This window comes from Aegilops tauschii, chromosome 6, assembly GCF_002575655.3.
Source record: "Aegilops tauschii subsp. strangulata cultivar AL8/78 chromosome 6, Aet v6.0, whole genome shotgun sequence".
Classification (NCBI taxonomy): Eukaryota; Viridiplantae; Streptophyta; class Magnoliopsida; order Poales; family Poaceae; genus Aegilops; species Aegilops tauschii.
This window is the reverse complement of record NC_053040.3, coordinates 475,211,438-475,272,385: the sequence shown is the minus strand read 5'-3', so window position 1 is coordinate 475,272,385 and position 60,948 is coordinate 475,211,438. Positions and strand designations below refer to the sequence as shown.

Genomic DNA, 60,948 nt, shown 5'->3' with positions numbered 1-60,948 from the left:
TGCCTAGTCAATATATCTGAAATATTCGATGCACATGATTAGTCCGCAAAAGCATTGCCATCAATCACCAAAGCCAACTAAGGGATAAAAATGCCCTTACAGGACACCACGCTGGAGATAGAACTGCACATAAGGTATTGCAATCCGGTTTTTATTGGCCTACTCTCTTCAAGGATGCCTGTAAGTTTGTCTTATCTTGTGATGAATGTCAAAGAATTGGTAATATTAGTAGACGTCAGGAAATGCCTATGAATTATTCACTTGTTATTGAACCATCTGATGTTTGGGGCTTTGATTATATGGGACCGTTTCCTGCCTCTAATGGATACACACATATTTTAGTGGCTGTTGATTATGTTACTAAGTGGGTAGAAGCTATTCCAACTAATAGTGCTGATCATAACACCTCTATTAAGATGCTTAAAGAAGTTATTTTTCCAAGGTTTGGAGTCCCTAGATATTTAATGACTGATGGTGGTTCACATTTTATTCATGGTGATTTCCGTAAAATGCTTGCCAAGTATGATGTTAATCATAGAATTGCATCTCCTTATTGTTGGGGATCGTAGCAGAATTTAAAATTTTTCCTACGCATCACCAAGACCCATCTATGGAGTATACTAGCAACGAGGGGAAGGGAGTGCATCTACATACCCTTGTAGATCGCGAGCGGAAGCGTTCCAATGAACGGGGTTGATGGAGTCGTACTCGCCGTGATCCAAATCACCGATGACCGAGTGCCGAACGGACGGCACCTCCGCGTTCAACACACGTATGGAGCAGCGACGTCTCCTCCTTCTTGATCCAGCAAGGGGGAAGGAGAGGTTGATGGAGATCCAGCAGCACGACGGCGTGGTGGTGGAAGTAGCGGGATCCCGGCAGGGCTTCGCCAAGCTTCTGCGAGAGGGAGAGGTGTTGCAGGGGGAGAGGGAGGCGCCAGGGGCTGTGGTGCTGCTGCCCTCCCTCCCCCCACTATTTATAGGACCCCTGGGGGGCGCCGGCCCTGGGAGATCAGATCTCCAAGGGGGGGCGGCCAAGGGGGAAGGCGGGTGGCTTCCCCCCAAGCCAAGTGGGGCGCCCCCCACCCCCAGGGTTTCCAACCCTAGGCGCAGGGGGAGGCCCATGGGGGGGGCGCCCCAGCCCACTAAGGGCTGGTTCCCTTCCCACTTCAGCCCATGGGGCCCTCCGGGATAGGTGGCCCCACCTGGTGGACCCCCGGGACCCTTCCGGTGGTCCCGGTACAATACCGATAACCCCCGAAACTTTCCCGGTGGCCGAAACTGGACTTCCTATATATAATTCTTCACCTCCGGACCATTCCGGAACTCCTCGTGACGTCCGAGATCTCATCCGGGACTCCGAACAACTTTCGGGTTTCTGCATACTAATATCTCTACAACCCTAGCGTCACCGAACCTTAAGTGTGTAGACCCTACGGGTTCGGGAGACATGCAGACATGACCGAGACGCCTCTCCGGTCAATAACCAACAGCGGGATCTAGATACCCATGTTGGCTCCCACATGTTCCGCGATGATCTCATCGGATGAACCACGATGTCGAGGATTCAATCAATCCCGTATACAATTCCCTTTGTCAATCGGTACGTTACTTGCCCGAGATTCGATCGTCGGTATCCCAATACCTTGTTCAATCTTGTTACCGGCAAGTCACTTTACTCATACCGTAATGCATGATCCCGTGGCTAACTCCTTAGTCACATTGAGCTCATTATGATGATGCATTACCGAGTGGGCCCAGAGATACCTCTCCGTCATACGGAGTGACAAATCCCAGTCTCGATCCGTGCCAACTCAACAGACACTTTCGGAGATACCCGTAGTGTACCTTTATAGTCACCCAGTTACGTTGTGACGTTTGGCACACCCAAAGCACTCCTACGGTATCCGGGAGTTGCACGATCTCATGGTCTAAGGAAAAGATACTTGACATTGGAAAAGCTCTAGCAAACGAACTACACAATCTTTTATGCTATGCTTAGGATTGGGTCTTGTCCATCACATCATTCTCCTAATGATGTGATCCCGTTATCAATGACATCCAATGTCCATAGTCAGGAAACCATGACTATCTGTTGATCAACGAGCTAGTCAACTAGAGGCTTACTAGGGACACGTTATGGTCTATGTATTCACACATGTATTACGATTTCCGGATAACACAATTATAGCATGAACAATAGACAATTATCATGAACAAAGAAATATAATAATAACCATTTATTATTGCCTCTAGGGCATATTTCCAACACTTATCACCCACAGTCTAGTGGTCAAATAGAATTGAGCAATAGAGAACTCAAATTAATTTTGCAAAAGACTGTTAATAGATCTAGAAAGAATTGGTCCAAGAAACTTTATGATGCATTATGGGCCTATAGAACTGCATATAAAAATCCCATGGGTATGCCTCCGTATAAAATGGTTTATGGAAAAGCATGTCACTTACCTCTCGAACTAGAACATAAGGCATATTGGGCTATTAAAGAGCTCAACTATGATTTCAAACTTGCCGGTGAGAAGAGGCTATTTGACATTAGCTCACTTGACGAATGGAGAACCCAAGCCTATGAGAATGCCAAGTTGTTTAAAGAAAAAGTTAAAAGATGGCATGACAAAAGAATACAAAAGCGTGAGTTTAATGTAGGTGATTATGTATTATTATACAACTCTCGTTTAAGATTTTTTGCAGGGAGGTCTATCGTTCCGGTGCCATAAAAATCAACAAATTCGAAGGCACAAATCCGAAGGTGGTGAACGGTCAAAGAATCAAACATTATATCTCAGGTAATCCTATAAACGTTGAAACTAATATTATTGAAACCGTAACCCCAGAGGAATACATAAGGGACACTTTCCAGAACGTTTCAGACTCCGAAAAGGAATAGGTATGTGGTACGGTAAGTAAACCGACTCCAAAACAGTTCTAATGGCAATTTTTCTCCGTTTTGGAATATTTAGAAAAATAGAAAAATAAGAAGCAGACCGGGAAGGACACGAGGCCTCCACAAGGGTGGAGGGCGCGCCCTACCCCCCTGGGCGCGCGCCCCTGCCTCGTGGACTCCGTTTTCTTGCATGATACGTATTTTGGTCGGTAAAAATTCATTATATAATCTCCTGAAGGTTTTGACCACCGTATCATGCAATTATCCTCTGTTTTTGTTTCAGCTGTTTCTGTAGCAGATTTGGAGCAAGATGTCATCTCAGGATTCCAACGGAGAGAGCTATGTCTCACACCTCATTGCTGACCCAAAGACCTATGGGGATCTATCTCCTTGTGGTCGAACTACGGATGAGGAGGATGCTCATTTGATGAGGATCAATGATTCAAGTTCGGAGGAGGAGGATGTCCCTCTACCTCAACCTGGGGATATGCACGTGAATTTCAAGAAATCTAGTCTCCCTGAGAGGGCTAAACTATCTAACAACCGATCTATTCCTTCTCGTTTTCGGCAGAAAAGCAAAGGAGATTTATGTGACAAGATTTTGAAGCTGGAATCGGAGGTCGATGATTTAAAGGAGGAAATTGCCCTTCTCAATTACAGTATGAAGAAGCTAAAGACACAACTGTCATCATCAACAACTCCATCATCACCTCCTCCGAAAAAGGAAAACTAAGTATCTGGTATGGGCACTCCCCTTGGCAATTGCCAAGCTTGGGCGAGGTGCCCCGGTATCGTATCACCATCACACTCCTATCTTTACCGGGTTTTTTTCTTAGTTCGATCCTTTTAGTAATATCTTGATCTAGCAGAATAAAGTTTTTGGTATGATTTAGTTTTGAGTTTTGCTTTATGATCTCTCTATGTAATCGAGTCCTTGAGCTATATAATAAATATTAGTGTTGAGTTAAGGGCTTGATTATCTTGCCATGATCTTGAGGGAATAAAATAAAAAGAAAGAATAAAAAGAAACAAATAGATCATATTGATCTTATGGAGAGTAATGACTTCACATAGAAAGAGTATGATGATTAAAAGTTGTTGAGAGTTGACGAACATAGTTTTGGTCATCGTTGCAATTAACAGGAAGTAATAAAGAAAGAGAGGTTTCACATATAAATATACTATCTTGGACATCTTTTATGATTGTGAGCACTCATTAAAATATGACATGCTAAAGAGTTGATGTTGGACAAGGAAGACAACGTAATGGGTTATGTTTTCTTACATCTGAAATAAAGTATATTGTCATGGATCATCCAACATGTTGAGTTTGCCTTTCTCCCTCATGCTAGACAATTCTTAGCACCAAGTAGAGATACTACTTGTGCTTCCAAATATCCTTAAACCCAGTTTTGCCATGAGAGTCCACCATATCTACCTATGGATTGAGTAAGATCCTTCAAGTAAGTTGTCATCGGTGCAAGCAATAAAAATTGCTCTCTAAATTTGTATGACTTATTAGTGTGGGAGAAAATAAGCTTTATACGATCTTGTGATATGGAAGAAATAAAAGTGACGGACTGCATAATAAAGGTCCATATCACAAGTGGCAATATAAAGTGATGTTCTTTTGCATTAAGATTTCGTGCATCCAACCATGAAAGCGCATGACAACCTCTGCTTTCCTCTGCGAAGGGCCTATCTTTTACTTTTGTCTCTTACCCTTATGCAAGAGTCATGGTGATCTTCACCTTTCCTCTTTTTACATTTTATCCTTTGGCAAGCACAGTATGTTGGAAAGATCCTGATATATATACCCAATTGGATATAAGTTAGCATGAACTATTATTGTTGACATTACCCTTGAGGTAAAAGGTTGGGAGGCGAAACTATAAGCCCCTATCTTTCTCTGTGTCCGATTAAAACTCCGTAACCATAAGTATCGCGTGAGTGCTAGCAATTGTGAAAGACTAAATGATAGTTGAGTATGTGAACTTGCTGAAAAGCTCTTGCATAGACTCTTTCTGATGTTATGATAAATTGCAATTGTCTCAATGACTGAGACTATAGTTTGTTAGTTCTCAATAAAGTTTCTGATTCATACTTGACATTGTGAATAGATTGTTACTTGAGCATAAGAAATCATATGACAATATCCATATATGTTGCTGTTACAAGAATGATCATGATGCCCTCATGTCCGTATTTTATTTTATCGACACCTCTACCTCTAAACATGTGGTCATATTTATCGTTATCGGCTTCCGCTTGAGGACAAACGAGGTCTAAGCTTGGGGGAGTTGATACGTCCATTTTGCATCATGCTTTTATATCGATATTTATTGTATTATGGGCTGTTATTACACATTATGTCACAATACTTATGCCTATTCTCTCTTATTTTACAAGGTTTACATGAAGAGGGAAAATGCCGGCAGCTGGAATTCTGGGCTGGAAAAGGAGCAAATATTAGAGACCTATTCTGCACAACTCCAAAAGTCCTGAAACTCCACGGAAGTTATTTTTGGAAATAATAAAAAATACTGAGCGAATAAAATACCAGAGGGGACCCACACCCTGGACACGAGGGTGGGGGGCGCGCCCTACCCCCTGGGCGCGCCCCCCTGCCTCATGGGCCTCCTGGTGGCCCTCCGGTGCCCATCTTCTGCTATATGAAGTCTTTCGTCCGAAGAAAAATCATAAGCAAGCTTTCGGGACGAGACTCCGCCGCCACAAGGCGGAACCTTGGCGGAACCAATCTAGGGCTCTGGCGGAGCTGTTCTGCCGGGGACACTTCCCTCCGGGAGGGGGAAATCATCGCCATCGTCATCACCAACACTCCTCTCATCGGGAGGGGGCCAATCTCCATCAACATGTTCACCAGCACCATCTCCTCTCAAACCCTAGTTCATCTCTTGTATCCAATTCTTGTCTCTAAGTTTGAGATTGGTACCTGTAGGTTGCTAGTAGTGTTGATTACTCCTTGTAGTTGATGCTAGTTGGTTTATTTGGTGGAAGATCATATGTTCAGATCCTATATGCATATTAATACCCCTCTGATTATGAACATGAATATGCTTTGTGAGTAGTTACGTTTGTTCCTAAGGACATGGGAGAAGTCTTGCTATTAGTAGTCATGTGAATTTGGTATTCGTTCGATATTTTGATCAGATGTATGTTGTCTCTCCTCTAGTGGTGTCATGTGAACGTCGACTACATGACACTTCACCATTATTTGGGCCTAGAGGAAGGCATTGGGAAGTAATAAGTAGATGATGGGTTGCTAGAGTGACAGAAGCTTAAACCCTAGTTTATGCGTTGCTTCGTAAGGGGCTGATTTGGATCCATATGTTTCATGCTATGGTTAGGTTTACCTTAATACTTCTTTTGTAGTTGCGGATGCTTGCAATAGGAGTTAATCATAAGTGGGATGCTTGTCCAAGTAAGGGCAGCACCCAAGCACCGGTCCACCCACATATCAAATTATCAAAGTACCGAACGCGAATCATATGAACGTGATGAAAACTAGCTTGACGATAATTCTCATGTGTCCTCGGGAGCGCTTTCCTCTATCTGTTATAAAAAAATTGTCCAGGCTTGTCCTTTGCTACAAAAAGGATTGGGTCACCTTGCTGCACTTTATTTACTTTTGTTACTTGTTGCTCGTTACAAATTATCTTATCACAAAACTATCTGTTACCTATAATTTCAGTGCTTGCAAAGAATACCTTGCTAAAAACCGCTTATCATTTCCTTCTGCTCCTCGTTGGGTTCGACACTCTTACTTATCGAAAGGACTACGATAGATCCCCTATACTTGTGGGTCATCATGGACTACAAGAATGTGGTTGATGATATCAAAGAAGGCTCGCTTGGGAGGTATAGGGCCATCATCAAGGAGATTAAGGAATGGTCATCAAATTATTCTCGATGCTCTTTCATCCATGATTTGAGGAATTTTAACTTCAAAGCTTACAATCTTGCTAAATGTTCTCTTTCGTTAAGCGTCAGACGCCATGTTTGGCTTGGCAAGCCTCATGATCCGGTTACTGTACCCATGAAATTTTTGAATCAATAAATCTTAGTAGGATTGTCTCAAAAAATGCAAAAGAGTTATTTTGTGTTGATCCTTAATCAATTGTCATTATTCCCTTACTCCAAGTACCCACACCTTATTCCCCTTACTCGCCCCTTCACGGCACTTGATGTGGCCAAGGTGTTCATGCAGGAGATTTATAAATTACATGGGTTGCCATTAGGTATCATATCAGACCGAGATCGCATCTTTACCAGCCAAGTGTGGCAGAAACTATTCCACATGTGTCATACCGAGTTGAACATGAGCTCTTCCTATAATCCGCAAACGGACGGACATACAGAGAGAGTCAATCAGTGTCTCGAGACATACTTGCGCTGCTCAGTGCACTCGTGTCCACGGAATTCGGCTAAATGGTTGGCCTTAGCTAAATACTGGTATAACACCTACTTCCACTTGGCTCTTCGACGGACCCCATTCGAGGTAATCTATGTGCATTTGTTAAGAGAGTTTGGCATTTCCCAAGTGGAAGATGCCACTTTGCCAGACCTAGCATCATGGCTCAAAGAGCGAGAATTTCTGATGGAACATTTGCAGTAGCAGCTGAAGAACGCCCAAGACACGTGAAGGCTCAAGCTGATAAATATCACACCAACATATCTTTTGAAGTTAGTGATGCGGTGTTACTCAAACTACAACCGTCCATTCAGACTTTCGTGGCCCGACGTCCGTTTCAGAAGCTTGCATTCAGGTACTACAGATAGTACACAGTTCAAACCAAGATTGGAGGGACATACCGTCTGAATCTGCCAGCAACTAGCAGGATACATCTTGTGGTTCATGTTTTTCTGCTCAAGCGTGTAGTGGGCGCCACCGTGCCGGTAAGCGCCTATCTGCCACCTACTAACGCTTTTCTACAGGCTGAACACACTCTGGCCCGTGTCTTGGACCAGCAAACAAGGCGTATCGCAGCCTCGCATCTTTGTGCAGTGGGAGGACCTCCCTGCATCGCTGGTGACCTGGGAGGATCCCAAGCAACTACAACAGACATTTCCCACAATGTCGCCTTGGGGGAAAGGCGGCTTACAAGGAGGGGAGAATGGCACGACTACTACCATGTGCCACAGCCGCAACGAGGACACTGACGCAACGGGCCCACGTGATAGCGAGCAGGGTGGAGAGAGAGAGAGAGAGAGAGAGAGAGTACGGAACCCTGACAAGGGAGGCCCACCAGCGCGCGTGTGTGTGGTGAGTGACCTGCGAGCCGAACGAGTGGTGTTAAGTGTGTGGGCTAAGTCCCGTGGGAATCATCGATCACTACTTGCAACCAAACGAACCAAAGAAGAGAAGCTGATCTTCTCCTTCCTATTGTACACAAACGAGTTTAATTCTCTAATAGTGTCACAAAACAGTTTAATTCTCTCACGTGACCCACTGCTGTACACAAACGACATGAGAAATAAAATGATTACACTCTTCAAGAGCCAGGTCATAAGCATATACGTATGAAAGAGAATCCAAGTGACAAGAGCACATCTAGAAGTTTCGATTCATGCATGGCAAAATGTTTAACGGAACCACTAGGTCGAACCGATTTGTTATTCACATAACTCTTTTTTTGAAAATCTATTCACATAACTTTGTAAGCAACTCTTCGTTATCCATAACTCACAACTTACTTATCTCCCATCTCCATTTAGGTACGAATACATGAGTTTATCACACCAGGGTTAAACGTCCATGTGATTTTTTTAAAGAACTATAATTGCTAGGACAATATGCAAATGCAACACATAATTTCTGAAAGTAAAGAGAAAAATTATGAATTGACATAAACTCTAACAAGACTTATCTCGCAAAAAAGAAAACTCTAACAAGACTTACACAAAATAGAGATGGTTATATTAGCCTACCCGCAAAAAAAATAGAGATGGTTATACATATTAGCTAACCATTACATACACACATCCTCTCTTTTTTTGCGGGGACACGCATCCTATTTTAGATGGCTAGTTTTTTTCTTTTACGTTATTAGCACTTAGTGCTCACACACGATTCTTACTATTGACAAAATCCATTATGTGTGATAGAGCTAGTAAACAAACTTATAATAAGAAGTCACAAAAAAACTTACAATAAAAAGCTGTAATTCCAAAAGAAATAATAATTTTTTTAGAAGACCAAAAGAAATAATAATAATAATAATAATAATAATAATAATAGTAAAAAGAAATAATAACTGTTTTTTTTGGGTGAAGGACACTTTATTGATTACTTGGGAAGTTCAAAGGAATACAAAAAGGGCATGTGGATAGCCTAGTCACAAGTGACGACCCTGGCTAAGAGAAACTGAAAATTTAACCAAGCTATGAGCTTCTTTGCTTGTGTTCCTACCTTGAGAGCTCCCTCTTTGTCGTTTGAGAGCATTCATTCAATGTCAAAGCGCAATTCACATTCCTGCAGATCATATGATGTGCCATTCCTGCAGGGTAATTCCTTAGCTATTCACATTAGTTGTAGGCTACTAAGATATTATAAATAGTGGAGAAATTCTTTGGAGTGTGGTTACAGTTTCAATGTTGATTCAGTATACAAGTTTAACACTCGTGATCTGAAACCAGTGAACAACTGAAACTGTAGTTTTTTTTCGATAAAGGACATTTCATTGAATAGATATATCGAGGTGATACAATCATATCGAAAGAAAGCCCGGCCTCTGCATAGCTAGATGCACACAGCCAAAAAATCCAAAGCACCCTAAAAATAAAATAATTTGATACAGTGCCAAGCAATAAATCATGTCCAGCCTAAGGAGTGGTAGATCCTATCCGTAAATCACACCGCCATCCATGGGGGTAGAAAACCTCCCTGGCCGTACGCTCCAGCCGTGTAGACGCCATCATAAAAATGTCCCTGTCTTCCGGCTTCTGCAGGATAGACCAAGTACGGAGCCATCGTGTACAAACATGAATAACCTGCATAGGAGATGAGACACATTTATTGTTAAAAACCACATCATTCCTAGTAAGCCACATTGCCCAGCATAAGGCCGCCGCTCCCACAAGAATATGTGCAGAAAATTGTTTCTCTATACCCTGCAACCAGTTGCCGAACATATTCCGTGCACTACGTGGTGGGTATAAATTCGAAGCTACTTGGACCATAGCCCAAACTGCCCGAGCGAACTTGCACTCAAAAAATAGGTGTTTGATAGACTCGTCATGTTGGCAAAAGACACATGTCTTGGAACCATGCCAGTTTCGTCGTGCCAGATTATCTCTAGTTAGGATGACTCCTTTGTTAAGAAACCAGAGGAAAATCTTCACTCTTAGGGGAATTTGTAGCTTCCACAATTTCCTGTTATCTACAGGAACATCACAATGAACCATTGCATCATACATGGATTTGACCGAAAATTTGCCATTCTGATGCAAGTTCCATCGAAAAGTGTCCGGATCATCTGACAGTTGAATGTCCTCCAGGCGAGTGAGTAATTCATTCTATGCTGTCAGACGAGTGCCCAAAAGATCCCTACGGAAAGAAATATCGGGGTTTTCCTGTCCTAATACTTGTTTGATCGTGACAAATTTATGTCTGATGATCCGGTACAAGCTCGGATATTGCACCATTAGGGGAGTGTTCCCTAGCCAGGTATCTTCCCAGAAACGAACCTGAGCACCGTCCCTAACCAAGAAGGTCCCAGATTGGAAGAAGAATTCCTTGGCCTTCATGACACCACTCCAAAAATGTGAATCCCCAGGTTTCCAATGAATTTGAGAAATGGAATTGGATCCCACATACTTGTTGCGAATGATTTCCTGCCATACTCCATTCTCAGTGAGTAATTTATAGACCCACTTGCTGAGAAGAGCGATATTTTTAATCTCAAGGTCTTGGATTCCCAGGCCCCCTTGGCTTTTAGGTCCGCATAATACGCTCCACCTAGCCAGTCTATATTTCTTGGTTTTGTTATCACACTGCCAAAAAAATCTGGATCTAAAGTAATCTAGACGCTGTAGAACCCCTTTCGGCAGGTGGAACTGTAGTTATAGTTCTTGTATCAGAGCAACAACGCGGGCATCCTTGACTGTATTCTTTGCTTTGCGGAGCTAGCTTCTTTTAACCAATTCTGTGGTACCCTTAGCTTAAGAACGGGAAAAAAGCTATAAGTAAGGCCATTGGTTTAGTAGCTGATAGCTGGGGTGAGGTTAACTTAAGCTGGGAGTTAGTTAAGAACACCCAGCCAAAACAGTGAAACATGTGTGAGAAACAACAGAACCAAACCAAAAGGAGGAAGACCAGGGAGAAAAATGGTTCAAACACTGGGTGGAAAGAATAGATAGAAAATACTAGGTGAAAAATCAGATGCAAAATGGTGGGAAACAAAAAAAATGTAGATTGGAAAATAAACAAAGAAAAAACTAGCAGTACTTTAAAGTTCCTAGGATTGTTCAGCAGTACTTCCTAGGAGGTTTTCACCCTGTTTCTTGAGTAAATGTGTACCTAGCAAAAGAAGTACCTAGCATGTACCCTGTTTCTTGAGTAAATGTGTACCTAGCCACGGTCCAAATTAACTTACCTTCGCTTTCCCAGTTATCTAGAGGCCCGAATTAACATGTACCTAGTTTTTATTGAGGTTTACTTTTCTAGAGATTACCCAGTTGTCTTTTTAATACTAATTATTTAGCAAATGCAAATTCGATTCCTATTTCGTGTTTTGTTTTAGCCGACGGTGAAATGTGGCAGATTATCCTCCTTTTTGGCTAGCAAGTTGCACCTGATTTTTATAAGAGCGCGGCGCGCTAGTTAAATTGAATGATTGCATTATAGTCAACTTTCAAGTGAAATGTTCTGTTCCAGTTCATTCTTGTTCATGATTCCATTGAATCTGGTTTATTGAAACAATTCTGCCTCTGTGTTGCATCATTTGGAACTATATTTATCATTTCACTTTAGCTGCTAAACATTTAAAGGAATCACAGCTTCATGTGATGTCTAATCTTAACATATGCTCGAGAAATGAAACTTGTATTTATGTGCAGAGCCCATGTTCTTTTTTTCTGTGACTGGTGTCTGGTGCAATGCTCCACTATGAGATGGCTAGTTTCTTTTTGATGTATACAAGTTATAGTCAAGAAGCTCTGACTGGTTAATGATTTGCATGAACACTTGTGTGAATATTCTTTTGAGCTGAAGTGGCTAGCATGTTGATGCTTAAATTATGAAGTAGTTTTGGTCAAGTTCGAAATAGTTGCAAATTGATCTGCCTCGTGTCTTTGTTTTTCTTTGAACTGAAGAATTGCCTTGGTTTTTTATCGATGTCTTCTTCTTCTTAAAGGTCATCAAGTGGTTTTCTCAATAATATTAAATGGTTAGCCAATATACATCAGTTTCCTCTTTCTATGTATTGTGTAGCCGACGGTTACATGTGGCTGATCATCATCTTGATTTGTTCAGTTTGACCTGATTGTTAGAGGAGTTTGGAACACTGCTTGTTAGATTGAATGGAGCGATTGCATTACAGTCAACTTGTGAGTGAAATGTTTATGTCGCAATTTATTCTCCATGTGTGCATTGCAATCTGGTTAGGTATTGAATTGCCCTGTTATAGACGTATAGTTCCTTTTCTCTCTGTATCTGGTGCAGGGCCATGTCGAGTACCATTTCTCGAAAGTAGATTGCACAATTTGTCACAGCACGTATTGTGTGCCATTCCTGCAGGGTGATTCCTCAGTTGCTCACATCACTTGTAGGTCCCATTATCTGTTGCATGCATGCCCCCTCTGGCATCTGCACACGTGTGTGATAAATATATCCATTGTGGCTGCAATATGTTTGAATGAGATCCACTATGAGTCTGCTAGTTTTTTGTTGATGTACACAAAGTTATGATCGAGAAGCTCCAACTGCTAATGGTTGCATGGAATTCATATTACTGTGAATATCCTTTTGAGCAGAGGTGGCTACCGTGCACGTTGATGCTGAAATTACTAAGTCGTTCTGGTCAGCGTTTGAAATACTCCCTCCGTCCCATAATACCTGCCTGTTGTTTCTTAGAGACTACAGGTGGTCTTCTTAATGATTCTACAAATTTAGCAAATATACGCGTTTCTGTTTTTTGTTGTAGCCGATGATGAAATGAGGCAGATTTTCCACTTTCCTGACCAAGCAAATTGCGCCTGGTTTTAGAAGAGCTTGGAGCACTATTTGTTAAATTGAATGATGAGGTTACAGCAGTCAACTTTTGAATGCAATGTTCTGATGCAATTCGTTCTTGTTCATGATACCGTAGCATCTGATTAGGCATGTAAATATCACATCTGTCTGTTGCATCATTTGGAATTATATTTATCATCCCACTTCATCATTTACAACCATGTTTAACATTTCACTTCAGCTGCTAACCATTGTAAGAATCAATGTTTCATGAGATGTTGATTCTGTACAAAACCTGTAGTGGTAAGCACAAGAAGGTTTGTCATGGTCATTTACTAATTGCCGGGCATGTTTCTATGAAAAAGATGCCAGCCATGTTCCATTGTTTTCTCAGCAACTTTTCTCTTGCAAGAAAGCACCTGGGATTGTGTCGCAAAGCAGTTAAGAAGAGTAATTAAGTTGAAAAGCTGCTCTGATCGTTTGCTACTGCATGCAGTATGTTTTTTCAGTAAAGCATGCGATGCAGTTGTAGTAGTAGGGATTACTATCAAGTTCTAATCGTCTTCTGGGCTACGCCCATCCTGTTTGAGAGCTAGTGTAGTTAGAACTTCAACGCCCAGCCCAGCCCCATTCCAGGACATTCTTATTTTTCCTCGATTGACATCTGCCGTCGCCACGACAAGCTGTTCCTTGAGTTTGAGTAACCAACCAAACTAGTGTAGCACGGTTAGGAACTGTACTTTTCGTCCCTGAATTCGCTTCATGCATGGCGAGACTCTTCAGTGTTCTTTGGTATGAAGAAGATTAGCGCATTAGCATTTTGAACTGTACGTTTTTCTCTTTAGTACCTACATTACTTATGTTTTAGTATGATTATTTAATATCGTTGTACTTGTAATTTTTGCTGACTTTGATTTGAAGTTCTTGATCTTGTTAGTTGCAAGCATGGTGGTTCTGCTAGACTAGTAGTGTAGGAACATGAAGAATTCAAACCCATGATCTGGATACTCCTATGAATTGCTTTTGATACTGCATTAGCTAGCAATACTGCTGGCTGATGGCGTGCAATCGTTTTTGATACTGGATTAGCAGTTCCCTCTGCTGGGAGGGCGTGTGTCGACAGCACTGTAGATGCTAAATACTTATAATGTTTCATTCTAGTAATGGAACGGGGGCCTGTAGGTTCCATGGACTCTACTGTTTCCTGAGCTCGAGAATGCAAATGCTTGGCGCTACATTTTCAGGTTGAAGCAGGCTTGACAGCAGGTTCATTTTCAGGTCAGCTGTGCTCTTGAGACTTGATGGGAGCTTTGCAAAACTCGTGCTCCAAATTTCACTGCATGTGTATGTGCAACATAGTATTGGTAGAGATCGATGGAGCCGGCCGGCGCATGCAGTGGCGTATGACCGTATGGACGTGAATTAATGTACAGTCTGGAGCTTTAACCTGGATGGCCTGTCTGACCCCGGAGCAGCATAGTCGCTGCTTTTAGTTTTGTAACACCATCGACGTAAACCCCCATGTGTAAAACTATGGACCTTCCTATGAATTCTTTCAAAAGGAGTCCAAGCGCCAATGCCTTCTCACGCTAGTGTGTACTCGTTCCCGGTGCCTCGCAATCCTTTCTAAGGCCATCTCCAAGTGGACCCGCAACCGTCCGGACCGTCGAAGTCATCCAACGCCGACCTGTATCGGTCCGCGGACCGGTCCGGATGTGATTTCTCTTATAAAACGGAGACAAAAGTTGAGGAGCTTTGCAGGAGTTCAGACACGCGAAACGTACGAATCCGACACCCCAGACCCACTCAAAACCCTTCCCCGATCTCGCGACTCCATCCTCCCCATTTTCTCTCCTTCCTTCTTTCTTTCTTGCCATCGCCGCCGCTCCACCACCTCGGCCACCACGCCACACCCCTGCCAGAAATTTGCATTTCCGTCACCTCCGGCGATCCAGCAGGGCTCCCCGCCGCTTCTCCTCCGTCTCCGTTAAACCCCTGTCCTCCGACCGCCCCGCCAGGTACCATCCTCTACCGTGCCCGACAACTGTTCGATGAATCGTCGGAGCTGAAAACAGTTGTCCCTTCTTCTTTGTATAATGGATTCCGATTTGAAGTACATATATGAGCAGTATGTTGAGTCATCCGACGGCTCGCCGGACAAGGAGGAGTACTCCAATGAGACGTTGATGATGCTAGCGGTCCTTGAAGACGCGGAGCGTGCGGAGGATCATGTTCTCAATTTCAAGGGCTCGATCAAGGGTCATCGAGTGCTCAACCGCGACAAGGCGCACGCCATTTGACACTGATGGCCGACTACTTTGCCTCTGATGCTCTATTCACTGACCATTTTCGCCGGTGTTTTCGGATGCGCAAGACTGTCTTCGATTGTTTGTCCCAAAGACAAGAAGCAGCTAGAAAGGATGTCGAGAGGGCATTTGGAGTTCTTCCGGTCCGTTTTGCAGTTGTTCGTGGAGCTGCATAACAATAAGATCCATAGACCTTGTGGGAGGTGATGCCATGTTGTGTGATCATGCACAACATGATCGTCGAGGATGAGGGTGACGATGCCGCCGTAGCTCTGGAATTTAAGAACATGGGTGATCCTATCCAACTTCCGGACCAGAATCCGGCCACATTTGAGGAGTTTATTGAAATGCATCAACAAATTCGGCATCAACCAACTCACGAGCAGCTGAAGGAATATTTGATTGAGCATCAGTGGGCGGTGAAGGGGACAACAATGTTGGGATGTAATATTTGAACTTTTTAAAATTCGAACTTGTGTTGCATGCGGCTACTTGAACATGTGTACCGTTTGCATGCATGCGGACTTGAAAAAAAAATAAGGAAGATTAGATGTACGCGGCTACGGTTGGACGACGTCCTCCCGCCTCCGTGTACATGAACTGGTCTCCTGTGTCCGTGAATTGATGCGAGAGGATTTTTTTTCGGGTTGCCGTGGGAGATGCTCTTATTTTACTTTGGGTCGAACCAAATTTACCCCGAGAGCCCACGGTAAATCCGAAATGCTGGCGCAGATCGAACCGGTCCTGGTGGATGGAAAACACGTCACGTCGCAGCACCGACGGCACAGTACGCGGAAGGCGGGTACGCTGACGGCTGGCCGAGGCCACAGTGCCCCCGAGCAGCGCAGCGCAGGACTGACATGCACGTACGCACGCCCGCGATAGATCCTCTCTCTCTCTCGTGCAATCCGCGGCCGAGGTCACGAGGCGAGACTGTTGCGCGCTGAGCCGAGCACGGCACGCCATTGATGGCCCCCGCGTAAATGCGGCGCGATGATGCAGCGTACGCGGACGGACGGGCGACGCGGCAGCCGAACCCAGCAAGCAAACGACCTCCATCAATGCGCCTGCGAGTTGCGATGTCCCTCCTCGTCCCCGTCCTGGTCCTCGAGAAAGAGAAAGAGAGAGAGAGAGAGAGCTGTGGGGGAGGGGGACGGGGAGGGAACCGAGGTGGAGGAGGAAGCCCGGAGCCTGCGTGAAAAGAAAGGACCTCAAAGGCAAGCTCTCTGCAGCTGCAGCTTTTCCACGGCCCGGAGTCCCGAGGAAAAGCGCGCCAGAGCACGCCCGTGCGGTCGCGGTCGGTCGCGGCATGGGCTCTCCCTCCTCCTCGTGAGCAGCGGCGCCGACCAGTTGCTGGGGCTCCTTTTCTTGGCTCCTTCTCGGTTCTGGCAGCGGCGGGCGACCAGTCGTCTTCCGGCTGGTGGCGAGCTCTCCTCCTCTCCTGGTCACCAGTGCGGCGCTCCGGCGGTCGTCAGCGCGCCATGATGGACCAGGAGCACCTGGACTTCATCATGCGCCACCACCACCACCAGGACGGCATGGGGTTTGTTCCCGCGGACCGCGGCGACAGCGAGGTCAGTGCAGTGCGTGGGTGGGTGGCCGCCGCCGGAATCGCTTGCTTGCTTGCTAGGCGCGGTAACCGGCTGCGGACTTGGATTGCAGGAGGCGCTGGGGTCGTCGGAGTCGGAGCCGGCGGGGAGGCCGCGCGGCAAGAGGGCCCGCGCCGCCGAGGTGCACAACCTCTCCGAGAAGAGGCGGCGGTGCAAGATCAACGAGAAGATGAAGGCGCTCCAGAGCCTCGTGCCCAACTCCAGCAAGGTCCGTCCGTGCATCACACCCAAGAATCATACTGCTACCATGCTGCTGTTCCCTCCTCTCTGTTTTTTTTTGCTGGAAGCTAACTGAGGTGATGCTGTATGGCCGTCGCCGGCACCGGCTGCTGCTGCTGCAGACGGACAAGGCCTCCATGCTGGACGACGCCATCGAGTACCTCAAGCACCTCCAGCTCCAAGTGCAGGTCAGCAAAATTTTCTCAACAGAAAAGTTTATGCTGTGTCATTATCATCGCCTGAAAAATCATATGTGCTGTGCTGGTCAACAGTGCTGAACGAAAATGTGAATATTTGCCTAGGTTTAAAACCCTTAATTGGGCAACAACAACAAAAAAAAACAGGAAACTGGACAAGACATGTTGATTTAGCTAGGCTGTTGCGTCAGTAGGTTGCACAAGGAATTATTTGTTTTGCCCTTGACTGTATGAAAACGAAACATCGGTTTTCAGTCTTATTGTTGTGCTGTGATAATCAAGTAGCTGCCCATTTCTGCGTCTCTATGGACTAGGGAAAGCACCAATGCATCATACCCCATTTCTGCATTTCAATTTGTGTTCGGTCGCAATGGTTCATCGCATTTCGATTTGTGTTTTGATTGCTATGACTCTGTTCCAGATGCTGTCCATGAGGAATGGCATGTATCGCCCCTCGGTGAACTTACCAGGAGCACCTGACCAACTGCCAACATCGCAAATGTGCGCCGCACTTAACCGCGTCGACGCATCATCAAACCATCCATCATCCATGCTGCCTATGAATCATTTTTTAGGAGCAATGTCAGGGACTCGACATTTGTATGGTCCTCCGAATCAGGACCGACCGCGTCACGAACCTCTTGTGTTATCAAGTGTTCCGTGCACGACCACTCGAGAGCCTCCGTTCCTTCTCGGGCCATCGCAGGGGTCCCCCCTTCGATCCCTTCAGTTGACCTTACCGGCCGAGGTAACTGTTCTGTTGAGTGCAGAGCATAAGCTTGCGATGAAGCCACCCTTCCTCTGCAAATGCAGAACAGCAAACTGTCAGTACTTCCCGTATATGGTGTTTCACTTGTTTTCTTATCCATGCCAGATGATCTTTCAAGAGGAGGCAATGCTAAAGCATCGGCTAAGTTCAACTCAAGAGACCACCTCTGTGCCAGGTTAGGGGTCGTAATAAGTTTCAAATAACTAGAAGTTAGCACTTCACCTCTAGTATCATCTTTAGCATTTTGATGAATTGGTGAAGATACTTGTCTTCTTTCTGGCATTCCTCTATGTTTCTCCAATAGGACATGAGATGAAGCAGGAAACACCTGCAGCGAGGGCTGGTCATTTCGATGCATGTTCAATCTGGAAAAATCAATCACAAGACATGACGCCAAACAATCCGGAAAGCGTTCTGTTTGCGCCTCACTTGCGTAGGTAATTCTTCACTCTGGCATGTACACATTCATGGCGGGAGAGAATTGTTTTTATTTTAACTTGGGAGAGGGTCTTTTTTTGGTTAGTCATATTGCTATTTTCTGTTGCAAGCATTTTTTTACGGAGTTAAGGAATCTGAGGACTTGAAAGTATGATCTAACTACCTGCTGTAACCTGTACTTTCAGTACCAACGCTAACAGCAAGATTTCTTGGCTCAAGATAGATATTTTAGAGAACTCAGAGAATGCATTGTATGCACCTGTTTTCAGACTCCTAAAAAAATAGGTTGGAGTCACTGATTTTGATCTACTAGTAACCTTTATTTTGGGTTATCCCAGCCCCTAAACTTGTTATGTGACCGCAGTTAAGCTATCTGGTAGCCACCACTTCCACTAACAGTCTACTCTAGGCTTATGAAATTATATGAACCGTTAATATGGTATCATTTCTCTCTGATCAACTTAGCTTGTGATATGTTTCGTATATTGATTAAAGGAACTAACAGTTCTCTTCACGATCCTTGACAGATTTGGAAACGGTAATGCTGACTCGGGTCTGAGGGCGGAATCGAAGTAACTTCGCGATCAAAATGGACAGATGACTTGGAATCTCTGGAACATTTGCCCATTGGGGTGCTCCATTTAGGCAGACATGCACTAGGATAGTAAATGGTGATCGCCAAGATAGTAATGGTCTTCATCAGATGCAACTTGTCTAATGCTAGCAGTAGCAGTTATATTATATATCAGCCAGACTGCATTCTTGATATGAAATCAAGAAATGCTGATCATGTGAATATGTAGCGTGAACGCCTTCTCCAAACCGCAATGAACTGAAACCAGCTACTAGTATGAATCCTTGTAAGTGCCTGTGCTACCGGTAATTAGTAACTTGAAACTCTTTTCTTTTTTCCCTTCTATTTTATTTTGAAAATGAAGGTTAAACCTCTCAGCCGCAAATGCCAGACCACTTATTTTCTTCCAAAATATGAAGCGGTGTTTTAGTCACCGTCTCAATAGCATAAATGGTCGAAAAATCATGAATTCTTTTGGCAACAAACTTGCTCAAGCGTTACACTTGCTTTTTTTTTGCAAAGAAATGAATTTTGTGGTATTGTTATTGAAAAAACAAAATCAGCGCTGTAATAGAGGTACCCCTATTCACTCTATATTGTCCTGAAAATTTTGTTTTTTTGCTCAGATATTTTACGGGAATTTTTTCTTTGTCGAACTTTTTATACGAGTACAACGGTAGGTCAAGTATGTTTGATTTTTTTTGGAGATTTTTTACTTTTTCCTGAATTGCTAAATAAATCTGGACTTTTTTATCAGGTTCATCTACCACCAGGTGTATCAGGGTATTTTCCTAGTTAGCCTCCACTAACCTATTTTTTCTCAACATGCACACATGCCACGCCATCATGAAAACATGTATGGAAAAGAACCACTTAAACATGCAAACACACATGGGAAAAGGCTCATCTCTATAAATACGAAAATCATATTTATTTTAAATTTTCCTTGAGTTCTCATATTATTCATCCAAGTATTATGTTCCAAATAATTAAATATCAGACCCTCAAACAAAATTAAATATCATGAAAGTATATTGCAACCAACTTCAGATGCAACGCTCGGGGTATCATACAGTATCCACGAAGCATGCCTCCATCATAACTTCTTGCACCCATGCAAACACAAGGCCCGGATTAAAGACCGGGTTACATTGGTAATCCTTGGCTTTACAAGATGAGTCTCTACTCATCATCGAACACGATAGGGACTCTATTAATTACACATGGCGCCACTTATCTAGATGAAGTCATAGGGCACCATTGACACGTGGGAAAACGAGAAGGCCTATGCCACATCGTTATATCGCCACCATGTGATCATGCATGACCCCAGATAGGCACCAAGCCGGCCGCCTCTAGAGTAGTGCCCCATTGTGGCTAGCGACAATGATAGGTTGGAGGGTTGGAGCGGCACCAACAAAAGGTTGGGCAACGTCTCCCACCTAAGACGACACCATGATCATCAGTAAACCACCGAACGCACCACCATAACCAGTGGCCGGTCTAGCCCAATTTTAAAGGAAGATTTTGAGACCGCCAGTTAATTTGATTTCATCATGTTTGGACAGATTTTTTTTTTAATGTTTACTCTTGCAAATGCTAGACATCGCCTACAGCGAGACAGAACAACGCCTCGCCTCAAGCAGTCGTTCTTTAAAAAAAACAGTCGTTCTGATGGGTCGGACCAGTAGTGTTGGTTTTGGAAGCTTCTATCTACCGTCCATACCAGTTTTGGGACCTTCAATCCGGTTTTGGGAAGGTTACGACCTTTTTTTTCTTCTGCGCGTTACTTTACTGGTCTGTATTGGTTTTCTTTCAGTTTTTTATTTATGTTTTATTTATGTTTATGTTTTATTTGCAAATACAGGTTTACTTTTTTTAAAAAATGCACTTTCTCCATATACACGCTGAACATTTTTAGATACATGTTGAACATTTTATTTGAATACATGTTGCGCACATTAAAAAAATTCATATACACGTCGAACACTTGTCCATATACATGTTGAACATTTTGTCAAATGCACATTGAGCGTTTCTTTAAATATACAGTGAACATTTTCTTTACACACACATTGAACATTTTTCATAAATGGCATGAGCATCTTATCAAAACATGTGAAATATTGTTTAACTGTTAAAAATATTTTTAAATGTCATAAACTTTTTTTGAATGGTACGAAGCATTTTTTTCCAAAATTATAAGAACAGATACATTGTATAAAATGCTAACAAACGTATTTTTGTGACTCATGAATATTTTTGAACATGAGGAACATTTCTTTTAAGATATGGATTTTTTACAGATTATTTTAGTTTTTAAATTATGTGAATATTTGTAGTGCGTGATGAACTTATTTGGAAAATACCACTTATTCTGATTGATATTACTCCCTCTGTAAAGAAATATAAGAGCCTAGGGAGTACTTGTCATTGAAATGGAAGTATATAAACGTATTTCAATGCTAGATATATCAATTTGAGCGACAAGTAATATGAATCGGAGGGAGTATATATTATTACCTCTGTCCCAAATTACTTGTCATAAATTTGTCTAGATACGTATGTACTCCCTTCGTCCCATAATATAAGAATGTTTTTTACACTAGTGTATTGTCAAAAACGCTTTTATATTGTGGGACAGAGGGAGTATCTAACACTCTAAGAAAGTAATTCGGGATGGAAGGAGTATGATATTTCGAAAAATGAAACAACGATCGGAAACAAAAAAAAGTAAAGAAACGAACGGAAGCAAACCAAGCGGCTCCCTACTGGACCGGCCCACTGCGAGCTCCCCTGAGGCGACCGGTCCTTCCGCCTGCTCTGCTCCCCCAGAAAAAAAAAAAAGAGCGAGACGGCGGCGAGGCGAGGGTGGAGATGCGGCCGCGCGGTCCCATCGACCACGCCGGGAGGCTTCCGACCGGCGGCGAGATGCGAGGCAGCGCTGCGGCTGTTCCGTGAGGCTGATCCGCCGAGGCACCGTTCAATCATCAGTTCCCGCAAGCATCCATTGTTGTTTGAAGCACGCCGCTCGCCGGCGGCGACCAACGGAGGTATGTGACTTCAGTAGATGCTTACGACGGTTTCCCACACTTCAGATGCTTCAGTATATGCTTAGGTCTTTAGGAATTCAGGCAGCAGAGGCAATTACTACATTTGAAGTACCATGGATTTGTGACTTCTTTCTTATCCTGAACCATAGGTCCGAACTCCGCCGTCCACAAGCATCAAACAACCGAACTGAAGGAACGAAAAACAGCAGTGACATGGACAGACACGATTTACTAATCTACGAACATTCACCGCTGCAAATCCATGGATTCACGAGCTGTCAACAGAGACCTGTCAAAGTAGGCAACATAAGCATATCCATGAGGCGCAATCGTGGCTTCATATCCTCGAGCTCTTCGATCTCTGGTGCCAGACAAGAAGCTAAGCAAACGGGGTTCATGTATCTCACAGCAACGGTGAGTGACACTAGCTCTTGCATCTCTTTCAGGCTGCATTGATACACGAGAATGACTAACTATCATACTGACACATGTCCCTAAAATGGTACTCCGATATGAAAACTGAACAGATTAAAGGGGGGCACTTGAAATTATGACCATAAACAGATAGATAAGTCACACTGAAAAAACTAACAAACCAAGTAAAAAATTATATATTCAGCTTGAGCCTTATATGGAGATGGTGTTACGCTTCCAAATGTTACTCTAGTTGAGCTTTGTTACAGCGGTTTGGGTGACACTTTCAGGTACTTAACCTTTGCAAGCAAAATATAACTGCAAATTGCGTTGTTAGGGTGGGGGAGGGAACAACAATAGAAGTGTTATCTTCTTCTTTTTTTTAAATAAGAAGTGTTATCTATGAACTGCAGGGAAGACATTTTGAGATAATATATCATACTACTTAAACTACCAATACTCACAATAACAACAAAGTCGTACCCAAAAAAAAAAAATCTAATGAGGAGACAGTATGACCTGGTTAAGATGACACTGACGAAGTTTATTCTGTGATTCTACATGCCGTTCAATTTATTCCTCTTGATAATTCTTTGTGTGCTTCATTGTTTCCTCACTTTCAGTCCGATGATGACGATCGATGGATCCAAGGAGGTACATATCCTTTGCATACGAAGAACAAGAGGCGTGCAACGTGCGTGTTGCATATACTGTTCTACTCCCTCTGTAAACTAATATAAGATCGTTTAGATCATCATTCTGTCATTTCAAAAAATATATATACCTCCAACGGAGCTTGAATTTTTTCCCATGCCAGTAAAATGGACACTCTCACTGTATTGCATAATTTATATACACATTTACTAACTACTACCCGGGTGCTTATTGCACACACACATAGTCAAGTCTACCCATACACGTGCATCACGGTGTGTGTGACCAATGTGATGGAAAACGAATGGATAAATGAATGTGACGGCCAAACCATCAGCTAGGGCAGGCTGGAAGGACCCATTATCACATCACTCAACACTCATCCATGAAGGAAGCAGTAGGTTCTATTGCTGTTGGCTGAGAATGGCAGGCGGGACCGGTCTGGATGGAAGTTGGAGCAGTACCTATGATGGAGGTTGGAACAGTGCATGGCATCAATACCGCTTGACTATGTAGCTAAGCTAGAGAGCAAAGCTTAAGAAGTTGGCAGGGTTTGCGGTTCTCTTGTGCACCAAGTGAAGTGATTCCTCCGTTGCTCCAATCCTGTCTCGTATTTGTTGGAATTTGTAGAGATTTTACAGTTCCTGATCCGAGGAGGGGAGATGTCGGATGAGGAACATCATTTCGAGTCGAGGGCCGACGCGGGTGCGTCGAAGACCTACACGCAGAAGGCCGGCACCATCCGGAGGAACGGGTACATCGTCATCGAGAACCGCCCCTGCAAGGTATATATATACAACCTGTCACGATTGGTTCGTGATGTTCTTCTGTGCTTATTATGAGTAGTGGTGTTGGATGTTGCAGTGGTAAATGTTGCATCTGTAGGCCAAGTTAGAGGTACGAGTTAGCCGTGTATGCGCGTCATTTCGATTTTTCAGTTTATGTTGGTGTTTGTGCGTCGTCAGATTAGCAGTATAGGTTGGTTTAGATCTATCGACTCTACTTCCACGGTTAGTTAGAATTATTAGATTTTCCTGACGAAAGAAAAAAAATCCCAGTCCAGTAATGATCTTTCTTGAATTTAAGACTTCTTATTCGTCTATTTTACCTGAATCGGAATCCTATTTGTTTGAATTGCGCGGTCTCCCATGACGGAAAACGGTAACTGATTTGTAGCAACCTCATTCACGAAGGTGTTGAATAAAATATCCGTATTCAAGAAAATGGCCATATTCAATATTCAATAAAAGGGTCCATACAATAAAAAAAAGTCCATGTCTTTATGCTTCTTATCGGCATGTATTGTTTTATTTGTTGGACATATATATACCTGGCCATGGGCAGCCCGGCCCGGAGGCCCGACCCGACCCGTCCAGAAAATCCCGGGCCGGGCTGAGCCCGAGTGTGCATTGGGCCGGGCTCGGGCCTAGAAATTAAGACTGACGGGCAGATTGGGCTGGGCTTGGGCCTGGAAATTGGGCCCGGCGGGCAGATCAGGCCGGGCTCAAGCTTGCAGAAAACATGATTTTAGCTGTAGTTGGGCCGGGCCGACCAGGCTGTGTCAGGCTTTCTTGGGCTCGGGCTTGATTTAGTAGGCCCGATGATCGGGCCAGGCTCGGGCCTGTGTTTTTAGCACCAGGCTTTTTTGGCCCGGCCCGAGATATGCCCAAGACTAGTTGGACAGCACGATTGCAAATCTGTCTACATCTTTCCTACTTTTTACCGGGTGAGGTACATAGCTGGGGGTAAACTGATTCAGCGTTGTGATTTGAAAACCAGTATCACCGATTTTCAGTGGTGGCTGAAGTACAGAGACCAAATATGTGAAGTCTGGATTGGGTTACTTATTTTCTTGTATGTTTTATACCTGCCATTTTTTGGTACTTGCTTTTTGCTGCCTCCTGTTTCAGTACATAATCAATTCACCAATGCTACCAACGGTGCATTTGTCATGTTGTTGTAGGTCTGTACGCATTCGGTATGTAGTTGACACTCTAAATACCAATGAATTTCTTCAGTCATTCCAGATTTTAATACTTTTATATATTTAAGATTAACATCTTCATTCATTCTTACCCTAACGGTTTTTTGTTGTTCTTCAGATTTCTAATGGCATGGATTTGAAACAAATGTGCAGGTTGTTGAGGTTTCAACATCTGAAACTGGAGATTATGGCAGCTGCCACTTTGTTGCGTAGTTCGTTTCACAGCCCCGTAAACTGAATTGGCACATTCACAGGGTTTAGTTATAGGACTAACCATGGCATATATGCGAAATTCTGAAAGAACAATCAGTACAAGCAGCTGGAAATTATGGCTTCTTGTGTCCAAACAGCGCCACAAATCCCAGACAGGGAAAAATGCTAAATCTAACCATGACAGCACTGGTGTAACATAGACAGGCATAATTCACTAATCTAACATTCATCACTGAAAATCCAGATACAAGAGTAGCTAAAACAAGCATAACATCCTTTTTGCTTAGAAACAATAGTTACGCAAACGGCAATTTAAACAACTAGGGAAAGTAGGCAAGATAAGCATATCCTTGAAACACAATCATGCCTTCATTTCCTCATCCTCTTCGATCTTGGGCGCCAGATAAAACCTGATGTATCCCATCTCTCCAATCTTGTACTCGACAACCACCGGCAGCTCAGATGAGAGGCTGATGGTGACTTGGTCCGACAGTGGGCTTGCCTTGGTGAAGGAGTTCATGTACCTCAGAGCAAAGGTGAGTGACACCGGCTCTTGCATCTCTATGATGGTTGATTGCTCAGGCTGCATCAGACAAAACAAGCTTTAGCTATCATACTGATACATTAGCAAAATGGTACCCCAATATGAAAACCAGTCCTCAAACTGAAGTAAATTTTGCAAGTGTGAAATATATGTGAGCTGGATGCTCCACACAGGCCTCGTGCTGACTATAAATCTACTTTCTGTTCACTGGTGTCACTGACCATCTCAACAGTGATATCTAAATGGTACTCTGATAGTTTACACTTGCAACGTTACTTCAGTTGTGAGGTTCACCAGCTCAAAGCACTAAAGAGTACAGGGTTCATCAAGATTAGTTTGTGTCCTGATAAATATCATCTCAGAAAAGATGTAACGGCAGCTTAACATTTGGAAGCAAATATAATTATAACTAGCTGTACATCATCACTTTAGGTTCTGTAAACAAATACTAGTAGGGCAGTGTGCATCTATGAACTGCAGATAAGACATTTTTTGGGCCAATCTACCATGAATAAACTACAACATCAACATAACTATCAAATCGTCCAGATATAAAAACTGGGTAACCAGTAAACAATCAGGTTGAGAACAATTCAGTTGGGGTTCTTAACTTTCACTATGCAGTATATCTAAGAAATCACACTGTCTAAATGCCTGGAGGAAATTGATTCATACTACTAAGCAGGGGAGAAGAAACACAAGATACCTTGTCAACAGTAGTGTTCTGCCTGCAGACGATGTTTGCAGTTCCAATGTCTCCAGCAGTGGAGAACTTGACACCTTCCTTGGTGACAGAGATAATAACTGCAACGCACAGAACAGAAGCCGCCGTCAGACAAGCGAGGAACAGAGATGAAAAGTGCAGCAGAACAAAAATTACAGTAGATGGAGACGAGCATACCAGTGTCGCCGATGCTGCTGAGATCCTTGCAGATCCTGGAGAACTCAGAGGACGGCATGCGGACGATGGCCTGGTACTCGGAGTCGGGGATCCCGAGGTGCTCGCTGTCGATGTCCATGAGCTTCATCTCGAAGTCCGCGATCTTATCCTGATCTGTTCATCCACCCATCGATCCAGAGACCAAAACCACGGTCACCATCGACGACATCCGCAACTAGGAGAAGGAACGACGAGATCGAGGGGGGATTTGCTCACTGGGCGACTCGAACATGAAGGTGACGGTGTCGGAGCCGTCGTCGGCCTTGATGGTGATGATGTCGTCGTTGCCGGCGCAGCGGAGCATCTTGGCCATGTTGCCGAGGTTCATGCCCATGGAGAGGTTGCGGTCGCAGCGGTAGTGCTCGAAGCCCTCGGAGCGGAGGAGGAGGGCGACGAGCGCGACGTGGGAGGAGTCCATGGCCTGCAGCGAGAAGCCGGTCCCGGAGCAGTCGAAGTTGGCGTCCGTCACCAGCTCCTTGATCGCCTCCAGCACCTTCTTCAGCAGGCTCCCCTGCACCAGCCGCAGCTCCAGCATCTTCGCGTCCGGCGGGGGACGGCGGGGGACGGCGGCGGCGGCGGCGGGATCGAGGGGATGCGGGGTGGGGAAGAGTTTGGGGGGCGCGGGGCGGGGGAATGAATGGGAGGGAGAAATCGGGCGCGCGCCGCGATATATATTTTCCCGCTCGCGCCTCCTTCCACCGGAAGGTTGGCCTGGCGGGTGGGCCCGCGGGAGGCTGTGGGCCCCACGTGTCGGTGGGAGGAGGGGTTTCGCTTTCCCGCCATCTCGCTCGCTGCGTGGGTGGGCTTCCCTCCATCGGTTTTGGGTTTCGATTTCGTTTTATAGGTTTTCCGAAATATCGAAGCATGGCAAAAGGAAAAGTCGGACAAATTGTTGCAGCAAAAGTGCCCCGGTCTGTGTGTCATGACATTTTTCAAAGTGTATATCGATTACTCCCTCCCTCGGCCCCATATGGTCGCATAATTTTAGACCGGCCCTTGTTTAAAACTATGACACTTATTTTGAACTGGCGGTAGTACTCTTCTTTTTAAACATATACCAATTGCATGATCTACAGTGCTCAACGCGTTTTGAGTAAACAAGCAAAAGTGCATTTGATTTGTTTTGTTTTTGGCTATCCTTTTTCCGATAAAAGGGAAAAATTGGCCAAACGATTTACAGCCCGGAGTTGAATGAAAATCAGACTAGTAAGAGCATCTACACCCGGCCTCCTCAAAACAACCCTATACGTTTGCGCTATCCGGAACCCCTGGAGCTCAACTCATATCAGGGGCAGATATGGGAGGCCTTGGCTCACCCAGAAGAGTCTGTCATGTTGGATCTGACAGAACAAACCCACGCCAAATACCTTCAAATTGACCAAGTCCACCAAAAAAAGGCACCCTCCTCCCGCGTCGTCCTCCACTTCCCGCATTCGATCCATCGCCACCATCACCCTTGCTACCCGTCCACGCAACTGCTCGCGTCCGAGTTGACATAGATGCCATCGCCAAGTACCTCGTCCCCTCCCGGTGGCATGGATGATGCCTCGACGTCGTCTGTGGGAGTCCTAGACGCATGTGGACATTTGTACATTGACATTTTTCATATTCGTAATGACATTAAACAAAATAGTAAATTAACTAATTGTTTTGGTACACATGTATTTAGAAAGTTTTTTTTTGAAACAAGGCAAAAGATTTGCCATTTTCATTAATTAAGAAGAAGATTTAGACATAAGCCGCAAAGCGGAAAAAAGAAAAGGTCTACTCTCGCGACATAAGTAGGCTCAAATGCTTGGCTCCAGCAAGCGCCCAGAGGCGGGCTTCCTCCTTGATTCTGCTGACGACGATCGTTGTTGGAGCGGCCATGTTGCGAAAAATTCTTGCATTTCGTTCCTTCCAAATTTCCCATGAAACCAGCATCATAACCGAAGCAAGGGCCTTCCTGTGTTGGTCTCCCGCGCCCACAGCCTTGATCCAACGAGCTCTAACTGAATCCTCATTCCGCCAAGTCAGTGGTGTGTAGTGGTGAATGCCAAGCCAGACGGTGATCTCGTTCCAGACTCTACCTGAGAATCGACACTGGAATAACAGGTGGGCTGCAGACTCTTGCACTTGTTTGCAGAGGGGGCAAAGGCCACAGTTAGGCCATCCCCTTCGCGTCAGTCGGTCTGCTGTCCAAACACGGTTTTGCAGCACTAACCAGGCAAAGAATTTGCACTTCGGAGGGGCCCACATCTTCCAGATTGTGGCATTGTTGGTGTTGTATGTTAGGTCTGCAAATTGTGCCAAATATGCCGTTGACGCCGAGTACTCCCCATTTGTAGTGAATTTCCATGATATAGTGTCTTGCATATCATTTCTGAGAGTAACACCAGCGAGCATCTCCCAAAGTTTAGCAAATTGTTGGATATGCGTCAAGGTGAGCCCTTCTTGGGTGTTAATCTGGTGAATCCAAGAGTGATTGTCCAGCGCCTTACTAACCACACATGCCTTCCTTTTTGATATCTCAAAAATCTTAGGTGTTATGTCTCTGGGCCTAAGATCATCTAGCCAAGAGGATTCCCAGAATTTTGCTGTCTTACCATCACCGATGCACACCCTTGTGGCCGCCGCGAAAAGATCTTTATCACTATCCGTACATGGCATACCCATCCCAGCCCAAGTTTTTGGCGGATCAGCTCATTCGAACCAAAGCCAACGAAGACGTAGAGCAGAAGCAAACTTTTCCAAGTCTAACACACCCAGCCCCCCATAGATCTTGGGCTTGCACACAAGGTTCCAGTTAACTTTACATTTGCCTCCCGTCACCGTATCGCAACCCGCCCATAGATAGCCGCGCCTCAGACTATCAATCTTTTTCCTAACTTCAACCGGGAGGTCAAGAGGTGTGAGGTGGTATATAGCAATGGCCGTGAGGACTGCTTTGACCAAAACAATGCGCCCCGCTGTTGCCACGTGCATGGCCGACCAGGGGGGTAGTTTGGCAGCCACCTTATCCTCCAAAACTGAAAATGAATTCGCTTGAGTCTCTTAATTGACAGTGGTAGACCAAGATATCGGATTGGAAAGGAGGTCCGGACTGCTGGGAAGGCATGGAGGATATCATCAAGATCGATGTTGGCACATCGAATGGGCACCACCAGGCTTTTGTTGCAGTTGGTGACTAAGCCAGTAACATCACCAAAGGAGTTGAGAGTGGATGCCAGGAATTGGATGTCCTCCTTGATTGGTGCAACAAAGATGGCTGCATCATCCGCAAACAAAGATGCCCTAATGGGGCGGCCTCTGAGGTGATGTAGCTTGCCCTGTTCTGTAGCCTTTGCAAGAATGTGGTGGAGTGGGTCAATGGAAAGCACAAAGAGCAGGGGGGATAGCGGATCCCCTTGTCGAAGCCCACAACCATGCTTGATTGGATCACCCGCAACACCGTGAAGGAGAACTCTGGATGAGGTCGTGGAAAGGAGAGCGGAAATCCAATCTCTGAATCAGCTTGGAAAGTGATGGTGTCTCGGCAAGTCCATCAAGTAGTCCCATCTGACCGAGTCAAACACTTTTTTGATATCTAACTTGAAGAGCAAGGTTGGAGATTTGTTTCGGTGGAGACGGTGTGCCAAGTTGCGAACGTACATAAAGTTATCATGGATGGTCCTCTTCTTGATAAATGCACTTTGCGTGTTGGAGACGAGCGCTGACATGTGGGGGGCAAGGCGAGTCGCCATCATCTTCGCGATGATCTTTGCAACCGCATGGATGATACTAATGGGGTGAAAGTCCGATATGTCCTCCGCCCATCTTTTTTTGGGATGAGCGCAATGTTGGCCGAGTTTAGCCAGTGAAGGTTGGAAACATGCAGAGTTGAAAAACTGTTGATCGCATTCATCATCTCTGGCTTGATGATGTCCCAACATTCCTTGAAAAAAACGCCGGTGAATCCATCGGGTCCCGGAGCTTTATCGCCAGGAAGATCATGGATGGCAGCCCGGACTTCCTCCTCAGTGAAAAAGGCTCCTAAGTCTGATAGATCTCTAGTCGACGGCGGTATGCAATCCCAGTTGAAGTCCTTGGAACGCGGAGGGGCCTTTCCAATGGCCCTCGAGAAGTGACTCTTGATGGTCTCTTCCTTGTGATCATGATTGGTGACCCATCCATTGTTATGTTTAAGACAGTGAATGAAATTCTTCCTGCGGCGATGGTTTATTCGAAGGTGGAAGAAGCGAGTATTTGCACCCCCCCCCCTCTTTGAGGATAGTAATTCGCGAACTTTGCCTCTTTCTCGCCCGCTCGAGGACCGCCAAGGCCACTACTTTTCTTTTAAGCTCCTTTCTGAGGTTCCATTCACCCGGGCTGAGCTGTCTTTGCTCTTGCGCAACATCAAGCCGGAGGATGATTTTGAGGGCCATATGTAGCTGGACTTTATGGTTAGAGAAGATAGCCTTGCTCCAGGTCCGTAGGCGTTGGCTCGTTCTTTTTAGCTTGTGAAAAAGCACTTGGTAGGGCTCAGTGTGCGTCATTTCTTCACCCCAGGCATCTTGGAGAGTCTTCTTAAAGTTAGGCATCTTGATCCAAAAGTTTCCAAAACGGAAAGTGTTTGGCTGCTTGGATCCCTTATCACATGCCAGGAGAAGTGGGCAATGATCTGAGAGCGAGGACGAAAGAGCATGTAGAATGTGTGAACCAAAGTCAACATCCCAATCCTCATTGCAGAAAAAATTATCTAGCTTGCTCAAGGTTGGGTTGACCTGCTCACTGCACCAAGTAAATTTCCTATTCTGAAGATGGATCTCTTTTAGCTCACACGTGTTGAGAGTGTTTCGGAAGCGCACAAGGCGGCTACGGTCAACATTTGTGCGGTTCTTGTCCCTAGCGCGGAATACTTGGTTGAAGTCCCCAGTGACCAGCCATCTTGTACCCTGCTGTGGTTTCAGATTTACAAGTTCTTGGAAAAAGGCTTCTTTCAGGTTGCTTCGAGTCGGTCCATACACAGTTGTCAGCTGAAAGGAGGTGGTGGTATTGATCAGGGTGATGCTGACAAAGAGACTGAAAGTTCCAACGACAATATTTTCATTCCATAGAAGAAGGATTCCTCCCGTTGTACCATCAGCAGGCTTCTCTGCAAAGCTTTTCAACCTCTGGCCTCCAAGGAAGGCAGCCAGGAAAGGGTCAACTGCAGCTAGCTTTGTTTCCTGAAGACAAACTAGGTTGAGAAAAAACAATGGAACTGGAATATGTTACCAGGTCTGCCCGCTTACCAATACAAGCAAGACAAAAAGACGCGCCCTACCGCTATGGCCGAAATATGTTATTCTTTGCTCGTAGGGAAGGATATCAGTGTTTTGTGTATAAATCGCGCACACCCAGCTTTTTGTTTGGGCCTTGTCTCTTCTACGACACCGATAAAAGCGGATTTTGTTAAAAAGAATTCAGGGTTTCTATAGGCATGATTTTTTTCCTTTTTTCCACTTATAGTTTTCTTTATTTTACCTTTTATTTTTCTTTATAAATTATTGAATTTATGGATATTTTCAAAATTTAATGATATTTTCTTGAAAACAGAAGATAATTTGTAATGAAATTTTCTAAATACGTGATTTTAAAAAATGAAGTTTCATTTAGAATGGAAAGTAATAAAATTTTAATGGAATTTTTGGAACACATGAATATGTTATTTAAATACTTGAATATTTGTTTATTCTTGAGTACTTGTAATAATACGTGGATGTTGTATCAACTCATGACCATTTTTTAAATATGTGAACATTTTTTATTTCGTGAACATTTTCTTTACACTAGTAGAAAAAGGGGCTTTCGTTCGGGCCTAGCCAGCCCATTAGTCCCGGTCCTTATACGAACCGGGACCAATGGGTGCATTCGTCCCGGTTCATGAGCCCAGGTGGCCGGCCGGGGCCTCGTGGGCTTTGGTCCCGGTTCGTCTGGACCCATTTGTCCCGGTTCTAGGCACGAACCGGGACCAATGGGCCTCGCTCCTGGCCCACATCCATTGGTCCTGATTCCAGCCATGAACCGGGACAAATGATTTGCCTATATATAACCCATCGCCGGCAAGCAGAGCACTCCACACTGCTTTGTTTTTTGCTGGCCGGCGAGGGAAGGGCATTTGGATGCTCTAGCTCACCTCCTATGCACATGAAGTGTTCGATGAAATGTCCGAGCCATACTAGTTAATATTTCTTCTCTCGAAACTCGACCTCTGAGCTCCATTTTCCCCGAGATTTTTCTAGGTTTGGCGGTCCGTCACGTCCCGTCCCCGTCTTCACCGCCATCGATCGTCCGCGCCGATCTCGTCGTCGGCACCACCGCGGTGAGCCTCTTGTTCTTATCTTCTTTCTGAAATAAAAAATTCTTACTTGAGATAGATACTTGTCTGATTTTCTTACTTTTATTATTCCTTGTTATTATATAGTGCGATGGTTCTGGTATCCGCCCCCGTCAGCCCTCGTCCTGTCTATGATTCGGATATGGTATATATTATCTTTTTATAACTATTTGGTTCATTTATTGTTTATGACACTTATGCCGACCAACGTGACATAGATTTTATTTATGTAGGAGGTGGTTGAACCGGAAATTCCAACCGACCCTATTGTCGAGAGGTTAAATTTAGTTGAATAAAAAAACAATTACTTGAAGGAAAAAATAAAAAAAATTAGGAGGAGAAGATGATATTGGAGTTGCATGTTGCGGATGTCGTCGATGATCACAAGATCAAGATGGATGCAATGCGGTTGAAGATTAGAAAGATTAGAAAATATGCCATTCATACCGAGGCTTGATATCATTATGCCGTTGGATCAATTGTTACCTTAGTTGTGATTATGATCTCATTTGTTGTTGCATTGAAAGGTTTTACATAGTTTCAATGTATGGTTTAACTAGATGCTCTGGAGAGCTATATGTTGTTCAATTTGAACTATATATGTACTTTGGTTTTAATGTGATGATGAACTACTATTAATTTGGTCACTTATCTATCCATGTTCATTTGTAGTGTTTTTCAATTTCAGGGTCTTATAGCTGAAAAAATCAGTAAATGCATGAAAAATAACAAATGAAGTCAGAAAGGGTTGAAAACTGATGATGTGGCTTTGAATGGTGCATTTTGAACACAGAAAAAGTATGGAGTTCAAATAAGTTCAAAAAAATGAAATCCCTTTGTAACAGACGAGTTTCCGTATGAACCCTGATACTTCGAACGAGATTGTCCATTTTGTACACGAAGTGCATCCAGTTTTTGCCGTAAGCCTCTCTACTTTCTTGCACATGCTATGTGGGTGAAATGATGATACCATGCCAACTTTCAACCTTTTCAGAGTTCATTTGTAGTGCTTTTCGATTTCAGGGTCTTATAGATGGAAAAAATCAGTAAATGCATGAAATATGACAAATGAAGTCAGAAAAGGTTGAAAATTGATGATGTGGCTTTGAATGGTGCATTTTGAACATAGAAAAACTATGGAGTTCAAATAAGTTAAAAAAATAAAATCCTTTTATAACAGACGAGTTTCCGTATGAAACCCTAATACTTCGAAAGAGATTGTCCGTTTTGTACACGAAGTGCATCCAGTTTTGCCGTAACACTCTCTACTTTCTTGCACATGCTATGTGGGTGAAATGATGATACCATGCCAACTTCTAACCTTTTTCAGAGTTCATTTGAAATGTTTTTCAATTTCAGGGTCTTATAGCTCAAAATAATCAGTAAATGCATGAAAATTTAATAGCAAAAAGAATTATCATAAAATAAAATAAATAAGTAAATTGAAACAAAATAATATAAACTTTAATAAAATATATAAGTAGAAACAAAATAAAATAAAATAAAATAAACTTTAATAACATAAATAAAATTTATGAAACTAAAATTATCAAAGTATTTTCTGTTCAAAACATTATAAGCAACCTCTAAAATTTATGAAACTAAAATTATATAAAATTGATGCAACTAAAATTATCAAAGTATTTTCTGTTCAAAATCATTAAAAGCAAAAAGAATTTTCATAAAGAACTTTGTTTGTTAGAAACTTTAATAGCAAAAATAATTATCATAAAATAAAATAAATAAGTAAATAGAAACAAAATAAAATAAAATAAATAAGTATTTTGTTGTAAGTAGAAGCAAAACAAAAAAATAAAGCAAAAAAGAAAACAAAAAAACTGGGAAAAAATAAAAAAATTGCCACCTACTGGGCCACCACCGCGTGAATACGACTAGAAACCCATCCATGGGCCAGGATTCAGGCCCGCAGAAGGCCCAGTAGGCCCATCAGGCATAGCAGTCACAATTAGGCCCGTAAGCCTGCAATGGAGAGGAGCTCGAGAGGGGTGCGGCAGTGGGGCTTATAAACCACTGCGCGCCCCTCTCAACTAGCAAGGTGGGACTAAACTCCCACCACCACCCCGTTGTGCAAGGCCTTTGGTCCCGGTTGGTGGCACCTACCGGGACTAAAGTGGTGCATTGGTACCGGTTCGTGGCACCAACCGGAACCAATGCCCCCCCTTTAGTCCCGGTTGGTGCCACCAACCGGTACCAAAGGCCGCCGCTTCCCGCCCTTTGGGCTGCTGAAAAGAGAACTTTGGTCCCGGTTGGTGGCACCAACCGGGACTAAAGGGGGCATTGCTCCCGGTTGGTGCCACGAACCGGTGCCAATGCCCTGGGTATATAAGAAAACACTTAGCAGTTTCGACCAAATCCATCACTTCTTCCCCCGACGCCCCTGCTCCTCCTCGCCGTCGCCGCCCGACGCCCCTACTCCACCTTGCCGTCGCCGCCGCCACCGATGTCGTCAGGCCGCTCAACGTCGCCGCCGCCGCCGCTGACGCCCTCTGCCCCGACGACGGCGTCGACCCTCGCGCCCCTGCCGGCCCCGACGCGCCGCCCATCGTGCCCCGCCGCCCCCTGTGAGCACCAGCCTGCTCCCGCGCCCCTCCCCTGTCCCACGCCCCTGCGCCCCTGCCCTGCCCCGCCGGCGCCGGCGCCGGCCCCTCCGCCCCTGCGCCGTGCTAGCTATTAGATTTTTAGATGTTTTTATATGCTATTTTTAGATGTTTTTACATGTTTTTAGATCATTTTAGTTTATGTTTAGTTTAGTTTTAAGATTAGGAAAATTTCAGATGTATAGTTATATTTATTTAGATGTATAGTTAATTTAGATGTTGTAATTTGTTCATAAAAATTGTGCACTTTTGTATAGAAACTTTATTTTTTTCATATGTACGAAAATGTAGAATGAAAACGAAAACAAACATATAAGAAAAAACAAAGGAAAAAAATGAAGAAGGACCCGCGGCAAAGCAAGTCTTTTTTTAAGGTAGTTCTTTGTTAAAGTGAGGGGGACGTCCGGAGCACCCCCCGGCCCTCTCGCTCGACCAAAACTCTCGAGGACACCCAAACCCTAGAAAAAACAATGTCGGTCTCCTACCCCCTCCCGCCGCACCCCTACCCGATCGACAAACTCTCTTGAGGCCACCAAAATTTACCAAGTTAAAAGAGCGTTGTCGTCGAGGCCACCCCGGACCCTTGAAGCGTTGTTGAGGCCACCCCAAACCCTTGAAGCGTTGCCGAGGCCACCCCAAACCCTAGAGAAGCGTCGAGGCCAGGCCACTAATATGATTCCTTATTGTGATTAGCTAGCTAGTTCAACGTTTGCCACTAATATATCCATCTGTCATGTTTGAATAATAATTGCCATGTTGTAAATATTTGCAGAAACTATGGATCCGCACCCCCGAGACGAAGCAAAAGAAGCGGTGTTGGGGGAGATAATCGCACACGGAAGTGATGCCGTCTTGTCGTTTCTCAACGACACATGCACCGATGGTCTGGAAAGACAGGATGAAGAAGCAGGCTACGACGATGATCAAACAATGGAGGAGGAAGGACACCGTGATGACGGCTCCGGTGACCGAATGGAGGGGGAAGGACACCATGATGACGGCTCCGGTGACCGAATGGAGGGGGGAGGACACCGTGATGAAGGCTCCGGTGACCGAACGGAGTCCGGCCAGGTATATATATTAATTAAGCATGTGCTGACTATAGCTAATTGATGCATTAATTGTTTTTGGTATGTACACATATTAACTCTTTTCTTTTTCTTCTTTTCTAGCCCTCCGGATCGAGCAACACTTCGGTAACGAGACGAGGCCCGAAGAGAAAGTTGCGCGCGGATGAAAGGTACACGATCATCGAAATTGATCGCGCTGGCCAACCGATTGAACCCCTCCGTACCAAGCAAAAATTAAATGCTCAGTGCGGGGTTCTAGTTAGGGACATGATCCCGATCATCGAGCAATGGTTGAAGCCTAAGGACAAAGACTCTCAGGTGTCTTATGTCAGCGATAGGCAGAAAGCTGATCTTTGGACCGCGCTGCAGGAAAATTTCACCTTCCCGCCAGAGGAGGATCCGGAGAATCCAGTTAAAAAGCCAATGATCAAGGCTTATGCTCTTAAGAAGATGGCTGAGCTATTCAGGAGGTGGAAGAATGAGCTGAAATCATCGTTTGTCGACCAAGACAAGACTCCAGAATTCATCGGCCGATTTGAGAAGATCAAAGATCAGTGGCCCGCATTTGTCACCAAAAAAATCTGAGAGAGCAGCGAAGATGTCAGCAGCAAACAAGAAAAATGCTGCAAAGAAGAAGCACCACCATCGCACGGGGTCAGGTGGCTACCTGAAAGCCCGGCCGTTGTGGGACAAGGCTGAGAATGACCTCATTGATAAAGGGATCGAACCAGAGACGCGACGCTGGCCAGACTATTGCAGGACTTGGTTCTTCGGGGTTGGGGGAAAATTGGACCCTGTAACAGGGAAGTGCGTTTGGACCAACGAGCAGCTGAACACACCCATCGAGAAGCTTCAGGAGTATATCGAAAAGGCGCAGCAAGGGACGTTCGTTCCGAACAGAGAGAACGACGAGCTCACAGAGGCCCTCGGGAATCCTGAGCACCCCGGACGGACACGAGGCACGCCAGGCTCCCTTTCGTGGAAGGCTGGATTTCCCGACGCAGGCGGTTACAAACGCCGGGAGAGGAAGAAGAAAAAGGAGTTGACCCAACTACAGGCGCTGCACGCAAGGGTACAAGCGCTAGAGGAACGAGACGCAGTTCGCAGCATGCGACCTACCAAAGCTACACCCGAAGCTACCCCGCCATCTCAGCGGAGAAGCAGCGTGGCTTCCACGGAGCTGCTTCAGGAGCCTGTCTTCACGGCTCCTGCTAGCTACCCTGTGGATGCTATCACGGAGTCTCAGCATTGTCACCTTATGACGCGGTGGATGGAATTGAAAGTCAAGGCGGTTGTTGGCTCTGTTGCACCTCCTGAACCTGGCGCAACTTTTCACTGCCGGCCGATTCCAGAAGGATATGCTAGGGTGATGGTGGATGAAATCACAGAAGGATTTGAGGACCTCCAGCTTGGCCACCCTACGGGTGACGGGGAGACTCGGCTGGGTTCTTGTCTGAAGACTCCATGCCTATGGCGGAAGGAGCTCATCAACCTTCCGAACTAGACGCCTCCGCCTCCTCCTCGGACGAGTCAGGGCACTCCGCCTCCTCCACCGCCTCCTCCTCCGGCGAGTGACGATCAAGGCACTCAGCCTCCTTCTCCGGCGCGTGGCGGCACTCCGCCTGCGCCGGCGCGCCCGAGCAGCCACCAGCCTCCTCCTTCTCCGCCTCGCCAGCAAGGGCGGAAGAGACCCGTCGCCGCCCCGGCTGCTCCGGCGCGTCGTAGTCCTTCTCCTCTGCCTCGTAAGCAAGCACGAAAGAAGACAGCTTCAGCCGCTCCATCTGCTCCGGCGTCTAGTAGTACAGCTAGAGGCGGGAGGCAATACAGATACGGTCCACCTCTCAAGCCTCTAGAGAAGTTACCGTACGAGATGACCGTGGAAGAGAAACAAGAAGATCGTGCAAAAAGAAGTGAAGGACTTCTTTGAAGGGGTGAAAGCAAAGAGACATCCACCTCCGGAGGAGAAGGTAGATCCGGTGAAAGCAAAGCGCACTATCGATGCCCTGAGGAAACCACCAAAGTCTCCGCCGAAAACCAACTATGAGCGCGTTACTGAAAAGGTATATCTCGAAGCGGAGCGGTCGGGAAGTACTGTCAGTGATCAAAGGTTAAAAGAACGACGAGCAGCTGGGAAAAATTGCCCAGATCGGCGAACAAGCGAACCAATCATGCCCCCCACTCAATGTGTCTAGCGACATCGTCGCTAATGATCCGGGGATGGTGCCCGGTTATAGCAATCTTGGATATTACCTGCCCGACGATGTACATTATGATTTCTTGGAGGTGGACGAACACATATACGAGTACGGGAAGCCTCTCGTCAAAGATGAAAAATCTCTAACAACGATGATGCGAAGATTCCATGATTGGTACATGAAAACCTGCAGAGAGTCCGGGGGGACGGATACTTTGTATCTGAGAGTTAAAGAGGAGCACGACCTCGTTGGAATTGATCTGTTGTATGTTCCATTTGAGGAGTTCTTCCAGTTCTTCAATCAAAAGGCCCTCGATAAATTAACGATCACTTGCTACTGTCTGTAAGTACTACTTCTGTCATTAAGTCTCTATATATATCTCAGCTCTTTCATTGCATGTATTTATAATTATCCTCACTATATTATGCAGATTGAAGATCGTCGAGTGCAGAAAAGCAGAAATGTATGATATTGGGTTCATTAACACAAATCTCATAGATGAATTTCAAGTTAAAAAGAGCGCCAGAGAAGCCGAGGCCAACTTGCTCAAATCATTGATAATAAATCAAAACAAGGATTTAATACTCTTTCCTTACAACTTCGAGTGAGTGTTACTGTCGTGTGTATATTCGGTTTCCCTTATTACTCGAGCGAGGTTATAGTAATGTAATTGATGAGTTATGCATGCGTGCGCAGCTCCACTATATTCTCCTAGAGATTAAGCTTGAGCAGGGACTAGTAACCGTCTTAGACTCGAGACGAAAAGATCCCGAGACCTATGCGGACATGACTAAAATTCTCAACAAGTAAGTTCAATCGATCATTATCGCACCATATCGGCAACTTTTTGTTCATTTCCTGATATCTCAAGTAATAATTATTTTCTTTGTCTTGCAGGGTTTGGAAAAATTCACCGCAGAAGCTCCGAGACTGCCGAAGGAGCTGCGATATACATACCCGAAAGTAAGTACTACTAGCTAGCTAGTTGCGCGCATCTCCCGTTGATTCTAACTACTTTCATCAATGCCATTTATAATGCTTCATTATCAGTTTGATTGACCTCTATTTCTCGTAAAGTGCTTGTGGCAGGAACAAGGGAATGATTACTGTGGATACTACGTGTGCGAGTTCATCTACAACGCGACTTGCAAAGATAAGCGGGGCTACTCTAAAAGACAATATGAAGTGCGTAAGCAATAATATTCACAATTTCATTTTATTACACCATCATTTCTGTTGAGTTTCATTCATGTATATGTATTAACCCCCTTCTTCAAATTAGACGTGGCAGATGCGGAATGAACTCCTACCACAAGATCGCATGAAAGCAATTCAAGAGGAATTGGCGGGATTCTTTCTTGACCACGTCATCAATAAAGCCGGAGAATACCATGTGGAACTTGAGTTCAAATGCTAGGGGATTGTAAGAGATCTTACATATTGTATATGTATGTAGCCAGTAGCGTCGGATAGATAATACGAAAACTTGTTGTTCGACCAATCTCTCGGAGAAGGAGAGGTCGATCACTTCTCTCGGTATGCATGACGAACTTCTGTACTTAATGGTTTCCTTTATTTTCTTACTAGCTAGCGTGTCGAGGGCCTCTCTATACGTATAGTACGTAGCGTCGACCAAGCACGGAGATAAGAGAGGACACTTCTCTTTATTAATTAATTAGCTACCTAACAAAGTATATGAAACACCTTAATTAACCATACAAAACCCCCAAATCCACCCCCCTCTTTCAGAAAAACAAAACAAAAACCCTAGCCCCTGAACAGCTGACGCGTGGATGCCTCCTCCTGCCTGGGCTCGCAGCACCGGCCACGTGGAGGCTCATCTGTCCCGGTTCGTGTAAGAATCGGGACTAAAGGCCTAGGCATTAGTAACGACCCTTTAGTCCCGGTTCCCCAACCGGGACAGATGGACCTTATGAACTGAGACAAATGTCCCTTTTTTTACTAGTGTTAACATTTTGTTCCTGAGTTAAAAATGGTCAAAAACCAATTGAAACCCTAGGGGAAAAAACCCGACTGAAATCATAAAAAAAGTCATGTGTCCCGACATTGATTGGGAAGCGCACAATGTGCTAGGTGGGTCAGCCAACCTACGTGTCTTAGCGACAATTTTTAGCTACAATAGGAGGTTCCGCTATGGCTGCCTACGCCAGGACGACGGTGCTACTTTTACCCCCAAGAAGCTTCCAAACGCGGGGAGCTCCTATTCATCACTATTAGAGATGGATAGGAGGTAAAACCGCTGCGGATCAACCCATTTAGCTCCCTTGTGGCTTGTTTGGTCCCAAATAAACTAGCTTCACCTGGTAGAGTTGTACACATAGAAAATCGATGTGAAGAGCTGTGTGATGTCTTGTTTTGTCCTTGTGTGTTATTTGTATTCTTGCATCTTGATCTGGTGAGCATTCCTAAAAAAACTTGATCTCCTTAGTTGTTAGGGAAAACCCGCCATTTTGGATTATTATTTTTGCCACAAGACATAGTCATCTTATGTTCTTTTTTCACATTCCAACTCCTCCTTTTTTGCGGGGGACAGATTCCAACTCCTTATGGTGCAAGGTTGATGTTACTTATCAAACTTATGATACAAGGTTGTCAGAGAATCAAATCTTCGAACACTACACCCCTCCTAGTAGTACAGTGGTCCTATGACTCAATAAAGAGAAAGAAGAACAACAAAATAAATTCTACGTCTTCACTTCGTTTTCGACTTCTCAACTGCAGTCAATTTCTGCGGATGCCACCGGACCAATTGCTTCACGTCAGCAATATTTAGGGGTCACTCTCGATAGCATAATCTTCGTTGATAATACTCGCTGCCACGAAGGATATTATTTCCGCCGGGTTTGTATGCACTCACAAACATATTAGTCGACCATTTCTGTTTATGTCAACAATTTTCAAAACATAAGGAAGCAAATTATTGCACTGATACACAACATGTGCACGTTTACTTTGGGAAGGTTATTCATCAAATGCTGGGTGAAAACGCCGAAACACGGGAGGTAGACCAGTGTTTGCTTATTTTATGCAAACATAAATAGATTGCTTTCTTATTTTTCTTTTACCTATTGATACTCTCTGTCTATTTATTTTCCTTTCATCTAGTGTACAAACCGTCTTTTTTGCCTCACCCATTAATTAAAAAGAAGAATAGAGTTTGTTAACACATCGTCCTTTTTACACAAAGGTCATTACTCTCCAGACATGATATTCCTTATTTTATATGCACCCGCTATGACCCAAAGGTTTGCTTTTTGATGACTTCAAAGATGATTGGCGGCGGGGTGGATTTGTAATGGCACACATGTGCATTCAAATCTTTAACCTAGCTAGTTCCAAGTCCTAATAGTGAATCGACATTTGAGGAAAAATTGAGTCCCACTTTCTCGTACTCTTTGGCATAGAGGGCAAGCACCACAATTTTGCCAACCTCGCATCGCCAACCGATCGGGCTATCCAAATTCTATCTTGAGTAGCAAGCCAAACACATAATTTACCTTCCGGTGGAGCCCAAGCATTCCAAATGGTGCACCTCAAGATAGTGCGCGTGGACCCTATGAATTGTGCTTTGTATGCCAAAGCCAAGGAGTAAAGCCCACTCACCTTGTTCTACACAGAATGTCATCCTCAACATCCTCCTAAATGTGAGTATCCCGAAGGAGCAACCAAAGGGAGGCAAACTCTCGTAGGTGTTGCTTAGAGGTGTTGTGGTCGAGATTGATCTTGAGAATCCAAACGTTGTCTTTCAAAGGTTCACGATCTTTCACTTCTTACACGATGAAGCCATGTAGATTGGGCTGATTAGCCCTGATGTTACCCGGCGACCGTTCCCCTTCCCCAGGAGGAAAAGCTGTGCGAACCCCCTCATAGCCACATGATCAAGATCCGACGGTGGCAGTTTCGGATATGAATGCACTAAAATAAACGAAATGCATGTTTTTTTGTCAAAATTTCATTTCTGAAACACTAAAATTGCCAACCACGCTGTTCATAAATGCCATCCTGGCCTTGAACGGTCGCTGGCTATTGCAGTCCTAGATTACCGGGGCGATGTCGCAGGACTATTTCCAATCCAACCAAGAAGAATCCCAAAAGGGTTTCAAAAAAAATAAAATCCCAAAAGGGTGCGTACCGTCTTTAGCTATCTATACTACCGTTGATCTAAATCGGGAAGACTGAAGCTTTCTTCCAAACCCAACGCTGTCACAAGTCACAACACAACGCAAAAGCGAAGTTGGTTGCCAGCACGCCACACCGATCCTCCTTTCCGAGCAAACATTCCCCCGTCAGGTCACATTCACGTCCAGTGTTCGTGCAGAATCTGACCGAGCATAATAATAGTATGATTTTCTGTTAGCATCTGTAACAGCTGCTTACCTGCAAAAACTGCTGGCCCCTGAGGCTTTACAAATCGAGCCTGTCCGGTTCCAATTCCATTGAGAAAAGAAATCAGCTGCGAACGAATGAAATAAAAAAGGATCTGATCTGACAGAGCATGAATCAATCAGAACAGAATTGAATTGGCCCTTTTCCATAGGGTAGACAGTGTGACAACTGAGACTGTATTCTGGTAGGAGAAACATACATATAGCCGCAACATGTTTACACGTTTTGGGAGAGAAAACGGGAGAAAGGATAGAGGAAATGTTGTAGTAGTATATATTATAAGTATATTTATAGTGTTACAAGATGTCTGCAACATGAGCAGCCAGTGAGGATGCATCATAGCTGAAATCTCACAGAAGAGAAAGGGAAAACATTTCTCAAAATCTAGGAGTGCCATTCTGTTTGTTTCTTCAGAGCAAAATCTTGAGGCGTTTCACCGAGCGCGCGAAATCCCTGCAGAAAAAGACACCATCACAGCAGGATGTCAGTCATTCAGTTATAACACTCAGGGAGGCATGTAGGATTTTGTTTTCTTTGAAATGGAGATGGGAGATGGAGATGATGATGAACTTACTCCCACGGCACGTCGCCGACCAGCATCCAGTCGCCCTCGGCGTCCTCGTAGGTGACCACCATCTCGCCGCTTTTGGCGTGAGGGCAGCCCGCCGCCCGGTCACCGGCGGGGTCGGGGAACATGCGGGCGAGCGTGGCGAGGAGGTCGGCGTAGGAGCCGTGGAAGGGCAGGTACACCTTCCGCCCGATGGCCGCGCCCTCCTTCCACACCTTGACGTGCCTGCCGCACGCCCTGCTGCGCGCGGAGCTCACCGGCGGCCACCCCACCAGCGCCTTCTTGTTCATCCCCCCAACTCCGCCGCCGCTGCCGCTGTCGCAGCTGCTGCTGCTGCTGCCGTCGTCGAAGAGCGGCAGCGTCGTGGTCGACGTCCTGCGCTGCTCCTCGTCCTCCCCGAACGCGTCCCCGAAGCCCCTCTTCCCTCCGCCGAGGGGGCGGCCGGTGTTGGTCGGCGGCGCCAGCCCGAGCTCCAGCTCCATGCCGCGTCGATCCCGGCCACAGCTAGAGCTGAGTAGTTGTCAGCTGCGATTCTTGCAAAGGCAGAATAACTCTGGATTGGTTGGTTGATGGAGTCGTGGTGGGAGGGAATGAGATGCCGGCCGGCGGGTGGGACTGGGCATATATATACACGCACCATCGGCGGGATCGGCGAGAATCGGCGGGAGGGGGACAGGGTGTCGGGGGTGAGGCGGGCAGCCTGTCTGCCTGCCGGCCCGTTGTCGGGCGAGTGAGTGAGAGGGAGTCCGCGGCTGTGCTTGGGGTTCCCGTGGCATACCGACACGCGCGCCCGCCGCTTTGAACTAATCAATCTCCCGTGTCCTCATGGTTGGCCAATTACGTGCATGAAACCGGCAGCGATCTCGCTCGCTTGATTTCTTCTCCTCTCTATTCCCCAGGTGAGCCAGTGATCGGCCGATCATTTTGAGCCCTGAGTGGCAGGTCAGAGTGGGCGTGTGCGCATCGATCGGTTGGTCACCGTGGAAGGCGCCACGCATGTGGCCTCCCGGCGGCTAAATTCGGTGTTTTAATCATTTTGCGAAAGTTATGCCAGATTTGACTCTGATATTTTTTAAGATCTGACTCTTTTTTTTACTGTCGGGGTCGATGTCGGTAGGGTATAACTGCCTATCGTCGAGGCCCTTCACGGTATGGTTGCACGCCTTACCGCAAAACATGTCTAAGTATCAAATACAATGCTGGTACCCACCTACCGCTGGGCACCTCGGCGGTAGGGTTGCACAGACTATCAACATTTTGTTTGGCAGTAGGGCTGCACCGCGCTGATGTGAATAAGTTGCCTACCGCGACGGGCCTTGGCGGTAGGCTGGTATGCCCTACAACCATCGACCCTGGCGGTTGGAAAAGGATTAGACCTTAAAAATTAGCATCTCCAGGGTCGGATCTGGCTCAACTTTCGCTAATGGGTCGAAACACCAAAATTAGCCCCTACTGGCCTGTGGCGGTGGGCGTCTCCTGTCGATGGCGAACAGACCGCTGCTACTCTGCTCCTTCCCGGTTCCGGGTGCTGGTTGCCCATGCCATGCACTGATGCACGCATTGCGGATCCGTGGCTACTGGCCGGGGTCCTGTTTCCTGCGCGATCGGCTTAGGTGCAAAGCCTCCGTTCCAAGCTATCCGACCCGCTTGCTGTGCTGCTCATCTGCTGCGGTGCTGCCACACACCTCAAATGTGTGAGTGAGAATGTGCCCCGTAGTTCAAAAGGGGAGGCAGGCCTGAACGTAGTTCAAAAGACGAAAAGGCACATCACACCCCGAAGCTCTGTATGTTCACTCGGCAGCCACGTTGCAGTGGCCCATGGGGCATGGCTAACTCGTCACAACGACCGTACGCAATGGGACATTGTTTAAGCGCACGAGATATTCGTCGCCATCCACTGCCTATGTGCCTTGCCTCATCAACAAACAAAGATCTCTTTCTCCAACGACATTTTCTTATTTCATCCGTCCACTAACGCTCGGCGTGACTTCTTTAATCCCCTTAAAACCTGCCGTAATTAAGTATTCCCTCCGTCCGGAAATACTTGTCATCAAAATGATAAAAATGGATGTATCTAGACGTATTTTAGTTCCCCTTAAAACCGCGATCCATTTTGATGCTCCGCCCCGGCCGTGGGCATCGGCTGGTCTGGTCACCGTGGAGTGTGGAGCGCGGCGGCGGTCGGTGTTCAGGCGTGTGGCACTGGTGGGTGGTGATCACCGAGCTACGTGGCAAGCAGAGAAAGTCAAGGCAAAACAGACCAACAAATCACTGCTGCGCCTCCGCGTGCTCATAAAAACAGCACGGTCTATGAAAAACCAGTAAAAAAGCATAACCCTCCACGACTGCAACGTCATTAGCTGTTTGCCACCATATCACAAAAATTATACCAGAGACATCATTGACAACACCAAATTTTCACATAATGCATGCATTGACCGAGCACAGAGCATGTTTACAACTTTAGACCCTGATTCTGACACCTGGGTCTGCCTATTAGGCCGACGTGGTAGACTCATTTTGCATTGTCAAGTGCTATGTGATGGTATCTATGTTACTTTATTTGTTACTCCCACTATGACCAACCTTACTATGCACCGTTAGGCTGGTCGTAATGGTAGTATCGTAGGTAGTATCATGCATGCCAACTAGACAAATTTGATGAGGTGGCATAGAATTAAAAAAAGGAAGAAAGGTATCATGATACCGTATCATATTAAATGATGTGCTACTATGTGTCATGCATGGCAATAAATGAAGTTAGCTATGATATTAACTTATAATACTATGCACTACGGGTGTAGTATCATACACTAGTATTACATGCATGATACAAGCATATGATACTCGCCATTACGACCACGGTCAGTGTATACCCATCCCTCTCCAGCCTACTAAAACTTCATGTCTTTATTGGGGTTTGTTGCACTAGTGCCTATTCATAATAGATCTGGGTTCCTATTAAAAGAACTGTTTTCCAGAAAAACAAACTAAAATGCATCTTTAGGAAAAGAGAAAAATATACTTTCCGTCCCTAAACTCTTAAGGGAGTCTATATTTGGTCCCTTAACAACGAAACCGGACAACTTGCACCCTCAACTATTGTAGAAGTCACATTTGATCTCTCAACTACAAAACCGGACAATACTTGCGCCCAAAATCGGATAAGTTTCATCCCTCTAGGATTTGATTGGTTTTGGTGCTGACTCACCCCGGTTTTGACCGGTCCATGCTGACGTGGCAAACAAGACCTCCGAATTGACCTCCCGATTCATCTCTCTCTCTCTCTCTCTCTCTCTCTCTCTCATGCAGCGTCTACGGGCAGGGAGCACAAGGAGGAGCAAGCTGGCATCTGTGGTGGTCTCGACAACTTGAGTGCGGCGCCGGGAGAGGGAGGATCATCATGGCTCGACCTACTCATCGCCAAGATGGAGCATGTCGCCACCGTGGTCGAGCTGGGGAACCTTGCAGATGTGGTGGTGTTCATCGTCGACGGCGCCCTCCATGCACGAGCGATCGCTTGGATTCGACAATGTGGTGCTCCTCTGCTTCTTATTCATGGACCGTGCGTCGCCGCTTCTCTGTTTCTTCTCCATGGATCACGACGCCGCTCCCCTATCCACCTAGGGATTGCTCTTCCTTCCTGGCTCCTTTTCATTTCCAAATCAAGAGAAAATTTCGATCGGCGGCGGCAGCTTCCCAAGTGAATCCACTCTTCCATGACAAGCAGCAACGATTGTGCTCATCGTGGCCACAATAAGGTCCGACAACGGGGTGCAGTATGTGCGACAAGAAGGTATGACATTGGGGAGCAGGTGCGGCGGCAAGGTACGGCGTTGGGGAGCATGTGTGGCAGGCATGGTCAATCTAGGGTCTCCTTTGCCACCTTGGCATGGACTGGTCAAAACTAAGAGAAGGGGTGAAACTTGTTTGGTTTCATGCCTTGGGGGTATATGTTGTCTGGTTTGGTAGCAAGGGATCAAATCTAGACTCTTCCAAGAGTTTAGGGACAAAGAGAATACTCTTCTCTTAATAAAACTAGGCGCCAATTCTTTGTATTCAAGCTGCCATTGACTGTGTCATGTCAGAGTTCTCAGACGAGGGCGCCAGCGACGGCTAGGGTGGCCGTGCGTATACCTGGGCATATGTCGGGCCGTGCTGGGCCGAAAAAAGCCCGATACTGAAAACCCAGGCTTGAGCCCGGCCTAACTGTCGGGCCTGAGCCCGAAAAAGCCCGACACGGCCTGACTATGGCTAAAATCATGTTTTCCGCAAGGTTAAACCCGGCCCGATCTACCTGTCGGGCTCAATTTTTAGGCTCGAGCCTGACCGATGGCATGAACAGGCCCGGCCCGACCCGGGATTTTCGGGGGTATAGCCGTGGGCATGGCTGATACGTTGGTCATCGTGGGAGCACGGTGGGCTTGCCGGGCATATCCATGCATGTGTCGTACCGACCGTCCCCGCACCGCCCATGCGGCGCAAGTAGGGAGGGCCAAACAAATCGCTGCTGCTCTGCTCAGTCCCATCCGGTGTGTTTGCCCGTCCATGCATTGCAGTTCCCTAGCTACGCACGTACTCCCTCCGTTCCAAAATATTTGTTTTTCTAGGCATTTCAAATGGACACAACATACGGATGTATGTAGACATATTTTAGAGTGTAGATTCACTCATTTTGCTTCGTATGTAGTTATTTGTTGAAATCTCTAGAAAGACAAATATTTGGGAACGGAGGGAGTAGTAACGTACTGGCTGGAGACCTGTCTTCATGTGACCCGACCCCGCTTGCTGCACTGCTCATCTGCCGCCACACATGCCAAATGTGCCAATAACAAAGTGCTCAGCAGGACTAGACGCCGAAAAACACGTCACATTTTTTGTTTGGACGGCCTAGATATGGAAATACTAGTGCAGATTTTGGGTAGTATATTTTACGATCAGGGGCAGTTTTGCTAGTTCCGCATGCCCGGTAGCCGTCGTCACGGCCCTGCGCGCCGCCGAGATGGAGGAGTTGAACATATCTCGTAACCACATCTCGGGCTCCTCATCCATCTAGTTCCAGCACGGGCTCCTCTTGGGCGATCCAGATCCAACGCTGATGGCTGGGATCCACGGTTGATTCTCCTCCTCGTAGTTATGCAGAGGCCGGGTGTTATTCATAATGCTTTGTATTCACTTGATGCTACATTTTTAAGTTAATAAAATTGTCCTTTATCGAAAAAGGCAGCACACAGCCGCCGGAGAAGCCCGTGGTGAACCATGTCACGCCGACCTCCTCGTGGCCATCCCCAACCTCTCATAGGTACTGCACTAACTCCCCAGGGGCACATCAAGTGCTCGGTCCTTATTTTGTCGCTGATTCCTAGTGCTGGCGTTCGAAAGAGATTAGTGATTGGTGGCTCAGGTACTCTCCTATCTGTTGCTAAACACTGCTAATCTTCCGGCCTCTCTAATCACCCCAGGGACGGAGCTCATGTATAGAGGTTGGATGCAACTGGCACCAATGAATCTCGTGTAACGAAGAAGGAGCCCCTGTAAAATTCGTTCATGAATGACCCCAAAAATCCATACGTTCAGGTGATGGAATGCACAAATCAATTCTAAACTCATTATATACACGGTTTTAATCCATCCAATCACTTCATTTTCTTCTTTCTTCAGCTAGAGAACTTTTTTTTGTGGGACTGAGATCATTCATTGTTGAACTGAATGAACGTATTGGATCATGGTGGTTTTCTTGCTCTTACTGATTCATAATGCGCTGATGGTCCAAGAGAAAGCGTCTGAACATTCAGATCAATTTTGAAACATGATTGATCATCAATTCCATGTAATGTACGATTGGCACGGGCATGCATGGCCGCTGTGATAAGGATTAGCACCAGAGAAACTGCAAGGATGTTCATTCACCTGTCGACTGTTACAAACATAGAGAAGATGGGCACGTAATTAATCATGCACTAGAGAAGAGGCCAGTACGCTAACAACAAGAGACAACACTGATGCATCTTCGCTCCTCAATTGTAATCTCATAAAAGTGAAACTGCAGTGTGCCGTGTGCGTCTACATCTCATTCAAAGCAGAAATATAACTCTGATGATAAATGCCATAGTAAAAATCTGAATGTATAATACTTGTGTTCCCCTTGTCATCTTAGTCTGTCTACTTGACTTTCCAGGTGTTTTCCTGTAGGAAATTAAATAAATTAACATGGTATCGAAACAGGGTTCAACATGTACAATATTTCTGAAAATACATAAACTTCAAAGGTCTTTTCTTCTTAGCACACACTTCGTCATTGTTCTCTTTTCTCTTTCTCCACCGAGCCATCATACTAAGTTTAGTCACAAACCCTTTGTTCTTCACATACCCTAAGTAGAACTTGTAAGCTTCGTTCTCGCTTTTAAATGTCTGCATGACCATCGAGTCATACTCCATAAATTCATCTATCGAGATGCCTTCACCACCCATGCCGTTATCCTGTCATAAGAAACAACAATGCCTGTTACATATGTACATGAAAGAAAATATGCTAGCACTAAAATATATTAATTATAAATTGTCAAAGATTATCATCCGTAACTGAACCAAGAATCTCTGACATCCTTATTATTAATTTCCTGAGAAGCCTACAGTCCTAATGGGCAGAGTAATTTAACCCATCGTTTTCATGTTTATTGTTCAAGATTGCTTCTGCTCACATAGCATGCACTTTCATTCCTGCGTGATATTAAGTTTAGGTTTCCAAATAACCTTATTAAGTTCTTCTAAGAAGTAACACGTTTCCCACGATATCAAACTCATAATCTGAGGTGATGGCAAAGCATTATAGTCACAGTACAAACCCTTGGACGCCATCATAATTTATTTCTGTTGCCACACACACACTAGTATCGATGGTAGGAAAAATGACAAGATCTAGAAACCTCACACACACTACTAATCCAGCATCCACACGCACACAAATCCAGCAGGCAGCAGCCCTTTTGGAATTCCTACTGCGTGCACAGCCAGCATCCACACGCACACAGATCCAGCAGCCCTTTTCATGCGTACAGCTATGGCGTTTGGGGAGGATCAGAGGCAACGTACCTATGCGAGGGATCTCCACCACGACCCGCGGAGGAACGGATCTCCGGCGCCGTCCGAACATCGTGCGACTGAGAGAGGGCCGCCGGGCGGCTGCGCCGTTGAAGATCCTGGGGCCCGTCCAAGATACTGCGGTGGCGACGGCAGGGCGGGAGAAGGAGCAGCCACCCCTGTGCGACTCAGGCGACGGCCGCCGGGAAGAAAATGAAGAACTCTGTGTCTCTGTAGCGGGCCATTGTTTAAGCACGTGCTCCTACCAGCACGAGATATTCCGCCCCTGCCCTGCCCAACTCCTCAACTAGTAGGAGTACATCTTCCACTTACGCGCCTTGGCATAAACAAACCAACACTTTTCTCTACTTTCTCGCTAGCGTAAATGGCCGATATTCTTTCATGTACGCGTAGTACGTACATACGAGTGGCAAAGCGCTACCGTATCCCCCGGGGGCAAGGAAGGGAGACGATCAATGGAACTCGATCGGAAGCTGGTCGCTACCGTATCCCGGGGGCACGCCGGATCTCGTGGACGGCTTTGTCCCTCGCCACTCAGAAATCCTGTCCTGTCGGTGTTCTTTCATGCGCCCCGTGAATCCAGAAAATCGACAACGCGGGTTATCTATATGTCAATCTAGTTCTCCCATTTGAGTGCGGTATAAGCAATCTTTTTCTTAAGGAGTAAGGGCATCTCTAACGGCAACCCTTAAATTTTCGAAAACACTATCGCTCACCCACACGCGTGGATCCGCGTCTGTTTATGGGTGCACGAATCTTGACATATTTGTAGTGCCACGTAGAACTGGGCTGGTGTGTGGGCAATCATTCGGTCGCCCACACGTCCGTTTCATCACACGGAGGGGCCGGTGTGTGGGTGTTTAGCAGTTCGCCTACACGTCAGTTTTCACTCACGCACAAGGGCTGGTGTGTGCGCATTAGCGCAGTAATATTTTTATCAAGGAGTAAACACAATTACTCAGGACAGCCCGTTACATTCACTTCTCATCAGGTCACCAAGGTTCGTTCGGCACGTCACATCAGCACATCATCAAGTTTATCGCGGTCTCTGCCCACGATACCGATCTCACTGTGACCACAACCCATCAAGTGCGAGAGCTATATCTCGTTTGTTCATAGGGAGACGTATGCTTCGGTCGTCTTAAACATTTTTCCGTTCGTTACACTACTAACCAGGATCGGTACTGCAGCATCATTTTTTCTAATGCATTCACTCTTTTGCATCATTTTTTCCTTTTTTATTCAGGTTTCTTCGGTTTTTTTTGGTTTCTTTTGGTTTTCTTGGCTCTCACATTGTTCCACTGTTTTGCCTGGTTTCTTTGGGGGTTTTTCCTTTTTAGTTTCGGTTTTATTTGCTTCTTTCTTTGTTTCTTTGGGGTATTTCCACTGTTTTTAGTTTCTTTTCTCGGTTCTTTTCAATTCTCAATATGTTCCAGTGGTCTTTGATTTTTTGTATCTGTTTTTTTTATTTTTCTCTCTTGTACATTCTTCCTATACAACATTAATATTTTTGATACTTGTTTATTATTTTTGAAATACAAGATTAATAATTTTTGAAATATATGTTTTGAGGTCAACTTTTTTTCATACAAGTTGTACATTGTTTGTATATGATAGGAACATATTTTATATTCATTTAACATTTTCAAACACATGATTAACTATTTTTTGGATATATTGCCTTATGTGGACTTTTTTTCATACAGACTGTACATTTTTCATATACATAAGAAACATTTTTCTTATACAAGTTTAACTTTTTTAAATACATGATTAATATTTCTTCAGATATATGTTTTCATGTCTATTTTTTTTCATACAGATTGTACATTTTTTGTTTACATAAAAACATTTTTCTTATACATGTTTAACATTTTTCTTATACACGTTTAACATTTTCAAAGGGCATGATTAACAGTTTCTAAATATATGATTAATATTTCTTCAGGTATATGTTTTGATGTCTACTTTTTTCATACAAATTGTACATTTTTCGTTTACATAAAAATATTTTTCTTATACATGTTTAACATTTTTTATACACATTTAATATTTTCCAAGGGCATGATTAACATTTTCTAAATTCATTTTTTAGTTTCTTACAGACATGATTTAACATTTCTTACAAATACATGTTTTTGTGTACCATTTTTTCATACACATTGTAAAATTTTTGTATACATCTGGAACATTTATTTGATATACATTTTACATTTTTTAAATGCATGATTAATATTTTTTAACTTATATTTATGAAAAATATAATAAGTGATATAAAAGATTCTAATGTGTGTTGAAACATATGTAAAATGCTACCAACATTTTTCTAAAGTTGTACCAACACTTTTTTAACACTGCAAAAACATATATTTTTTCAAAACTCACTCAAGTAATTCTGTGTGAAATATATGTACAATACTAGCAAGATGCCCGTGCGTTGCACGGAACATCAAGATGCATTTTTTTTACAAAACACCTGTTGTGATTGACCCATGCGGGGTAATCTCATGTGTAAAAACTAGTGATATCTCGAGAAAGAGGAGAGATAAGGTGAGGAGGAGTGGGGGCGTGGTGGTGATTGGTGGTCGGATTGAGCAGAGGATGAGAATGGACGACGCCAGCAGTGGCCACCATGCCAGATTGTTCCGGAGGCTTCATTTTTTAATTGCTAAAAAATGAGGTTGTGGGAGATAAGGATGAACGAGGGAAGGCCTTATCTGCAAATATGGAGAGAGGTGCGGGTATCTTTTTCCAAAATTGCCATAGTCTGCTTTCTATCCGTCAGATATAGATCGGAAGGTCTATATTGCAAGATGGCAGACACACCATCATCACCAACTCGGTTTTTTATAAGAATAGAGAAAAAATAAAAAAGGACAAAAATGAGGCTAAGCGAACGAACGCAAAACAAATCGAACCAACAGCATTGCGCGGCCGGCCCGTGACCGACAAGGACCATCTTGATGTCTCGCATGAGAGGAAATACCGGCCGAAGCTAGCGCCTGAGCTTGTAACTCTTTTGCAACCACACAATAGTCCAGCTCTTTGTGGGCCCTGCAAAGACTGGCCCGAGGGCGTGCACCGCACATGGCCCACAAATTTGCAGGGGCCGCAGTTTGGAGCACTTCGCTATGTAGGCCTTTTAGGCCTTATACAATGGGAGATGCTTAGAGGGGTGTTTAGAAAAATAAATCAAGATTTTCTGAAGCACCGGTGCTGCGTCTACCCTGTACAAAGTCTGTACAAGGCCTTACTACCGGAATCCAGAAATTAAGGAGGAGGTCCAATCCAGAAATGAAGGTCCAATCCGCAAATTTGGCTCCTAGGTGCATATGTACCCATTGTCTAAATACACATTTTGAAAAGTTGAAAAATTCGGAACAAAAATCCTGCGGTATATCCGGACATTCTATGTGCATGCAGAAAATTTGGATGAAAAACAACGTTTTTTGTGGCTTGTGTAAAAAAGATAAAGAAATACAAAATGAATAGTTGTAATGAAGCATCATAATTTGTCTTTTTTACACAAGCCACAAAAAACCTTGTTTTTCACCGAAAAATTTATGCACGCACTTGGAATGTCCGGATATACACACGGGATTTTTTTCGGAATTTTTTAACTTTTCAAAATGTGTATTTAGACAATGGGTGCATATGCACCTAGGAGCCATTGCCAATTTCCGGCTTTAAGACTCCTACAAATCGGTTTCATGCTCATTGATACACAATGTAACATTACGACACGATATAGAACGCAACGAACCATAGTGAAACGGCATGATTGTTTTTGCAGAGTCCAAAACATTATTATCTTTTATTCCATAAAGTTTATCATGGTTTAAAAGTAGAATTGCAAATCTAGTTGAAATATATTCAACATTGGTCTAGTTTGAAAGCTCTCATCACCGGAACACACTGTATACCATAGTATATTCATTTAAAGATATAAGAGCAACTCCAACAGGGAGACCCAAACGGACACCGCTTTTGTCCGCATTTTGTTCGTTTGGGTTGCTCGTCCACGCGTCCGTATCCGCTTTTTCATTTGGGTCGGCCCGTGCGCACAACGGGAGGCAGACGCATTTTATGCATGTCCGCGTCGGCATTCAGTCGAACACATGGCGAGCGAGCTCCCGTGTCGCCCCGCCCCGCTCCCGTGCTGCAGCTCTCGCCCCGCCCGCGTTCTGCCTTGTCCCCGGCGCCCGCTCGCTGCGCCCGCCGTAGCTCGCCCCGGCCTCGGGACCGCTGCACCTCGCCGCGACCGCCTCGCTAGCTCGCTCCGCCCGCCGCAGCTCGCTGTTGGAAATATGCCCTAGAGGCAATAATAAATAGGTTATTATTATATTTCCTTGTTCATGATAATCGATTATTATCCATGCTAGAATTGTATTGATAGGAAACTCAGATACATGTGTGGATACATAGACAACACCATGTCCCTAGTAAGCCTCTAGTTGACTAGCTCGTTGATCAATAGATGGTTACGGTTTCCTGACCATGGACATTGGATGTCGTTGATAACGGGATCACATCATTAGGAGAATGATGTGATGGACAAGACCCAATCCTAAGCCTAGCACAAGATCGTGTAGTTCGTTTGCTCAGAGCTTTTCTAATGTCAAGTATCATTTCCTTAGACCATGAGATTGTGCAACTCCCGGATACCGTAGGAATGCTTTGGGTGTACCAAACGTCACAACGTAACTGGGTGGCTATAAAGGTGCACTACAGGTATCTTCGAAAGTGTCTGTTGGGTTGGCACGAATCGAGACTGGGATTTGTCACTCCGTGTAAACAGAGAGGTATCTCTGGGCCCACTCGGTAGGACATCATCATAATGTGCATAATGTGACCAAGGAGTTGATCACGGGATGATGTGAGTTACGGAACGAGTAAAGAGACTTGCCGGTAACGAGACTGAACAAGGTATCGGGATACCGACGATCGAATCTCGGGCAAGTAACACACCGATAGACAAAGGGAATTGAATACGGGATTGATTGAATCCCCGACATCGTGGTTCATCCGATGAGATCATCGTGGAACATGTGGGAGCCAACATGGGTATCCAGATCCCGCTGTTGGTTATTGGCCGGAGAACGTCTCGGTCATGTCTGCATGGTTCCCGAACCCGTAGGGTCTACACACTTAAGGTTCGATGACACTAGGGTTATAGGGAATAGATATACGTGGTTACCGAATGTTGTTCGGAGTCCCGGATGAGATCCCGGACGTCACGAGGAGTTCCGGAATGGTCCGGAGGTAAAGATTTATATATGAGAAGTCCTGTTTTGGCCACCGGAAAAGTTTCGGGTGCTATCGGTAATGTACCGGGACCACCGGGAGGGTCCCGGGGTCCACCAGGTGGGGCCACCAGCCCCAGAAGGCTGCGTGGACCAAGTGTGGGAGGGGACCAGCTCCAGGTGGGCTGGTGCGCCCCCCCCACCAAGGCCCAAGGCGCAGGGAGAGTGGGAGGGGGCAAACCCTAGGTCCAGATGGGCCTTAAGGCCCACCCTAGTGGCGCCCCCCTCTCTTTCCCCTTGGCCGCACCCTAGATGGGTTTTGGGGGTTGCCGCCACCCCTGGGGAGGGAACCCTAAATGGGGGCGCAGCCCCTCCCCCTCCCCTATATATAGTGGGGGTTTTGGGGCTGCCATGGACATGAGAATACCTCCTTCATAGCGCAGCCCTACCTCTTCCCTCCTCCTCTCCCGCGGTGCTTGGCGAAGCCCTGCGGGATTGCCACGCTCCTCCATCACCACCACGCCGTCGTGCTGCTGCTGGACGGAGTCTTTCCCAATCTCTCCCTCTCTCCTTGCTGGATCAAGGCATGGGAGACGTCACCGGGCTGCACGTGTGTTGAACGCGGAGGCACCGTTCTTCGGTGCTTAGATCGGAATCAACCGCGATCTGAATCGCTACGAGTACGACTTCTTCATCCGCGTTCTTGCAACGCTTCCGCATCGCGATCTACAAGGGTATGTAGATGCACTCCCCTTCCCTTCATTGCTAGTAAACTCCATAGATTGATCTTGGTGATGCGTAGAAAATTTTGAATTTCTGCTACGTTTACCAACACTCGCGCCCGGCCCACCACAGCTCGTGGCCGCCGCGCTAGCTCGCTCCGCCCGCCGCCGCAGCTCGCTGCGCTTCCCGCACCCACCCGCCTCGCGCTGCAGCTCACCGTGCCTCGCGCGCTGCCGCCCCCTCCGCGCCGCAGCTCACCGCCCCCTCCGTGCCGCAGCTCACCGCTGCTCTGCCCCTGCCCGACGCCCCGGCCCGCGCGCTCCTGCTGCATGGCGGGGCGCGGCCGTGCCGGGCGCACAAGCTCCCGAGCCATGGCGAGCTCCTCCTGCGGCGTGGCGGGGCGCGGCCATGTCGGGCGCGCGAGCTCCCAAGCCATGGTGAGCTCCTCCTGCTGCGGGGCGGGGCGGGGCGAGGCCGGGCTGGGCACGCGCGAGCTGCTGCTGCTGCTGCTGCGTGCGGGGTGAGGCCGGAACGAGCGCGTGAGCGACAGAGGCGGCCGCTCTGCATGGCGGGACGAGGCCATGGCAAGCTCCTGCGGCTGCGTGGCAGGGCGAGGCCGGGTCGGACGCGAGCGGCGACGTGGCCGAGGCATGCGCGCGAGCTTCCGAGCCATGGCGGAAGTGCAGAATGGCATGCCGCAGGCCGATGCCCATAATGCATCGAAGCTAGCTAGCTAGCTAGCGTGGAGCGCCATGCACAGGCCCGCATCCATGCATCTAAGCTAGCTAGCTCGCGTGGATGCTTGTACTGCCCCCGGCAGGGCGAGCGCGGCAGCACGGCGGCGTCCGAGCAGGGCGAGCGCGACGGCGTGGCAGCACCTGTGCCATGGCTGGGAGAGAGAGAGGAGAGAGAAAAAGATTCTGTGAGTGGATGACAGGTGGGCCACGCAGGGCCGGCAGCAGACAGAGGCGGGCGAGAGGGACACAGCAAACGTCCACTTTGTGTCTGCTTTGGATCCAAATGTGTCTCAAATTTGGGACGGAAATGGGTCCGCGCAGACACAAAGCGGACACAAAATAAAAATGGGTCGCTGAGTTGGGCGGTCGTTTTCGTCCGCGCAGACCCAAACAGACATGAGCGGACGAAACGGGTCTCCCCACTGGAGTTGCTCTAACTGATACAAATGAGAAAAAATAATGAGTGAAACGAGAGAGAAGTGGAATGGGTTTTACTGCTTGTAGTACGCAACGGTGGATTTGCCACAAAGTTCACAAAAGGAGCATGATAAGATGGGTGTGGCTACGTCTGAGTTGACTAAAATTTAATCAAGTCTCACTCAAGTGACATAACATGCAAGAGAGAGAAAAAACTGACTTTTTTTGCACGTTTCTCAATGTAAGTTCTCACGGATATAGCATCATTAAGTCTCAGTCGACTAAGACTTATCATGACTGTTTTAACATTATCAAACAATTATCATGCCATTTTCCCATTATTGTTGGTGCATCAGAAAATTATTATGAAAATTTCCTACTACCATTTTACCTCCGTTTCAGTTTACAAGTCCTACGCGTATACCTAGGTTGCCAATTTTATAACCCTAATATAAACTATATAACACAAAAATTATATCGTTTGAAAATAGAACATCTGAAGTTTATATTGATATATTTTTTGTAATATATGATTTGTATTACGTTGGTCAAATTGACGACCTAGGGATACGCGCACGGCCTGTAAACTGAGAGAGGGGTAGTATTGTTGTTGGTTCACCCTGTTTCCCTCATCGCTCGGCCTTGTCCGCTTGTCGGCGTTCGTGCATGCGCTCTACGAATTACGGCATCATGGATGTACTAGTAGCTAAATTTGAGCACATAAGCTAACTGTGGACGGCGGTGAACTACATCATGCCCAAGAATGATTCATGGACAAATGACACATAATCATGGACAAGAATCATGACTTCATGAACGCTGGTGAACTAACTGTTCCATTTGTACATGGTACGTAAACCTCCCAGATTAGTTGCCGTCCATGCCGTCACCGTCCGGCATGCATCGAGTCCAGACAATAGAACGAACATGATGATATATGTGGAGTTGTCACCTCCTTCCTCGCCGTGCGGCATCCGCGCCGGCTGGCAAGCCTCGTCCGCACACGACGCACCCGACGGACGCCGCGTACAGGTCGACGTCGTCGCGGCCAGGCGCGCAGCCGCCGCACACCACGGCCCGCGGGAGCATGCCCTGGCCGCACGCGCCGCAGTCGCCTCCGTCGCCGAACGGCTCCTGCCCGCACGCGCGGCACCTGAAGCCGCGGCCGCCGCACGAACGGCACCGGTAGCCGCGCGAGCTGGCGCCGCACTCGCCGCATTCGGAGTCGTAGCCGCCCTCGTCCTCCGTGCCCATGTCCGAGCCCGCGCCGCCTTCTTCCTCCTCGCCGTCGACCAACGGCACCAGGCTTGCAACGGCGACGCTGCAGGCGGGAGCGACGAGGTTGGGCGGCGTGGCGTTGCCGTTCGCGTCGGCGGCCGCCTCCTCTTGAAAGCCTGCAACGTGCTCAAGCCCCTCCTCCTAGGGATGGGTGGTGTTCGGGGCGTCATCCGAACGATGGCCGCCCCGCGGCTCTTCTTCGTCGCTGTGGTCGCCGTGGATTATAGGGTCGTCTTCCTCCTGGCTTTCTGCCGACGGCGAGGCGGGGACATGAACTTCCATGGCGTGGCGACACGGGCAGGGAAGAGCAGAGAGAGGCGATGGGAATGGGGAGCGATTTGATGGATCGGGAGCGGCGATGGGTGCCGATGGACTGGAACCGAAGCGTCCAGTGGTTTGACCGGAGAAGCTGAGGGGCGAGGCCGTGGAATTTGTTACGGCTCTCGGTAATATAACTAGTACGTACGAGAATTCCGGAGGAGCAAATGGCACCGGTCTCTGTGTGGTGCACTTGTCTTGAGTCACGATACTTGCAAACACAAAAGACCCGTTGTCACGAAACTTGCGTTGCGGGTACAGTTTGGTCATATAGGCCATCTGGACCAGCCAGCCACTCGGTTTTCTCTGTTTTAAGGCATCTTCAATGGTTGTAAGATAATTGTTGGTAGACTTTACATTATAAGATTTTTGATAATGTGTCATACAATAAATAAGGAAAGAGAGGAAAGTTGTACATGTACAACCAACACCCCTTGCATAAGCTCCAATGTAGAATGAGAGAGCACCTTATTTATTAGTCGCATCTTATTCGGCAAACTAGATACAACCCATTGAAGTTGTTTTATGTTAAGGTGGTTGATGACATGGCATATTTTACCAACAAGTTAACATGCAAAATGTTGGAGATGCCCTTACGGTCACGCGCGGGACACGTGACGTTGGTGAAGGCTGATAGTTTTGTAAAAAAGATTTTATCGTTTTAGTATGAGAGGGTCATATTGCAAAATATCCAGCTTTATAACCGGATCGAATTGAAATCCCTCATTCCCAAATCGAAACCAAATCCCTAGCTCTCCCTCTCGTTCACCTTGCGGCGGCGATGACGGCAACAAGACATCGAGTTGTGGCGGCGTGTCTTATGGCTGGAGTGCGAGCAGCTCCCTTGTCGGAAGTTGCCGCACCGCCGTCGTTGTGGCAGGAGTGTGGCAGAAGATCCATGGATCCCAAGGAACAATACAAGAAA

At 45.9% G+C, this 60,948-nt stretch overlaps 3 protein-coding genes and 1 long non-coding RNA gene across 5 annotated transcripts; 2 read left to right on the top strand and 2 right to left on the bottom strand.

The window, feature by feature from the left end:
- The first annotated feature begins 16,483 nt into the window (after positions 1-16,483).
- Positions 16,484-19,499, top strand: LOC109750766 (transcription factor SPATULA). Of its 2 annotated transcripts, none has more exons than XM_020309723.4 (7): positions 16,484-16,976; positions 17,065-17,220; positions 17,354-17,419; positions 17,850-18,176; positions 18,303-18,372; positions 18,502-18,634; positions 19,163-19,499. In XM_020309723.4, the coding sequence occupies exons 1-7, from the start codon at positions 16,884-16,886 to the stop codon at positions 19,209-19,211; spliced, it is 894 nt and encodes a 297-aa protein (XP_020165312.1). In that variant the 5' UTR covers positions 16,484-16,883; the 3' UTR covers positions 19,212-19,499. The 2 variants fall into 2 exon arrangements, with proteins under 2 accessions (XP_020165312.1, XP_020165317.1); XM_020309728.4 differs by having other exon boundaries at positions 16,616-16,976; positions 18,502-18,630.
- A 2,471-nt stretch (positions 19,500-21,970) lies between these two features.
- Positions 21,971-25,907, top strand: LOC109750741 (uncharacterized). Its single transcript, XR_002229983.4, has 4 exons — positions 21,971-22,262; positions 22,412-22,676; positions 23,300-24,115; positions 25,468-25,907. It is a non-coding gene; the product is annotated as an uncharacterized lncRNA (long non-coding RNA).
- On the bottom strand, positions 25,735-27,630 carry LOC109750721 (proliferating cell nuclear antigen). Its single transcript, XM_020309673.4, has 4 exons — positions 27,228-27,630; positions 26,973-27,125; positions 26,778-26,875; positions 25,735-26,110 (listed from the first exon to the last, which is right to left on the bottom strand). The coding sequence occupies exons 1-4, from the start codon at positions 27,544-27,546 to the stop codon at positions 25,889-25,891; spliced, it is 792 nt and encodes a 263-aa protein (XP_020165262.1). The 5' UTR covers positions 27,547-27,630; the 3' UTR covers positions 25,735-25,888.
- Positions 27,631-43,791: 16,161 nt separating this feature from the next.
- On the bottom strand, positions 43,792-44,793 carry LOC109750731 (auxin-responsive protein IAA9). Its single transcript, XM_020309684.4, has 2 exons — positions 44,213-44,793; positions 43,792-44,091 (listed from the first exon to the last, which is right to left on the bottom strand). The coding sequence occupies exons 1-2, from the start codon at positions 44,686-44,688 to the stop codon at positions 44,049-44,051; spliced, it is 519 nt and encodes a 172-aa protein (XP_020165273.1). The 5' UTR covers positions 44,689-44,793; the 3' UTR covers positions 43,792-44,048.
- Between the last annotated feature and the right edge of the window lie 16,155 nt (positions 44,794-60,948).

Coding starts and splice junctions, on each gene's coding strand:
- LOC109750766 (XM_020309723.4), top strand. CDS start 16,884: ATGATGGACCAGGAGCACCTGGACTTCATCATGCGCCACCACCACCAC. Junction 16,977..17,064: donor CGGACCGCGGCGACAGCGAG/GTCAGTGCAGTG, acceptor CTTGGATTGCAG/GAGGCGCTGGGGTCGTCGGA. Junction 17,221..17,353: donor TCGTGCCCAACTCCAGCAAG/GTCCGTCCGTGC, acceptor CTGCTGCTGCAG/ACGGACAAGGCCTCCATGCT.
- LOC109750721 (XM_020309673.4), bottom strand. CDS start 27,546: ATGCTGGAGCTGCGGCTGGTGCAGGGGAGCCTGCTGAAGAAGGTGCTG. Junction 27,126..27,227: donor CTTCATGTTCGAGTCGCCCA/GTGAGCAAATCC, acceptor GTGGATGAACAG/ATCAGGATAAGATCGCGGAC. Junction 26,876..26,972: donor CAGCAGCATCGGCGACACTG/GTATGCTCGTCT, acceptor TGTGCGTTGCAG/TTATTATCTCTGTCACCAAG.
- LOC109750731 (XM_020309684.4), bottom strand. CDS start 44,688: ATGGAGCTGGAGCTCGGGCTGGCGCCGCCGACCAACACCGGCCGCCCC. Junction 44,092..44,212: donor GTCGGCGACGTGCCGTGGGA/GTAAGTTCATCA, acceptor CTTTTTCTGCAG/GGATTTCGCGCGCTCGGTGA.